This window comes from Hydractinia symbiolongicarpus, chromosome 3 (genome assembly GCF_029227915.1).
Source record: "Hydractinia symbiolongicarpus strain clone_291-10 chromosome 3, HSymV2.1, whole genome shotgun sequence".
Taxonomy (NCBI): domain Eukaryota; kingdom Metazoa; phylum Cnidaria; class Hydrozoa; order Anthoathecata; family Hydractiniidae; genus Hydractinia; species Hydractinia symbiolongicarpus.
The window spans coordinates 12,047,514-12,108,461 of record NC_079877.1 but is presented as its reverse complement, the minus strand read 5'-3'; the positions used below and the strand labels follow the sequence as shown (position 1 = coordinate 12,108,461).

The window sequence follows — 60,948 nt, the reverse complement described above, 5'->3', positions numbered from 1 at the left end:
TTTCCATACTACTTTTCCCTGACGAATGGAATGATCGCAAGAGAGGCAATTGATGTAACATGTAAAAAATACTTACAAGAAATATTTTTTATTTCGCATTTTTATTTGAAAAAGTTTAATATCTATATAATATATTTAGTTTTGTCACGCAAAATCTAAAAAGTAACATTCTACAAACATAATGATTGTAGAAATAGTATATGGACACGTGCAGCAACCGGGAATTGTGCGCTTAGCTACCATCTGCAATTTGAAAGGGATATTTTTACCACAAGTAACACAGACTACGCTGTACGCAACTTATCTAATATAACTACGCCAATATAGGGTATTTATTTAGGCTTCATATAAGGATAAAGCGGGCCAAAAGAGTAAAATCAATATTAGTCTACCCATCCCACCCCTTCCCTCAAACCAAAAATGGATGCAAACATCTTCATTATTGGAAGGTACGTGCCACGTTTTTAAGTTTGTTCTTGAACTTGCCGAAACAACATTTATGCATGCGTAAAAATCAAATATCATGATACTGAAGATTTAAAGGTTTGTTTTTATACCTAGAAAATAGGTTGGATAAAAGGAAATGGTTGGTTGCCACAATTACAACTTTAGTAGTTACACAAGTAGCAAATACGCTTATAGGATTTTAAAGGGAGGAGGTTAGCACATCCTCTGCTATGAGATTGGCGTAAACAACAACATTAACGATGAAGTTACTTTTATTCTTCCCTATCTTGATATCTTTAACATTATCATAAAAAGATTATATACACCCGCTTGGTGACGAAGAATACGCGGCGATTGTCAAACTTGCAAGTGGTAGATTTAACACGCCTGTATAAGATAGCTCAAGGATTGAAAAAAGCTCTGTTGTGAAATTTTGGAGATCGAAGGGAAGATTCACGGTAGATGAAACTGGATATGTTTCGTTATACGACAATAGGAAGGTATGGAATCATTATTTTTAATGCATTAATTTTTATAAAAGACGAATAGTATTGAAAGTAAAATGAAACAGGTGGAAAGCCCTTCAGCTCAAAACCAAATTTGTCCTTTTTATAATATGAACAATTTTTTTTATCAAAGATCTTCAGTTAATTTGCGTGCATCATTTGTACAAAAAGGTTGTTTGGACGTGTCTTTTGTTGATTGCACACTTTTTTTGTTTTTATAGAATAGCGTTTTTTAAAAAAATGAATGGATGATGTCTAATCTAATCGTTTTTTTTTATTGTTCCAGAGAGGTGTTTGATGAAAATGGATTGGCTGATGAGTGAGAAGCTAGCGAAGAGGTGTTCGACGAAAATTGATTGGTTGATGAGGGAGTTGTTAGCAAAGAGGTGTTCGATGAAAATGAATTTATTGATGAGGGAAATGGGAGCGAAGAGGTGTTCGATGAAAACGAATTGGTTAATGAGGGAGATGGTAGCGGAGAGGTGCTCGATGAAAATAGATTGGTTGATGAGGGAAATGTTAGCAAAGAGGTGTTCGATGAAAATGGATTGGTTCATGAGGAAGATGATTTCGAAAAGGCTCCAAAGATTTATTTAAAGAAAATTAAATACCACCTTTAATGACAGCCAAAGCGAAACACTTGATTGATGTCAGTGATAGAAGATGCAGTGATACTTCACTTCCATTAAAACAAATTCTATCGAACGACCCCAACCGGCCACAGAAATGTAAAATAGGTAGATTGATAAGATTGAATCAAGCCGCGTTGGCGTTGCAAGCCTTAACGTTTGGATGGTACGCAATCTTGCTTATTATATGGTCAAAAGAAAATTGATCGAACGTTTTTACTTTTGTATATATTTTGAAAAGAAAAGAAACTTCTGTTTGTTCTTTCAACCATTTTTTCGGCTATTATATCCTTGACAGCACGTGCGCTACATTAATAAAAAATTCTTGGCAGATAGTGTGTCATATAAATTCGGCTAGCTAAAACTGCGGGAAACTAATTATAGTATTTTCTATGTTATTACGAATTGGAGCAACTCTATTATTATAAATTGGGGCAAGGTGTTATTAAAAATTTGGGCAGGTATTACAAATTGTGCAGGTATTTCAAATTGGGGCAGGTCTTACAAATTGGGGCAGGTGTTATTACAATTTTGGGGAGGTATTACAATTTTGGGCAGGTATTAGAAATTGGGGCAGGTATTAGAAACTGGGGCAGGTTTTATTACAAATTGAGGCAACTATTACAAACTAAGGCAAACTTTATTGCAAATGGGGGCAGGTATTACAAATTGGTGCAAGGTTTTATTACAAATTGGGGCAGGTGTTATTACAATTTTGGGCAGGTATTACAAATTGGGGCAGGTATTACAAATTAGGGCAATTATTACAATTTGGGGAACAACATGGCCATGTGTTTTTCACAAACTTCTATTTACGTTTGCCGTTTTTTTTTCTGTAGAACATTTGTCCCATTTTTGCCTCACGCGGTTACTAATTAGTCACGCGTCAGTTATTTCCATGCTGTTAAATTTATTTGGTCTCGTTTTTGGTGAAAACAAATGAAAAGCAAAAGTAATAATTTTGAATTACATTCTGTTCTAGAGACTGAAGGTGTCTTTCTTCCCCTTTAATTTTATTCCCTGCTAGACAAATGAAGCATAATATTGTGTTTAACTCCAATTGAAGCAGTAGTTTATAAGTTACTTTAAAGTTGATTGTTGGTAAAATCGATCACAGCGCAATGATTTCGGATAAAGTAACCCTTTCAAACGAGGATTTTATTAAGAAAAATAAAAAAAAGAAACAATATCACTTTCCTTTTTTCTTTTAATTTCAACGGTGATTAGGAATGACTTAATAGCTCTACAGACAGTTAACATAATTGATGGAATTATACAAGCAAAGCAAAACAGTTTAAATTACACCGAAGCCACATTTGTACTTCGTGTATCTACATAATATATGTCATGCATGAAGTAAACATGAAGAGTCTTTGTATTTGTTTAACACTTTTGGTAAAGTTAAATCCAGGTAAGTGTGATGTTACAGTTCTAAGTATTGTTTATTAGTCAATGAAACGTATATTAAAAAAACCACAATCATTAACTTATTCACTGACTTGGTGCATTTCAACATTCTCCTCACGATTACGTATCTTATACTTTTGTTTGGAAGCGATGGACAACATTTCATATCAAAACTTTAAAAGCATAATCCTTTCTAGAATTTTATAAGGAGTTTCGAATTTGTTGTTAAGGAGTTTCGAACATGCCTCGTAGCAAAAGGTATCCAAATTGTTGATTTAAAGTGAGTAGTAATAGGTAATTAGAACCCCTGAGATAAATTATTGGAATTAAATTATTGTTTTTAAACTCTGGTGACATTCAGTTTCAACATATGCTACAAATAGATGGTCAATTCCATCAAACTTTTAAATACCATATAAATATCAATCAAGTTTAGAGATTTTTATTCAATATTGATGGATAATGTTTCCAAGCATTATATCGTCGTTATATTATTCTTTGTGAGTAAGTTCAAAGTTCGTTTAAAAAGTTCCTGTTAGAAAAGGATGTAACAACCAAATGCCTATCGATATGGTTTGTGGGTCTTTTGATACTTTATAGCATCTTTGGATTAGAATAAGGTTTGTCCATTTACGAATTACGAGTTAAATTATGTTCTGATTTTTTTTTTTACTTTTAAACAAAAAGCTCAAAACTACATCCACCGGAAAATAAAAATATAAATACTTGCAGTTTCAGTCGATGTGAGGCAATCTCGTCCTCGAAAATGGTTTAAGGCTTTGATTTTTATCTATAAGAAAGATTTTTCACATTTTTCTAATATTTCCTAAGAAATCCGCTTTTATAGTTTTTGTAGTTAATGTCCGCTCCCTCATATATTATGACCCCAAATAAATAATAAACAGTAGGTGAGAGCTGATGTCCCTAAATTTCTGAAAATAACGTACGGTACGTCCCATAAAGTGTATAATCTATCATCATGGATAAATACTGGACCACAATCGTTGCCAAAAGCCTACAATCGTTGCCAAAAGTAGTTGAGACAAATGCAAAAACTAACCATTAGTGGCAGAAAAGGCAATAACTTTACACAAGTTGGAGAGTCATTGCAACAAACTTCTGTCTTCAAAAAACCTGAGTACAACATTGTGTCGGGGGTGCGGCGATGAAAGGATGGAAATAATTCAAATTTCAAAAAGTGTCTCAACACTTTTGGCAACGATTGTAGCTACTGTAATCGATTGAATGTGTGTAGATTCTATTCGGGATAAGTGTTGACACTATGTTAGAGGGTATTTTGACTCTCCTTCTTAAGGCGGGAAAGTAAGTAAACCATACTCATCAAATTCACGGAAGAACAAACGCAATAAATATAAAACTTGGCAAAGTAACTAAGTAAAGTAGGAAAATTAATATGACAATTATTATAGCAGTAACTCGCCACTATAACTACCATATAACTATGATATGACAAAAACTATGGTATGTAGACGTAATTTTTTTTCTAGTGATGTTATCATTCTTTCAAGAAAACGGATTTTTTCAATTTTTAAAATTTTCTAAATTCACTTTAATACGTTAAGGACAAGTATATTTAGATCTAACGAAATGTTTCTTTCGAAAACCCCTTGCTACAAATCTTATAATAAAGAGGAGCAAAATTGTTTTAAAGAGCTCTGTCAAAACGTTAGAGAAACTTCAGGTGACATAATTGTATGTAAAACCAAATGGTATAGTTAACTCATTTGTAATTTGTTGAAGAGTGCGGAAACTATAGTAGAATTTATTAGTTATTGTTGCACTGTTAACTTTTTTTACCATCCCATGTTCTAGACGTTGAAGTCAATAACGCGACATCTATATCTAGCCAAATCAAGATTATCTCACAATTACCATGTAACTTGTATGAGCTTATTTCTTACGGGTTTAATTTTCAATGCATTTAAATGCTGGTTTTGAAGTTATTGTCATATGTTCTTTCCATTGAGATTAATGATTATATAATGCAAAAACAGTATCGTAATTTTTTTTCTTTTAGTGATATGTGGCACAGTTGAAGCTGTTAAAACCAATTTAGAACTTCCATTTAATGAAACTCTTAATTTGTACTGGAGAATTGTCCTTGATGTAGGGGAAGAAATATCTACAGCAAATGTGTATGTTCTTGGATCACCCAATGTTCAAATAATTAAATTTATATCAACCATAACAGCTGCTGGTAACGCAATGTTTGGTAATCGACTATCTGGAAGCTTATCAAAAGACATATATGCACTATCTATTAAGAATATCCAGTACAATGAACAGAAGTCTTTTAACTTAAAAGTTATATTTCAATCACCAGTTTTACATGCGAAAAATGCAACAGTGGTTTTAAAGGAGGTTGTGGGTAAGTTAAAAGTTCTCGTTTAAAATGTTCAAAATATGCAAATTGCGAAAAAATTGTCCGAAAATCCGGTTTTTCGTGATTTTCTGGTGAAACCCGACAAAATCGGAATATCGGATTAGTCGCGTGTCCAAGTTATGCTAAATGATTCTTCTTGATGAAAAAAAGATGTGTTGCAATTTTCAAGTTCTAAGGATAATTCTAACAGGAGTTATTATATTTCCTTCATTATCACGATTTCATTGAGATTTTTTGGTGTTGTTTCGAGTAATGGCCAATATCCAAGCCTCTTAAAGGTATAGGTTCTAAAAATTTATCACGCAGGTGTCTAATAGATATATATTGAAGCTCAGTATCGAAGCCATATAACAAGGCAATAAGGAGGTACTAAAATAAACCCTCAGCGTGGGGCATAATCCGCCCCCCCCCTCCCCCGAACAGAATAGGGTTAAATTATTCCGCTTTTTTAAAATTTCATTTTTTTTTCTAATTTCACTGTTTGGTAACGCGTACATTAATACAAAGTGCGTGGTTGTCCCTAGTACTGTGGGTTTGAAATGTATGATATAAAAATTAAGAAGTTGCTCCTTTACGTCTACAAAACATTAACAAATAACTTACTTTTATTACAATTAGTGTAATTTGTTTTTGTCAACGTTGGTATAGTATTTTCAGCTTGTGAGTAAGTTTTGTTGGTAAATAAAATATTTTTGTAAAATTTTAATATATTTAAGAAATACTGTGATTACCTGGCAGTGTAATGTCTTTTTTGTATCTGCTGTCTTTATTGGCTAATATCGATCACGTGAGCGGCCGTTATTTCCTGTAGCGACAAAAATCCACCTAACACCACTCTCCAATTATCATCAACTATTTCTTTATAAAAGTATGTTTAATGTGATGTATCTAGCTAGCTACATTTTCTTTGCTTTTTTATCGTTAATTTCAACAAATTGCTCGTTTAATTTCATAACAAATACAATCACTCATTTCACTGTGTTCGAAAAAAATTCTTTTCCTTCAGTTGATTGAACATTATTATTATCAGAAGACATGTTTTCTATATAGACATGTATTTTATTCTTCACCCAAATGTCAATCTTTTTGACTTTAGACTTAATTTCTATGCTTTTATTAGGCTACCTTGGTTGTTTGAATGGACCTCACTGTGTTTGGTCCATGACGTCACAACCTTGGTCGCTATTTTTCCGTAGCGCCTGGCTAACCGGTTTATAAGTCATTAAAAGTTTCAATTTACACTCTATAATAACTGTTGTTTCACTGTGTTTCTTTTACGCATGCCTTCCTAAAAAATGTTCCTTTAATCAGCTGGTCACAAGATATTCATAGAAATGCAAGGGGTTAGAAATACGTAAAATTAACTATGATGTATGTATATGATTGCTAAGTACTAATTAACTTTGAGCAACTTATAGGAGATTATAGCGATTAAGAAATATACATTATAGATTCTTAGTTCAATCTAGTTCTCACCTCTCTTTTTCTCATTCAGACAATCTCTTTGCTTTTCGAAATCGTTAGAAGGGAGAACGTAGTCCTTGGAACGGTATAGAAAACAGTTATTAATTCCCTCATACACCTACACAAATGTTATTGCATTAAGTTAACTATAATATCATCTACACGCTTTTGTCAACAGAAAATTGGATAAGAACAGAGCTCAGGTTTTTGTGAGAACAGCTTTAACCTTAAATCTCCATATGAAAATAAAACAGCATTAAATAAAACCTAATATTTGGGTACTTGCCAAAACTCTGTGCTTCAATTTATTTGTTATTTTAGGTGGACCTGACGTATGTGGGATTTCTCTAAAGTCAAGTTACATTGTCAACGAAGGAAAAAAATTATCTTTCTTAAGCGAAGTTTGTGGAAATCCAAAACCTATTTTGACATGGAAAATGGAGAACGAACTAGAGTATTCATATTCCGCTGACATTCGATACATGGATAAATCTACAATGCGCTATCAATATGTTTATAAAACTCGCAGCCACATCACTCGTAAAGATTGTGGAACAAAGATTATTTTCAATGCTACTGGTGCGAATAAAATGATTACAGGAGAAGCAGTAATTAGTGTAACATGTAATGTCTACTTTGAAAATTGTTTCTTCTTCTTCTTCGTTTGACTTGTACAGTTTAAAATCTAATTAATGCTTTTAGTTTCGCCTCAAAGAATCCGAAAGGTGAAGTTTTACAAAGATAATAATTGTATTAATGGTACATGGACCAGTGAGGCAACTGGCAATTGTGCGCTTAATTACCATTTGCAATTTGCAGAAAGAAGTGATATTTTAAATACAAGCGACACACATTACGCTGTATGCAACATATTTAATGTTTCCAGTGTAGTTATTTGGGCTTCATATAAAAACAATTATGGCCAGAAAGCAAAAGTGAATATCAGTTTAACAACTCCAACACCATCTACAAAAGTCACCGATGCTTGCAAACAGCCTACATCGTTTGAAGGTATATGTGTCTTCTTCAATCAAAATAAAAAATTTAAAATTAAATCAGGGAATCTTGTAACATGTGAATTTCAACCATAAATACATGTCTTAGTGAAAATGTTGGGTACGAAGAAGTTATTGGTAACAATAATTATAACGCTGGTTGTCACCCAAGTAGCAAATATATGTATTTATGGATTTGTGAAGCTTAGAGGTGAAAATATTTGCTATTATTACAGTAAGACCCTTGTAGTAGTATAAATAACGAAATTACGCGCACACGTATTTGTCTAGGCTCTCAGACTAATTGCAGAAATAAAGAAAGCGTAAAGAAAGATGACGAAAATAAAGATGCCCAAGATTATGAAGTATTTCCTAACGCGGTATCTCATTATACCGGCCTTCAGTTGGAAGCAAGAGAGGAAACTGTTTATGCGAATTTATCACCAACACCTGTCAATGAGTATGCAGAAGTTGGAACAGAGAACAATTCGAGACAAAAATAAGCCACTGGAAGAACATTCCCATTCTGTTTACCCTGTCCTTAAATTTTTTTATTGGTTTTGATTAAGCAATTAAAAAATTTAAATAAGCAATTTACTTTATTAAAAGTAAAAATAAACCTGAAAGGTTATATGGTTATTATGTGGTTATTACAGTCTGATTATTTTGAAATGTATTGTTGCTGCATATTATGTGGAGTAAACTCCATTCGATCTATTTCAGATAATTAGCAAAGTAGTTTTTACGCTAATTAATTATTTTCAGACTTTTTACAAATACATGTTTTTGCACTTTTCTTTCGCATAATCCTTTTGTTTGGAATTTGCTCAAATCCGCCTAAAGAGGAAATTTTGATGTGTACAACGAAATACTCAAAATTCAAACCTGTAAAGTGGTTTTGTTAAGAAGTTATAAGAAAAACGAAAGAACTCAAAAATTAAATTTTTTGCAAATGTAGGTGAAAGTTGCAAATTCCTTAAATTAAACTCTGCTGAGACGTAGATAAGATATTTATTATGAGATATTCATTTTTTGTACAGAAATAGATAAAAAATGTAACCCACTGTGTTCTTGATTTAATTTCTTTTTATAAAAGAACAGTTCTATTTTCCTTCTAAAGAAAGACGCTGGTTATCCTGTCTATCTATTTTCAATAATTTTCGTAATTCACTTAAAAAATCATCAGAGTGAAAATGATTCTAAAGGAATATAACTATGGTCATAATATTGTTATTATAATGTTATCTTTATTTTATAAAAATGGACAATCTTGATATCGGCGTTGTAACAGGTTTTGCATTTTTAACCATTATTTGCTTAATGTCGTATTAAAGCGGAGTTTAAATCTTAAAAGGACGCAAAAAAAGAAATAGAAATGACTGTAACAGAAAAATTAAAAATTTCGTTCATATTTTGTCCAAGATTGTCTCTAATTTAGAAGAATAAAGTCGATTTTGTCGGGTTTGTTTAGGTGTAAGTTTTTGATTGTTCATGAGACAATTTTCCAACTAGGAGCTTCTTATGTTGTATAAAATAGGCTAGCCGTACTCCTGTGGAAAAATCCACTGGATTACTCATTAAATGCATGTAAGAGATACCACACAAAAACATACAATACAGAAATATGAAGTTTTGAAACTTACAATCCAACCTCTGCTTTTTGTCTTTCTTTTATAACGGGACGGCAAAAACGCAAAAGTCCCTGGGATCGAGGGAGCTCACAGTCTATATTACTTTATATTTATACCTGTTTAAACCAAAATATTTGAAAATATAAGCAGGTGCAACGAATAAAAATAAAAATAAAATAAAAATGTAAAGTGTCCAACAAAATCAAATGCATCAAACAACCGTTACGCAAAAAGCGAAATCTTCCAAAATTTATACGAAATATTACAAATCAACAGTTATTAACTTACATCATTTCCATATATTGTATATCTACCGCAATATTTCAATCAGAAATATTCAAGGAACAGTTTTTATAACAAACCCAAACTCATAATCAGAAAAATTAATTATTTTAAAACGTGGTGCGCATGATGACAATGCATTTTTCTTATTCTTACTCACACCTAAGGCTAGCTAGCATAAAACGACTGACTGAGCTGGAATAGTAATAGAACTTAAATAGCTACCTAGCTACTTGAATTGAAGAGTTAGATAGCTAATAGCATAAAAAAGGTCAAACAGTACCCTAATGGCTAGTGTTAAACTTGCTACAAAGAATAGAGTTTCTAGCTATAACTAGCTAGCTTTACATATACTACACATAGAGTGAGATAATTCTAATCTGTAAGAATGTCCCATCACATAGCTTGTTCTAGCTACAATTGTGCACAAAACTTGTTGGCCCTGGCAAGTTATACATAAAAAAAATAAGAACCAAAACGTTTACAAAAGTTGGCAAAGAACATAGCTATAGCTACATATTCGGCAAATAGTACAAATAGTACAAATTTAAGACCCTTTTTTGAGCTATTGACTTTGCAAAATTTACACCTCACACTTTGTATACTCCTTCACTAATACGATACACATCGTAGATATATTGAGTATACGTAATCTTTAAGTTGTAGGGGGGAGATTTTCTATTAGTGTGCCCCTGCCTTAGTGTTCCCTTACCAGCACTTACCCTGCCTTTGCCTACCGTTCCTATGCTTTTTTCGGTGCCTGACTACTATGCCCTTGCCTGTGCCTCCCATGCCTTGCCTACTCCTGCCTTGCTGATTCCCCTTCCTGTTTCCTACCTGCCTTTGCCGTGCCCTTTCCTTTCCTTGCCGTGCTTAATGGCTTTGGCTTGGTAACCTCTCCGCAACACTTTCTACGTTGATTACATAGTTTGCATAAAAACATGCCAAAAATTGCTTATAAATTCGGATTAATGAAATAAAATTGCATTCTAAGTTTCAACTTAATCCTAACGATCTAACTATCCTAACGACAATTTAAGGGGTTGTTTTAAGTAATAGTCAACAACCCCGCAATCAAGTAAAAATAAGTTATTGAAAACCCCGGAAAGGATTGGGCAAATGAGGATGGGGGAAATGAGGTTAAAATTGATTACTTATTCTATTGCTTTTTTACTAAAATTAAGAATAAAGTAATTACCAATGTGATAGGTAAAATCAAGTTAAATACCATGTCAAACACTTAATAGCAAGGATTAATTAAAAAAGGGAACTTTTCGATTAAATGTTATATTTCTGCTGAATGTGTTCTCAATATGTCTATCGCCATTTTCTTTGTTTAGTGCAAAATATCTTCATGAAATCATTAAAAAGCAAATGCAAAAGATGCAATGCTATTGGATTCAGTCTGTGTTAGAAAGCTACAAACCACCGAAAGTACCAAGGCCCTAACTTGCTCTATCCAGTGTTTTTCGAGCATATCATGACAGATGGTTAAATATCGCCGCGCTCCTCTTCTTAAATTTTGATAGACTTGTCCAAATTGAATTATACTTGCCAACCTATAGTAAGTTATTAAGTGAAAAAATTGCTACAATGAATTGTTTATATCAGCAGTTCTACTGTGTAGTTGTTCGAAGCTTGGAACTTGTCAATAATACAGCTATATGTCTAAAATTTAATTATAAATTCGTACTACAGCAAATAAATGTTGTAAGGCATAATTGATGACTATAAATCCAATTTTTTCCGAAATGATGTATAAATTTTTTCCCACAAATTGTAAAAACATGACTCGCAATGAAGAAATCCTGCACACGGAGCGTTTATCTGTATACACGAAATATATGTATGGTAATTTTATAAACATGGTATGTATTGCTGTTAGTGTTTCCATTTTATTCAAAAGACTTGCACAGTTCCCAATAAATTTTGTCAAGAAGCACCGTCATTATTATGGAAAGCTGTCGAATTAGTCATTTAATCGACATAATTGAAAGTGTGATGTGTTCAAAAATTAAACTCAATGTTGCTATTGCACAGAGAAATATTTAAAATAGTCCTTAACTCGTGGAAAAATCCACGGGGTAAGCCACAAGTCAAGGTTTGACCCGCCATTGAGCCGTAAACTGTGTCACACAATCACGTTGAGCGCTTTAGTACAGGCATGCAGTGTGTCGTATATCAAGAGAAGCGCATACACTGTTACAGTGTTGCGACTGTAAGATACTTTTCAAACAATTACTTTCATGCAATGATAGCTAAAATAGAAACAGAGTTTACAAACCGTTGCAACTTTGTTATAGCAAAAACAATCGGTTATTATTATTTAATTTTGCGGCATAAGTCATTAAAAGTCAATAATAATTAATCGTGACACTAGGCTGAGCGCTTAGTACAGTTCAATTGTGTTGCACAGGCGTATATGAATAATACCCTTATAAGCATAGAACCTTTTTCAAAAAAGTTTATTGCAACTTCGGCTTAAATAAAAACACAAGAAACAGTTTGTCGTTACCCGTCTAGTTAAAAGAATCACTCGGCTATTTAACTTTGCAGAATAAAGTCATGACACTAATAAAAGGTAAAGCTACCTAACTGCATTTAGCATAAGAATTTTGTTGTAGTTAGGTAAAAACTACAATTGGATACTTTCACCTTTTAGTCAGAGGTAGCTAGGTAGACCCAACTTCAACATAAAAATAAATAGCAATAGTCCAAACTAAATAAAAACTTTAAAAGAATAGAAATAAATAAGGTTGCTATAGCTAGCTGCCTTTAAAGCAAGATGCTGTCTTAAAATCTACGTTTTTAGCTTGCTAAAAACTTAAAGTTGATTTGTTTTAGATTCATACATGGCTAGAAAACGTGATGAAATATTCACCCTAACATGTGAAAACACACAGAAAATAAATATTCCTATAGATACAAAGTAAGAGAGAAATACTGAAAGAAGAAATACAAACCTCCTAACATCACTTCCAAACCAAAAATGGCCTCTAAACATGTTTCCGTTGTTTTTCCGATTCTGGCGTGATCCCAAAAATATTCCGAAATTATGCTACGTCCAACCGGAAAACGGAGGTCCGTAAAAATCGAGCCCTGCTCTACTTTTCCGAAAAAAGCTGCGCGCAACCATTTAGACCAGAATACGGCTATTATTATTACGGAGTTTCATACCGCGCAGGTCTGGGCACGAGCGAAGCGCTTGTAGGGACAAATTTTTAAATCTCCCGCAGAGCGTAAGGCATTTGCTAGTCACTTTTTCCTTTGTATTTTTACTTTTAAACTGGTGCGATATATTGATTTTACAATTATTTAAAGGAAGGATACTCAGTACTGACATAAGAGTGTATATTATGAAAGTTCAAGACCTAAACTTGGTTATTCATTGTTTCAAATTGTGGATACACTCATTATGAAAAGTTGGCAGTCAAAACAGAAAGAAACCTTATTTTTGGTAGCTAGTTACATCACAAGTTATGTAATATAATATAATAATAATTTCTAACAAAAAGTCAAAACCATTTATTTATATTATTGAAGTGTGTATTTTATTTTCAAGCAATTTCATCTGTGCTCTTATTCATATAGCTAGTTAGCTATACTTTGCAAATAAATCCTTTATTTAATGCTCTACCACGTTAATCCATGTCAAACTTGGAGATCCATAGCTATAGCATAGCTTACTGTAGAAAAATGTCCTACATGTCTTTCTAGCTAGTTGTAATTTTTATTTCTTCTTGCCAAAGTGCACTGATAATAATAGAAGAGTGTTTCTTTTTTAACATTACTTTATTCCTCACAACACAAAATGTATGGTATATGTATCTTAATACAGCTAGCTAGCTGCTAAAACCAACATCAACAATGTCTTTTCTTGTCTCCTTTTTAAAAGTCAGTAATTTAAGTTTTCTTCGATTCCAACATCTTACCCATGTCAATATACCCCATGAGGGCTAGCAACACCCTTTAAACATGTTATTTAAAGGTAAAACGTCAGTTACAAGCAAAAAAGTAGTAGAAGAAACATCAGGTAGGATTTTGCATTTCTGCCTCTTTTTGCAGCACTAACCACAATAGTTGTGAAAAACTGACCATGAAAATTATTTGGGCTATCGAGACAAAAGAAAACAAGCCAAAAATTTGTCCCTACAAGCCACTTCGCTAGTGCCCAGACCTGCGCGGTATGAAACTCCGTAACAGAGACTTGTTTTTTTATTGACACAAATTCGGAATCACAAATTCTTACTTAAGTTATGAGATTCTAAAAAGTATTTGCTGCCGTGTCACAAATAAGCCATTGAGGAACATAAACATGTAAGAATGTCTGGCAAGAACTTAAAAATATTTTTAATAACATAAAAACATAAAAGGTCAGATGGCGAGTCAACTGCCTACCTTTACAGTAAAAACTTAGGAAGGTCTCCTAAACCTAACGAGAAGAAAGGGTAAATTCATAACAAAGTGGTTAAAATATATAACTGGAGATAGGAGATGCATGATATTGGTAAAAAGGCCCTATTTGCAGTAACAGTTTTTTATATAATGTTAGAAATATTTGAAACAAAGCAGTGAAGAAGGTAAAGTTATGTGACTAAAAACGCCTTTTTTGGTAGGCAGCAAAACTGAAACAAAATCGACTTCTTCTGATTATGATGATGAAAATTACCGACATGTTCCCCTAAAAATATTTTTATTACTAGATCTTGCGCAACTCTTACGTCCTTTTTAAGCCCAATCAAAAAATAGCATTTCACAAAGGCGATAAAGGTTTATGATTTACTCTTAGGAATACGATAGTTTTGTAAGATGACATATGTAGAAATAAATTGTTATTTTCTATCCCATTTTCAGGTACAACATATATTTGAATAGGAAATTTGTTTATTTTAAGGGCTAAAATGGGCCATATAAAAATGTCACCGGTCATATGCACGACGTCATGTGCCCGCTGGAATTGATCTATTGTTACTAAGGACTTGTTTTTACTAAATACTTAACTTATACTTCCAAAATCTTGCCAGAGAAAAAAAATGGCTACCTTGAGGCTGACATCCCAGATTACTACCAAATTTAGCACATAAACAACTGAAAAAAGTTTTTGTTTGCTTTCTTAGGTGGTACTAATATTTGTGGTATTTCACAAAACTGAAGTTACATTGTAAACGAAGAAAATAAATTATCAGTCTCAAGCGAAATGTGTGGAAATCCAAAATCTGTTTAACTTGAAAATTAGAAACAGAAAGAGGGTATTCAAAATCTACCAACGTTGCGGATGTAAATATCTCAACCATTCGATATAGATATGGTTATAAAACACGCCTTATAACACGTGAAGATTGAGGAACAAAACTTGTTATCAATGCTACTGGTGCCAATGGAATTATTAAAGGAGAGACACTGACTTACGTAACCTGTAATGACTACTTAATTTTTTTCCCTGGCATTGATTATAAAGGTGTTTAATTTTTTTTAAATTTTAGTTTCGCCTCGAAAAATACAAAATGCAATATTCTACAGAGACAATGATTGTATAAATGGTATATGGACACGTGAAGCAACTGGCAACTGTGCGGTTAACTATCATTTACAATTCGAAGGAGGAATATTTTTATTACAACTGATACATACTACGCTGTGTTTCATACAGATACAAATACGGTTAGAAGGTAAAAATCAGTACCAGTTTAACAACTCCTGCACCTACAAATGCTACCAATCCTTGAAAAAACCCTATATTTTTGGAAGGTATAAGGTTTAATGGGATAATTTACGAGCCAAAAAGAAATTACGAGAAAAAACCTAAAAAGATCAGGAATTATTTTCTTACCAGGTTGTGCACACCTTACGCTGATTTAGGAAGACAATGATGAAACAGACACCGAGTATTGAAAAAATATTCTAAAGCAATTGTAATATTTTCTCTCCCAATTTGTGAGAGTTCTGAAGAAAAATTGACGTTCTTTTTCAAACGAAACAAGCTAAGTGAGGAATTTTGTTCATGTTGGTAATTCATTTTTATCCAACAGGCACTAAATGTGTGGAACAAAAAGTGCCCGACCGATACGATTCTTAGAAAATTATAATCGATAGGATTTTAAAAGTAATGATGCTAAAATTACAGTCAGGTTTCAAAGTGTGTTTTAGAGAAAAATAAAATTAGCTGCCGCTCAACTTTCTATCCTTTAATTTAAATATCAAAGCAATACTTCATTTTGATGACAAAAATGATAGCAGCGCTTTTTTCTTGGATGTGTTGTTGTTTTGAAAACGTAATTAAAACACACACAAAAGATCGAAACTAATCTTTTACACGACAAAATTGAAAGTAGTGTTAAAAGTAGAAAGTAGTTTGAAAACTATACTTTGTTTCATTATTTTTGTCTATTCTTCATATTTTCGGCCACTCAGAACTTTTAATTTTTGTTGCTGCATTCCTAGGGTCTCATTTCCATTGTCTTCTGTTTCATTCCACTTTATTCATTATAATTGATTAAATATGAAAAAATTCGTGTTTTTGATAGTAAGAGAGAAAACGCTATTATTACACCCCTTTTGCATTTGCCTGAAAAAATTAGTAACCAAAGTAACATTTATCAAAATCTTGAATACATTTACAAGAAATCTTAGTGTCCTGGCAAAATATTTCCTGGTTACCACCTACAAGTGCTATTGAGGCTTGCAAACACCCTGTAATGTTAAAAGACACATGATTCTATTAATTAAATTTATTTTTGAACTTTTAAAAGCAATATTTGCATTAACAATTAATTTATTTATTTACTTCCTTCTGAAAGGGTTGGATACGAAGAAATTATTGGTAACAAAATTATAGCAATAACGGTCACGCAAATAGCAATTCTAAGTCTTGAATTGCTAACACAATTGCACTTTTAGGCACCCCGAGTTATAGCAGTGAAAATGAAATTGAAGACAAAGGAGGCAGAAACACACTGATTATTAAGTATTTCCTACAACAGCATTATATAGCCATCTCATCTTATATAAGGCATCTCATTATATTGGTCTTACATTTACAGCAGGAATTTGTATATACACCTATCTTGCACAGAATTTGTCGTAGTGTCCAAATATGAACTTCATTTTTTCCGAAAGGCCACCCACAATGAGTAATCAGCCTTACATTTCACTTAACTAGGAAAAAAATTAAAAAAAAACAACAACAATTTATTCCTCAGTCTTACGTCTTTTTCTGAGGTACGTTATTCGCCAAGAACGGCATATACGGCACTTTTAATAAAACTGGGTTTATGGTCTGTAATTTGTGCGGTACTCAGGCCGATACGTTTGGTCATATATTAAACGTACAACTGTCTTTAGTCTCTTACACTGAGGACAACATTACTCAAGTAGCACTTCCAAATCAAGATATTGACATGATTGTTGAACATGTTCCAGTCGCAAAAACAGTTAATACTACTCCTTTATAAAAGGTTAAAGAGATTAAAACCTTTGAAATACAAAAGGGTACATCCATATCTGGGTTAAGCTCTTGGAAATGTCATTATTGTCTAGCATTTTGTCGGTACTTGTGGGTACTATTGGAGTCGGATATTCCGGTTTAAAAACGCTGTGTGGTTTTCTTGACATACCTTCACCATTCTCGAAAGATGGATATGATCATACAACCAGGAGAATCAAATTAGGTTTCAAAGAAATAACGGAGAAAAGTATTCCTGAAGCAGCTGTTGACTAAGGCAAAGGGAAAAAAACTGCCGACGTTGGTGTATCAGTTGACGGAGCTAGGCAGCGTCAAGGATTTTAATCAACACTTGGTGTTATTACTACTATTTCCATAGGTTCCGAAAAGAACTTGATACTTCTATTTTTTCAAAGAATTGTAAAGATTGCACCAGCATGCAAAAAATAGCTAAACTGGACCCTATGAAATACGTGATAAGGAAGGCGTCACATGTGTGTAATTTGAATTACGGAGAATCTTCAACCGAAACAATATTTGGAAGATCAATATGGACTTTACTACACATCCTTTTATGGAGATGGCGATAGTAAGGCTTACCCTGCAGTGAAAGATATTTATAAAAATGACAGGAAGGAAATGGTTAAACGTGAAGATATAGGTCACTATCAAAAAAGTATCGGCTGCAGACTACGAAAAATTAAAAAAATGTTGACGACTTAGGGGGGAGAGGAAGATTAACGGATGCAAAGATAGACAAATCGCGAATTTACTTTGGAATTGGTCTTCGTCAGAACGTGGGAAATCTGAAAGCTATAATAAAAGCGTGTATCATGTTGCTGGCTACCTCGACTCATGTCCGATATCGAAAGATTCTTGGTGCCAGTACCAGCTCGACAAAAAAGGAAATCCCTACCAATTTTTAAGTCTATATCATCCTCAGTTCCTGTATTATCACCCCATCGGTTTTGTTCAAAATTGAATCTTATCGGTCACTGTACGGTCGCCATTATGGATTTTTTTTAAATGTTATTATTTTTCACCTTTTCGTGATTTAATGATATATCCTAACTCAAAAAAGTAAAAGAAAAAGTTGTCTTTTTAAAAAAGTGCATGATAAGCAGGAGTCCGCTTTAAGAGGTTCTGAGGTAGACCTGTCGCAATATTGCGCAAACCCTGTGATTTGTTTTCACAAAATTCCACCACTGGCTATTTTTACGCATTTCAATTGGACAATAATTTTCCTTTTCTAAATTCCAGCTATTTGAGCTACTTTGAAAGGAAATTACCAATGCATATACTGATAATTTTTTGTTTTCTCAAAAAGGATCCGTCTGTCTGTCTCTCAGCAACATGGCTTCGCAAGTATCGAGACCCGCAGAAATTCCCGTGGCCCCGCAGCATTATTTGGGATCCTGGCAGACCCCGTTTTTAACCGGCTTCGTTTATGCTGCGATAAAGTTTTTTAAAAATGGTGTTACGTCTATATACATGTGTGACATCTTTTACCTGTACATGTTTTTTGAACTTTTACCGGAAACATTCTCCGAAAATTAAAAAAGGTTGGTCAGCTGTTTTTGCTATGACGTGGTAACAACGAATTTTAATCTGTGTTTTTATTAAACCTTTAGTTTCAGGAAAATTTTTCGACGAGAGATTCAGTAGAGTTGTATTTTGAAAAATATATTACACCAGAAGCACTATAATGTTCATTGCGCTTAACTCGATTCACGACATACTGCATACCTGTACTAAAGCACTCCACCTGACGGTGTCGCACAGTTTGCGGTTTTCTATAAGCGCTTCTCAGGGTGTTTAACAACAGTTACTTGTGGTTTCACCAGCCGTTTAGACGCCGGGTCTTCCGGCTAGTTACAAATATTATTCTTACGCATGTTCTCAAATATTGCAATCTAACAAGTTTTTCTTTATTAACTGTAATGTATATAAAATGCAAATTTTTTCCTCTTATGGTGTTTCTTAGTTTCCCAGCTCCCTAAACCCTATAGTTTGATTGAAAAATGTTATCTGAAATAAAAACGTTTCATTATAGAAAGCATTTAAAATGAAATTTCACTTTTTCTTTCTTTATTACAATCGTAAGCAATTATGGTTAAATTACGATACAATAAATAAACGCAATTGTTAAAGTGAGAAAGAACTTTGACATCATCTGACAAAATGACAGCCTTAGATGGTGTAAAAAAGAAGTACCTTTATATTTGTTTAACACTTTTGGTAATGTTGAAGACAGGTAAGTAAATCAATGTAAATCAATGAATCAATGAAATAGTTGTCATTTTTATATTGCTTTTATAACCGAAATATTTTATACGACGGTAGCTTCAGACATGTTTTACTAGCACTGCACTGACTTATGACTAATCTAATAAAATATGTTAATTTAAAGTCAGCATATACACGTGTCAGATTATTCAAGACAAGATATGTTCACAATGTCTAAGTTATGTGGTATAATATATCTTCGTTCAGGACATTTTTAATGTTTAAGAAATAAGTTTTGAACTGATGCAACCGTACTTAAATTAAAAAAAAAATTCAACTTTAGAGAAAAAGAATGTTCTTTGACGGCAGAACACTCAAAATAATTATGCAACTTTATCTGGGGCTATGTATATTAAGATATGCCGTTTTATGCAAAATTTCATTGCATGCGCATTAAAACATTGCATCTAGACCACAGCACTTGACTAGATTTGATAATTAAATTAACAGAACTAATTGTAATTTTTAATTTTTATAGCAATGTCTGGGTCAGTTGAAGCTATTACAAGAAATAAAGAAACACTTGTTAACACAACTGCAGAATTAAGTTGGAGAGTGGAATCTAATCAGCCAAAAGAAACTTTATTTGGTGTCCAATTGTATGAAGCTGGTGTGGTAGTAATAGATGACAAGTCTGGAACAGTAACCGAGGCTGGTAAAAGAGAATTTGGTGGTCGATTATCAGCAAGCTTTTTAAATGGTATATATAAAATGTTCATCAAAAAAATCCGATACAATGAAGTAAAGTCTTTTACATTATTAGCTGTATTCAGCATGGCGTCAGGTGTAACTCGTGAAAATGATACTGCAACTATCACGAATGTTAAAGGTTAGTTAAAAACATTTGTTATCATTGACAGTTTATTGACTTGTTCTTGTACCCATTTATCCATGATTTTGATGCCTGGCATGTTGTGTAAGAAGTATTAAAACATCAGAAAAAATACTTCCCGACTTTTCCTCCTTCAGTGCGACTTTCAAAAATTGTACTTTATCAAGTTATTGCATCCATAAAACCTGTAGTGGTATTATTAGCTTCCATGTATTTTCAGTTAATGGTAATGCGTGTTAACTGTAGCGTGTAAAGGGTTTTAATGCGGACTAACATCGCGACATTTTGTAAGTATGTGCATGGCGTAAACCTGTGCGTACTTGTTGTAGGTGGTCCTATTTTTTGTGGTGCAAATATATCTAAAAGCTACAATGTGATTGAAGGAAAAGCACTGACTTTACAACAAGATGTTTGTGGTAATCCTCAACCAAATGTTCAGTGGAAAATGTCAAGCGACAGTACATATATGCCAACCGAAAGTTATGTTTTGATAGAAAATATGACAAAAACTTACCGAAACACATTTACAACAAAAGCATTAACTAGAACAAAATGCGGTCACATAGTAGATTTTCGTGCCTTTGGCAGCAATGGTAAAGTAATTGGACAAACGATGATCAACATCAATTGTGAGTGACTGTTTTGCCATTATGCTGTATATTATTTACGTGTAAATAAAAACTAATGTTTTAATATAACAAACGTGTGTACGATATATTAAAGTTTTTAAACACTATCACTACCTGTTAGATAATGTATATTTTTTTAGTTACACCAGCAGTTGCAACTGCCATAGCATATTACCATCAAGATAATTGTGTCCATGTGAATTGGAAAACAGAGGATACTGGAAATTGTAAAGTAACATATCAACTCACTTTTAATACTGCAAATACGTTTGAAGTAACTGGTAATACTTTTAAAAACTGTTCCCAAGTAATACTAAGAACCACATCTGTCAACATCAGAGGGATATACAAGAATCAACGTGGAGATAAAAGCGAGGATGTTTTCTCATCAACCATACCACCGTGCCCACCACACAAGATTTAGATTAAATATATAAATATATTTTGTCCTCCTTTCAACAGATTGCTCAGAAAGCACCCCAAAACGATTTCAAATTAAAAACTTTATTTCTACTAAATTTATTGTATAGGGTTTATAGTGGCACCATTTCTACTTTTTAGCTTCACCTTGTATATTGTTACTTTTAATACCTAAGATTTCCCTAGTAAACTTTTCCTAAACCCTAATAAATTTTATGATCAAGCGATAAAGAAATGTTGCCAGTCCGGAAGAAGAAAAGAGTGTAGACAACCGTTAGAGCAAGAGTGTTTGCTTATCTAGAGTTTGCCTTGCTTAATAATATTCAAATCTTTCCTTAACAGTAGAGCTTCATTCTAAAGCCTCTGCTCTTTTAAAACCTCTCTTCCTGCCCGAACAAACACAAAATGCACATCAAAATTATTCTTTCTCAGTAAAATGTTTGTATATAAGCAATCTACTGCTGTTTACTCTAAAATCTTGCAAATAAAAATGCCTTAATTTACACATTTGATTTTATTCAGGAAAGAAAATCCTACTTATCTTTACTTTCATCGCATGATTGGAAAACGTAAATAAACCGGCGTCCATTATTGACAAAACAGACATACTGTTGCGGCTATATTATTTATGAGAACAAAAGCATCCACCTTGCCTGTCAAAGGCAGATGAAAGTAGCCTAATAATAATGGCAACAACAATAAGTAATGCTTTAAATCTTGACCCAAGCTATGATACACGTATATAATTGCTAAATACCAGGTAACTGTGAGTAAATTACAGAAAAAATATTTAAAACAACATTTGAGTCAAATCACGTTCCCAGAACTCTTCTTCGCGTTCTGACAACCTCTTTGTGGTGCGAGAATATTTATTCTTTTCCCCATACTACTTACACGTATCACATTAAATTAACTATAATATTATTTACATGCTTTTTTCAGCAGAGCAATTTAATAAAAACACGAACTCAGGTTTTGCCGAGAAATAAGAACAAAACAAAAGAAGGACTGCGGCTTGAAGATTTCCGCCATTAGCCTTAATCTCAGAAGTAATATGGGTGGAAAAAATCGTCAAATATTCTAAATTTCAAAAATTCAATTCTCCATTGTTATTGTAACTTTAAATCATAGCTAACTTAAATTACATACACTTCTTTTCTCTATGACAACAATTTTATAAGAACAACAATAAGGCTAAAAATTATTGAACAATAACCGTGAAATAAAAACAATTTATGGATTTTCTCTTTTTCTCTCAAAAAAAAGAAGGGAGATATTTTTGAATGCAGACATTTTCACAGAATCAATTGGTAGAATTCAGGTGTCAAAAATTTGTAATATACTGTAAAATTCCAGGCTTAACAAGTAAAAAGCTAATAGCCAAATTTTCTGACTGTTATAAAAAAGTGTATAAACAATACAACTGAATAAATAAAACATCAAAATTACAGATTTTGTAGAGAGTAATATTTTTTTTAAAAAATAAATTTTTTAACTCAATACCTTCGAAATTCTGGATGATAGACTTGTTATGTAAAATTGCCGATTTGAGTATAAGAACTTCTGAAATCACTAAGTATATAGTTCAATATTTCATTTGTTTAGCAATTAGCATTGGAATGTTTCAGTATCTAGGCGTTCAAAAATTTACTCTATCGCTCAATATTTTTTTAAAATGCTTATTGTCGATGTTTTGATAACGTCTGATCTGAAAAAGAGAATATTTGGATAATGAGGCGCAAAAATACAATTTCATTACAAACTGAATTAATGACATATGGCTATTCAATTACTGTCTCTGTATAAGACAATGCTTTAGTTATTGCACCTTCCAAAAACTAATTGGTTGTGTTTGCAACACAAAGGTGTTAGTGCAGTATACAAAACATGTAGAAAAAGAGAATTTGAGGAGGTTACTTATATTTTTTTATAAGAAACTCATTTCTAAAGTTCTAAAGCTTAAATTATATTAATGCGCACGTGCAATTTATTTTTTGTTTCGATGAAAAAAGTAAAAGGAAAGTGAAAATGGTTTCTACTTATTTTTACGCCTTACCTCTCTCACATAATAAAAGGGGGCTTTTTATGCCAGTCGTAAGCAGCGTTAATTTTTGCACGGTGATGGGTATTACACCAATTTTCCCAAGGGCGGAATTAAGGCCGGCGTGAAGAGAGTAGACGAAGAAAGGGTCAGGTAGTTGAGTGGATGATCGAACATTTTGGAAAATATGCACCTTTTTTTTCTGATCGAGCGAACCTATTTTAGTCGCTCAAAAGGACGTTAACAAATTTTTTGAGTCACGCCTTAACTCTTTAGAGACATTTTTACATATATACTATATACTTTAACCAAAAAAATGAAAAAATGAATGCTGGGTAAACAGAAAACAGCAAGAAAAAATCAACTTAGCGATTAGCCTATATAGTAACAGCAGAAAAACTTTTCTAGAAAATCAGCTAGCAACTCGGCCAGTAACTCTTCCAATAGCCTGCATACCATCAACTTTGAAGCATCTGGGCTGTCTCTACCTATCTTTCTATCTCCCAAGCCGATTTTGAAGATTCTGCCTTTGCCGGGGGAAATTAATAAGAACGACTTTATGCTTAATTCTTTATAACTAAGCAAAACAGAATTAAGTAAAACTTGATACATGTGTATTTGGTGGAAGCTTGTGCTTTGTTTCACTTGTTAATTTAGGTGGACCTGACGTATGTGGGATCTCTCTAAAGTCAAGTTACATTGTAAATGAAGGAAAAGAATTATCTTTCCTAAGCGAGGTTTGTGGAAATCCAAAACCTATTTTGACTTGGAAAATGGAGAACGAACTAGGGTATTCATATTCTACCGACATTCGATACATGGAAACTTTTACAAGGCGCTATCGATATATTTATAGAACTCGCAGCTCTCTTACTCGTAAAGATTGTGGAACAAAGATTATTTTCAATGCTAATGGTGCGAATGAAATGATTACAGGAGAAGCAGTAATTAGTGTAACATGTAATGTCTACTTTGAAAATTATTTCTTATCTTCGTTTGACATCACAGTTTGAAATGTAATTAATGCTTTTAGTTTGGCCTCGAAAAATCCGGAAAGTAATCTTATTATACAGGTCTTCAATTGGAAGCAAGAGAGGAAATTGTTTATGCCGATTTATCACCAACAACAGTCAATGAGTATTCAGAAATTGGAACAGAAAATATGTCAAAACAAACTTATTAATTTCAGCATACATTATACATGCTTTGTACACTAAACATCTTAAGTGGTTTATTAATAATTATACCTGGTTTTATGGTTACAGTATTCGTGATATTCCTGACAGTAGAAACGTTTGTCCGGTTTGTTCACACGTTCAAATCACGGAAAAATAGTAGAAAATTTGAAACTAGTTGTCAGTTGTTAGTACGCTAACTTAAAAGGCCCTTGAAAATTTGGGTTAGGGAAATTCAGACGTTGGTGCTTCCCCAAATTAAGACACATGTCTAGGGAAAATAAAGTTAGTTTAAACATTTCTTGCAAGTCTCGGAGGACAGCGACAACCAAAGCATCAAGAAAAGGGACTAGATTTAGGTACAGCATCAAGCATACAATAGGCGCTCAATTAATTTTATTTTCTTCATTTTCATCTTCTAAAATCTTTATATTTTTTGAATATTTGTTTTCTGTTTGTTTTCAATGTTAAGATAAATATATTGTCCTGTTTTTTAGCTACGTGCAGATTCACCAGTTTTAGGATTTTGGGCTATAGGAACAAAGATTGTGAAGGCTAGCTAGCTAGCTACAGCCTTACTTTTTACCATTCTGTTTGGTATAGGAGCTTTTTATCCGATCCAACATTTTTTATGTTCAGGATGTAGCCATTTAGCTAGCTCATATATTTGGCTAAAAAGTGAGATTGTAAAAATGCAGTTTGGCTACAACAATATTCTTAAGCAATAATTCTTATGCTAAATACAGTTAGCTAGGTAGCTACATCTTTTAATATTTTCCTGAAGACTTCTTCTGCAAACAAAATGGTTGAGTAATCGGTTTAGCTTGAGGGGTAATGATGGGCGAATTGCGATAAAGTTGTTTTGGAAGATGGTATTACGCCTCTTCAACTCTTTTCTTTAACTGTACTAAACGCTAAACCCGGTGTTAGCAACAGACTGTTTTTTTGAAAAAGGCTGTTACGCCAATGGACTGTGACAATTAATTTTAAACTTACGCCAGCACGAATGTGCAACACTGCCTACCTGGAATAACCACTCAGCCTGTATTAGCAATGGACTGTTTCTTGTGTTTTTACTTAAACAGCGTCTGCGAAAGAGCTTTTTTCAAAGAAGTATTGACCCTATGCGCCTGTTCAACTCTGTTTAACTGTACTAAGCGCGTAGCCCGGTGTCACGATTAATAAAATAATATTGACCGATTGTTTTTGCTATGACGGAGTGAGAACGGTTATAAACTGTGTTTTTATTTCAGCCTTTGTTGAGGAAAAGTTATTTTTTGAAAAATATGTTACAGTCGCAAAACTACAATGGTGTATACACTTCACTTGATTTACGATATACTGCATACCTGTACAAAAGCGCTCAACCTGACCGTGTCACGCAGTATGTCGTTCTTATTAAACGCGCCTTGGGGTGTTCAACGCTGGGTCACACCTTGGCTTGTGGCTTACACCCTTGCTTGTGTGTTACGCCGGCGTTTCGACGCCGGTTTTCCCGGCTAGTTCAAAATATTAGAGGTAAAATGATTTTTGTGGAGAGAGAGCCATTGCTCGAACGGAGCTATTTTCCTCGTTCCCATAAATATATTAGAGAGTGACAAATTTCCGCGTTTCCCCCTAGTACGTGAAATTTTGATGAAAACGTGGGCGTTTTTGACCCACTTACCCAAATATTTTTTATGGTCATTTCTTCCGTGAAAATCTGGTTGGTCGAGACACGCCGTTTTCAGTTAAGATCAGGTCGGCACAGAGCTTTAGCCACGGTCACTCTTACTAATATCACGTGACATTTCTCCAGATACATAGCGAATGAAAATTGCGTTGATATGGCCATATTGGCTTGTTGGTCGTAATGAACGGAAGGGCATTTTCAAGAAACGAAGAAAGGGTTTGTTTAGCTAGCTAATATATCACTATTTTTTTACATCTTCGCCTTTCTCACACCTAAAGCTAGGTAGCATAAAACTGCCGACTTAGCTGGAATAATAATAGAACTTAGATAGCATATAGCTATAGCTACCTAGCTACTTCTTGTTTGCTCATTTTTATGCTAACTAGCTAGCATAAAAAAGAGCAAACAGTGCCATATAGCTACCATAATACACTAGCTACAAAGCTAGCATAGAATTAACTACTTAACTGGGATAAAACTACCAATGTAGCTAACATAAAATTAGCTATTTTTGCTAGCATAAAATTAGCTACATAATAGCAGCATAGAAAAATTCTTTTGGACAGATTTTTTAACTATATATATACTACACCAGTGAGTGAGATAATTCTACTCTGTAGAAATGTCCCATCACATAGCTTGTTCTAGCTACAATCATCCACAAAATTTCTTGTCTCTGCTGGCAATTTTATTCTAAAAACCAAGAACTAAAAAGTTTAGAAAGTCAGCAAAAAAAGAACATAGCTAGCTAGCTAGATATTTTGCAGATAGTACGTTCATAAAGGTATGTCACGTGTAATCGTTTACCTTGCTGAGTCACAAAGGTCAGTGTTAAACATGAGAGGAAATGGAGAGCCATATTTTTGTGGATAATTGTAGTTATATATATATATTGTACGCACGTCCAGGAAATGTTTCATCAAATCGAAGATGAAACCGTTTGATCGATACCATGAAGCACGTGGGAACTTTGTTTTTTATACGATTCATTATACGATTCAATTGAGAGGGGCATCTAAAATTTTTTGCTTGCGCACATAGCGGACTCAGTCCCACGCTCCGCAACACTTTCTATACTAGTTTAAAGACGTCATTAAACCGTCAAGTCCGAAACGGATTGGGTGACTAAGGTTTAAGAAAATCAGGTTATTAGTTGCCCACACGGTAAAAAATGAATGACGTCACCACCTCGTTTTCAAGTTATATGGCCTCAAAGTTTTAGGTCTATGTAATGTTTTCATTTGTTCATGTTAAGTTATTCACGTTAAATGAATGTTATTGACGTCGTAATGTTTAATATGTATTAGACATGTATTTAACGGTAACATCAAAGGAAATTAAACATCACTATGCATGTCACTGACGAATGTAACCTTATAATATAGGTGATTACACAAAAAGCAGAAATGTAACACATTATCAATGTGATATAAATTTTACACATGGAATGTATTTATAATACATGAAGTCTAAAAAATAAATTTCTAGCTCCAAATTTTTTTATTATCTTGTTTACACGAAAAAGAAAGTCAGCTGACTCCACGTGTTGGCGTGTCAATTGAGAAGTTATTCGTTGATACCAGAATTGTTATTTTGGTCATTATAGCGGTGGCTTAATAACACTTGTTGATTTTTATTAAACACCAACGGTGGAATAGTGACCGCGCTTTTTGATTACTTAATTCCATTTTCTTTGCTCACGTGGTTAATATCGGGAAATCCTTCGTTTTCAGTGCAAATGGCCTCAGCCAAACAAATATAATTAATTCTTAATTTATTTCTTAGGGTAACACGTAACCACGCCAATTTTATTCTATTGGTTAAGTATAATGCTGAATGGTTGAGAGTAATTAGGTTATTTACTTTGACATTTGTTTGCGTCTAAGCTTTTGTTTGAGAGAAACTGAATTTGATATCCTCAAGAAATCTTAGTTAACTAGACTATTTTTTCTATATGCTGTCGAAAACTTATCAAGATAATGATGATGACTTTCACGTGGATCATACTTCGCAACAAAATATTTTTGTTATTTATTTACCATATTGCAACAAGAGGGAACATGAAATATATATATATCTTGTTTGTTGGTTTGTTTTTTTAAAAGCTCGCTCGTAAAATTTGTTGCATTTTTTTATAAAAAATAACTGTAGCTATAGCTGTTTTTAGCTTTATTAACCCTTTTGATCATTTTTCTTTTTTATACTCAAAGCGTAGTTATTGTACTTCAGCATACTGAAGCTTTGACTCAGAATTATTTTATAAAGCGCTCTCCAACGAATTGTAAAGTTATTTTTGAGGAAGAACATGGTAGAAGCGAAAAATGAACGTTTTCGGAGAGCTTGAAATAGTCAAAAATATAGAAAAAAGCAGCAAGCTTTAGCTTAACTTCATACAAGTGTTTTTTTTATTAAGGACCTTATTTTTTGAGTGCAAACGTAAAGTGGACCTTAAACATAATCACAAGAGGGAGACTGCCATAAATGAACGCTCCTAAGGCTGTGGAAGAGGTACCAACGCTATTTAATCCAAAACAACGCCCTTTATGTTCGTAATTTCACGCCACAATAAAGTTTATCATGCGAAATTGACTTACCCAAGAAAATTCTTGTATTATGCGTACTTTCGTCTGGGTTTAATTTATATCCTGTCTTTTTCTTCCTGAATGCTGGAAACGTTCTTAAACGTGTTATTTGTAGAAGCATGGGTTTGTTGTGAAGAATTTATTTTCCATTCCATGAACTTTTAGCTATTCTTGGAATAAGAGCAGCGAAGCAAACTTTACGTCTCACCAGGTAAAAAATAACCTGTGCTTGGTGTGCGGTTGACAACTATAGGAAAATCGACCGAAGGGCCATATGAATTTATTTTTGCAATTAATAAAAATATTTATGATAATATGCCTTCTGTTTATGTACGTAAGGAGATGCAAAGTCCTAAAGATTGCTAGTAACTTTCTTACGGCTCATGCATTGCTCCTCTTAAAACATGGCGTGGTGCGATTATGTTACAACACCTTTCGCTTTTGCCTAAAATTAATAATTAACTGAAGCAACATTTATTAAATTAATGTACATATTTACAATAATTCTCAGTGTCTTGGCAGATAGTTCGATTTTTTACCGGTCTTTTATGTTGAAATATGTGACGCTCACTTGCTATCTTTTATTCAGTTGTGAACCGGTGGTTCTATTATTTTATGTTAGAACTGTCACGTGCATTATATTACGCACATTTTTTTTTATTCTCTACGTTTTTCTGTGATCAGTTTGTTTCTTTATGAGAGAAAAAGTACTCTATGAGTGAGAAACTCTGTGTGTCTGTTTTTATCATGTTATGGGCCCAGACACTTTTTAATGTTATATCGAGTACTGAAATAATTTTGTTTTGTTGAATTTGATTTTTTTTTTACGATGGCAACTGAAGACGCAACTTTCAAAATTGAGAAGCTGACTGCTGAAAATTATCATTCATGGAAATTCAACATGAAAATGTATTTAATCGGAAAAGATCTTTGGGAGATTGTAACCGGTGATGAAACCATAGAGGATGATATGCAGGAGGCTGAGAAACGTCGAATCAAGAAACGCGAGAACCAAGCGTTTGTCGCCATTTGTTTGGGAATTTCAAAAAACTTACAAATTTACGTTCGCTCCACGAAATCAGCTAAGGAAGCATGTGAAAATCTTGAAAAACATTTTTAGCAAAAAACACTTTCAAAAAGGATTTTCTATCGGAGAAAATTATATTCAGCAAAGATGGCTAGAGGTCAAAATATGACTGAACACATAAACAACATTAAGACATTGTCAGAACACCTGGAAGCGATTGATGATGCTATTGCAGAAAAGGACCTAGTTATTCTTCTTATTAGTAGTTTACCCGAAGAGTATAACTATTTAATAACGGCGCTTGAAACAATTGCTGAGGACAATCTAACCTGGGATTATGTTAGGGACAGGCTTATTCACGAAAGCGAAAAGAAAAAGCCTGCTGAAGCTGAAACTTCTGGTGATGCCCTTTTTTCGTCAAACCTCAACAACAAGAAATCCGGTAAATGTCATTACTGCAAGAAACAAGGACATTATGCTCGTGACTGTTTTAAGAAGAAAAGTGACCAGAAGAAAGAAAACGCAAATCTCGCTAACGATGATCACGATAATGAACTAGCTCTGAAATCCTCTGAAGTAAACGAGGATAAGTGGTGGATTGACTCTGGTGCTTCTTCTCACATGACCCATAATTTGAAAAGCTTAAGAGACTATTCCAGTTTTGAAACGCCGATAAAGGTAAAACTCGCCGATGATCACGTGCTGAATGCTTTCGGGAAAGGAAATGTACATTTGACCATTTTGAGCAAAAATGAAAAGATCAAAACTGTGCTACACGACGTACTTTACGTGCCGAAGATCCAAAACAAACTGTTCTCTTATCTTACCTAACCGATAAGGGAGTCGATGTGCAGTTCAAAGGCAAAGCTTGCGATATCACCAAGGAGGGGAAGCAGTATACTATTGGACATAAGTACGGTAAACTTTACAAACTTAACACGATAAAGCCACGAAACGAGGAAACGTGCTGTATCGGGAAAACAATCAAACAGGATTCAATCGAGCTGTGGCACCAACGATACGGTCATCTGGGATACGACAACCTCAAACTCTTAAACGATAAAGAGATGGTAAATGGCCTGAATATCGATACCAAGGAAGCCGTCGATCGAATCTGCGAAGGATGTGCAATGGGGAAACAGCATCGCAAATCATTCCCGAAGAAATCGCAAAGCACCACAACCAGATTGCTCGAGCTGATTCACAGTGACGTGTGTGGACCGATGGATGTACCTTCAGTGGGAGGTTCCAGGTACTTTGTGACTTTTATAGACGATTTCTCAAGATACACTACTGTCTATATGATGAAGCAAAAGTCTGAAGTGCTTGAAAAGTTTGGGCAGTTTGTTGAAAATCGCACTGGATTGAAAGTCGAACGATTACACGTGGAGAACGAAACTATAAAACGCATTCGCTCAGATAATGGTGGTGAATACTTCTCAAAGGACTTTGACGAATTTTGCAACAATCGAGGAATTCAACGTGAACCGAACAACAAAACGGAGTTGCTGAACGCATGAACCGCACCCTACTGGAAACTGCACGATCAATGCTGCATCACGCAAAGAAACCCCTTAACCTATGGGCTGAAGCTGTATCTACCGCATCCTACACACGGAACCGAAGTCCTACTGCTGCACTGAAGGGAGCAACGCCTTATGAACTTTGGCACGGTAAAAAGCCTGAAGTTAGTGGCCTAAAAGTGTTTGGCTGCAAAACGTACGTGCATATTCCTGAATCAAAACGTAATGGAAAACTCCAGAAGAAATCGTTTCCATGCGTTTTTGTTGGATACCCTGCGAACGAAAACGGGTACAAACTGTACAATCCTGAAACGAGACAGATGCTTCGAAGTCGTGATGTCATCTTTGTAGAGAACGCTTTTGACATAGAAAAATCGGACAACGTAACTCACGAATTCTTCACCGGAACATTCAGAGAAGCTGAGGCAGAAGCTGAGGCAGAAGCTGAAACGGAACAACCAGGAAACAACATCGGTGAACCGCAAGTCGCTGCCGAAGAAGATGCCAGACCACAACGAGCAAGGAGACCACCTGACAGACTGAACGTTCTGACAGGTAATTGGTGGAACCTGATGGAGGCGGCATCGGTTGCAGCTATGGACACTGAGGAGCCAACGACCATTGAAGAAGCCTTAAGCGGTGTGAACTCAAAGCTATGGTCTGAAGCACTTCGTAATGAATTTGATTCGCTGAAACAGAACCAAACCTGGGACTTGGTTGACTTACCCCCCGGTAAGAACATTGTAGGCAGTAAATGGGTCTTTAAGCACAAACGTGATGCTAAAGGCGAGATCACCCGGTGTAAAGCTCGTCTTGTTGCACAGGGATACTCTCAAAAACCCGGTATCGACTATGACGAAGTTTTCTCACCTGTCGCAAAGTATAGTTCTATTCGTACTGTACTAGCCATTGCCAATCAACTTGATTTAAACCTCCACCAAATGGATGTTAAAACAGCACTCCTAAATGGAGATCTCGAGGAAGAGATTTTCGTTAAGCAACCGGAAAGCTTCATCGACAAGAAACATCCGAACAAGGTTTGTCGATTGCGAAAGAGTCTCTATGGCTTGAAACAGTCTGCACGGTGCTGGAACAAAACCATCGACGAATACCTCAAGGAATCAGGATACATACAAAACGATGCTGACCCTTGCATCTATCTCAAACGATTCATCAAGGACGGACAGAAAGTTATCCTCCTTATTGCTGTATACGTCGACGACCTGCTGATTGCATCTAACAACACCAAAGAACTCCTCTCCGAAAAGAAACAGATAGGTGAACGTTTCAAAATGGGTGACGAAGGGGAAGTTCACTACATTCTTGGGATGGCCGTCAAACGAAACCGTAAGGATGGGGTACGTACAATCGACCAACACGCGTTCTTATCATCTGTGCTGAAACAATTTGGAATGGAAGATTGCAAGCCAGTAGCTACTCCACTCGACCCCAACACAAAGTTCAAAAAGCTGAGAGATGACGAAGAACCAGTCAATCTGAAAGAGTACTAATCTGTCATTGGATGCCTCACGTACGCATCGATTGGGACCAGACCAGACTTGTCCGCTGCAGTGGGAGTGCTTAGTCAACACATGTCGAAACCTGGAAAGCAACATTGGGTTGGTGTTAAACGAGTTCTCCGATACGTTAAAGGAACCATCGACTATGGTTTGGTGTACAAGGGAAGGAAAGCTTACAAAACGATGAACTGTTTACGTGGCTTCGCCGACGCTGATTGGGCTGGAGATGTGGTAACACGAAAATCGACTTCCGGTTACGTATTCCAAATCGAAAATTCCACGATTTCATGGAAATCGAAACGTCAGTCAATCGTTGCACTTTCTTCGACCGAAGCTGAATACGTTTCATTATGCAGTGCAACACAAGAGGCAGTATGGTTGCGAGTCCTGCTTGATTGTATGGGGTTCAAACAGGCAAATGCTACTACGATTTTTGAAGACAACCAAGGTGCAATCGCTCTTGCGAAAAACCCCGCACATCACTCACGAACAAAACACATTGACATCAAGTACCATTACATACGCGACGCCGTCTCGACCAAGGAGATTAAGCTGAAATACTGTCCAACACAGGAAATGATTGCCGATTTATTGACAAAGGGACTCCCTCGACCACAGTTCGAGAAACTTCGCTTAGAACTTGGAGTGACCAAAATACATTGAATTTTACATTGACGAAATGACTATCGTGACGGAGTGACCGTCAAGTGGGAGTGTTGAAATATGTGACGCTCACTTGCTATCTTTTATTCAGTTGTGAACCGGTGGTTCTATTATTTTATGTTAGAACTGTCACGTGCATTATATTACGCACATTTTTTTTTTATTCTCTACGTTTTTCTGTGATCAGTTTGTTTCTTTATGAGAGAAAAAGTACTCTATGAGTGAGAAACTCTGTGTGTCTGTTTTTATCATTTTAAAGGTTACATTAAATTTTCTGTTGTGACCGTTCTGTTCTGTTGTGAAAATACTCTAACTAACCAATAGCATGATAAGCGTCCACACCCAATCATTGCCTTGATGCCTTCAGAGGTAAATACAATTAAACACCCCAAATATATAAGAAAAGTAAAACTAAGTCTTTGGTGTCAAAAAAATTTAACGAAGAAATCAGTAATATCACATATTATGTGTCTCATCAAGTCAAATTAACATATTGCATCAGTAAAATGATAAATATTTTCGAAGTAAGGCAATCAATTTTATTTCATTCAATTTCGCCAACTTGCATTTGTTTACATTATCGGACAATTCGTTATTTTTGCGCATTTTGATTGAACAATTATTTTCTCTTTTCGATGACTAATTGATAATGCACAAATTGTTATAGTTAGAATTATGTTTAAAAAAATAATTCCCTCGTAAAATCTTACACTTAATACCTTTATCGGTATCATCCTTACCCATTTCTCCTATTTTGATTTCGCATAATTTTTTATTAATTGTAACTAGTTAATTAGGCTCGCAAAAAATCAACTTAGGCAAAAAAACAACGTAAAAAATATAGGTTCTCTTAAGTGGATATACGAAACCTTTATTGGATAGTTTTTTTACCTGTTAAATGTGATGTTTATTCTTAAAACAGAAAAAGGATAAATCATGGGCTACAAAGTTTAAAAATACAAAAATTTTTTTAAAGAAATTGATATACCCGATGCCTTTATCCCATAGAGCTTAAAACGCTAATGAAAACAATGTACGTTAAATAAGAGAAAAATGAACACATCTACCTGTCACAGATGGATGGACACACTCTTTGTTTTATTATAGGGCTGTATATAAATCCATATTTTCCATTAATGGTACTTCTCTAGAACTCTCCTCAATTAATAAATATTGATTGACTCGAAAACGTCATACGAAATAAAAGTTTTAATAAAGAAAGCTATTAAAATAAAATTTAACCTTCCCTTCTTTTCATTAAAATTATAATTAATTATAGTTAATTACATAAGTAAACGCAATCATTACGGTTAGGAAAGAACTTTGGCATTATCTGATTATAGTAATGATAGTATACAACATAACATATAATCATACAGGATGACAGCTTTGGATGGTGTAAATTTTTATATTTATTTAACAATTTTGATAATGCTGAAGACAGGTAAGTAAGTTTTTATCAACACATAGTAGTCATGTAGTAAACGACATGTTTTGCACGTAAGTAAGCAAAATCCTGTCCATGCTTTACGAAATATTCAAACTAAAAGAGTGTGAACGAGCAATTTTTATGAGATGTGGATGAAAGCAAACAAGAACTCTGACCACTAAACTTGACTAGACGCCTCAGGCCATCAAACTGTTACTGTGCTACACACGTGCCAATCGCAAAAATACCTCTTTATGATACATGGATTGAAATAATCTGATACATGGCTTGTTACAGATCATACTATAAGGAGTTTAATTATTATATATTAAGCAAAAGTTTACAGAAAATTGCTTAGTTTGGAAAAATAACCAAAAAATAAGGATTTGTCTATCAAAATATTAAATTTGTAAAATATTATTCTGATTCGCAGCAATGTCTGGGTCAGTTGAAGCTATTATAAAGAACATAGAAGCAACTGGTAACTCAACTGCAGAATTAAGTTGGAGAGTGGAAACTAATAAGGATGGAGAAAGGGTATTTGGTGTGGAGTTGTCCGAAGGTGGTTTGGTATTAGTAGATGGAAGGTCTGCAACAGTAAATGACGCTGGTAAAAACAAATTTGGTGGTCGATTATCAGCAAGCTTTTCAAATAATGTGTATAAAATGTTCATTAAGAAAATCCAATACAATGAAGCAAAGTCTTTTACATTAATAGCTGCATTCGAATGGAAGTCAACTTTAGTTCCTGTAAATGATACTGCAACTATCACAAGTGTTAAAGGTTAGTTAAAAACTTTTGTTATTATTAATAATTTATTGACTTGTTGATGTAACCCTTTATCCCTGATCTTAATTCCTGGCATGTTGTTTAAAAAGTATTAAAACATCAGAAAAAAATACTTCCTGACATTTCCCATTCAGTGCGACTTTAACAAATTTCACTTCATAAAAGATAAGTTATTGGTACCAATGTTTGTCTTTATTTGAAGCCATTGTTGTAAGCATGTGTTTAAAAAGCCTTAAAACCTGTAGTTGTATGCGCTTTGATGTATTTGCAGTTAACGTTAATGCGTGTTAACTGTAGCGTGTAAAAAATTTATTTGGCTCTCTAACATTGCGACATTTTTGAAAGTATGTGCATGGCGTAAATCTGTGCGTACTTGTTGTAGGTGGTCCTCTTTTTTGTAGTGCAAATTTATCTAAAAGCTTATAAATGACGCGGCTATAACAGCAACTGACTCTGGTAAAAACAAATTTGGTGGTCGTTTATCAGCAAGCTTTTCAAAGGTATATACAAAATGTTCATCAAGAAAATCCAATACAATGAAGTAAAAATCTTTTACATTATTAGCTGTATTCAAATTGAGGTCAAAATATTCTGGTACAAATGATACCGCCATCATTAGTGTTAAAGGTTTGTTAAAAAACTGTTGCGATCGGTAATAATTTTTTGATTTCTTTTTGTAATCATTTCACCCTGATATTTTTGCGCAAGTAATAGACCAAGCATTATCAAAAATAAAACATGCTCTTATTTTCCGAAATTCAGTGAACCTGTTAAACGTTTATTAAGCATAGTTATTGCAACGTTGATTTATATAACAACAACTTGTTATTATTATGTAGTTTAAAGGTTATGAGATGTGCGATAATATAATTAGCTTCATTATATTTTTGGTTACATCAAAAATGTTCGCGATAATTTTACCACCGTTTATACCAAAAATACCGTAAATCACGCCAAAATTGATCAACCCCGACAGTTTTTGTCTGCAAAGAAATAACAACTATTGCGTCTGACTCTGTAAGCGACCACTTAACCATGATCTGTCAAGTGTTTTGGCTGTGAAAATGCATGGGTCGATAAGGAAACCATCATTCGCTTCGCTTAAGCCTAATCTTAAACATATTGCGGAGAATTTGGTACCACGTAGATATCTTGTTGAGTAACTTTCTTTCATTAAAGTAACGGTAATGTTACTATAGCCGACAAACAGTTTATATAGCGAACTTAGAACGTGAGACTTTGTGAGTACGTGCATGGCGCAAACGTGTGCCTGCTTACTCTTGAAGGTTCTCTTTTTTCCCACAACATAATCGAAAAAAGCGTTGACGTTAAAACAAAAATGTTATTATCAAGGTAGTTTCAAGCAATAAGGACAATTGTGCGTAAGGAGAATTAAAGTATAGTTTTTTATATATTTTGCAATTTTTGAAACTCAGAAAATATAGCTAAGTTTAAAATTATTTTTATCTCCGTAAAAAAATCGACCTGATTTTCCTCAAGCTTACTGTATTTTGAGTTTTCCGTAATTTTGATGTAATTATTTTGTGAAAGACTTTCCGCATTCAAATGAATAATAGAGAAAAAAACATCAAAGTTAATTTTTGAAGTAACAACAATAATTTTACCATAAAAAGTGACCCTATCATCTATATAATAATACGCTAAGTGTGTCCGTCTGTCTGTGACAGGCAAAGTGGATGCGTTCATTTTCCCTTGATGTAGCCGAAATTTCCTTTGAAGTCTCCGAAGAAGTTATATCCATTTTGCTAGCGGGTTTCCTTTGTTTACATCACGTGATCAAAATTGAGCAACTTGATTTGCTAAAAAAAAATTTAACGGCTTTCTTTACAAAAATCGTGTCCCTCGACACCGAAAAAAACAACAACAAAAGAACGGCCCCTTCATCTTGAAAAAAGTGCAAAAATTAATTCTGAGAAAGAAAAGTCCAAGAAGTGAAATATGAAGTGGTAGCTAGAGCTAAAAATAAAGTAGTACAGTTAGAAGTAGAAAATAAAGGCTATAGTTTAAAGTGGATTTAAAATCAATAATAGTAAGAACTTTGATGTTTTCAGACGTTTAGTTTTAATGTCACCGGAGTAAGCACACTCGCATTTTCCAAGAAAAGCCTCAAATTCTTAAAGTTTTATATTTTACCACTTTTTTTAAAAAAAACCCAGCCACCATATTTGTTTATGTTTTTGTTGCATAACTAATGTATTCGCTGGCACGTAACTAATATGTTTGTCCTATAATTCAAAATGCAACATACAGCTGTTAGCTGACTAACAAACGGAAAACTTTGGTATGTTGAACTTACTGCTCACTGTAATGTTATTATTTTTACATTACTATTGTTTCTCTTTATATGTGTTTTACTAGCTTTAGTTTGAGCTAAGTATTCCCAGTTTAAGTATATTTAACCGCGTGTCTTACCTACTGTTAGCTAGCTAATGTTAGCCACCAATGCCTGCTCCTCATCTCATGGCTAGCTCTAACCTATCATTTATATTGTTATTCCTTCTTTTTTAATTATCTATAGCTAGCTACCTTAGTTTGCAAACTTCTTTTCTTTTATGAGCACGAATTATGATGTAACAAGCTGTAGCTAGCTAGTTAGCTACCTACAAAATCTTATAAAGACTTGAACTTTTTGCAGAATAGTAGGATGTATTTTTATGCCCATAAGAGTTTAATTAGTTTCACATTTTCACTACGTGCAATAAATTTAAAGCATGTGTGTTAAGTTATTTTTTATTGTTTTGTTTCTGACATCCGGTTAAAATTTTGTCAGCCTACATGTATAATACCAGGTTATTTCTACAGGGGGTTGTAGACATTTGATTGGAAATTTACATGAGTTTATGATTTTATTTTAATTTATGAAAGGATGTTAAGGTTGTTCGTGTTTTCGTTTGTGTTGCAAACTGCTGTTTTTTAAAATTTTGTGTAAAATTTTGTGGGGAAAAGACCACATGCAATATACTGAAAGAACAAATTTTGTGGAATTGGCCTTCATACTAAATGCTGTTGTGTAAGCTAATGGCTTTTTCATAGTTCGTATTATAAAATTTTGTTGGGAAGAACTAAACTATATATATATATATATATATATATATATATATATATATATATATATATATATATATATATATATATATATATATATATATATATATATATATATATATATATATATATATATATATATATATATATATATATATATATATATATATATATATATATATATATATATATATATATATATATATATATATATATATATATATATATATATATATATATATATATATATATATATATATATATATATATATATATATATATATATATATATATATTATAAAATTCCAAAATATATATATATATATATATATATATATATATATATATATATATATATATATATATATATATATATATATATATATATATATATATATATATATATATATATATATATATATATATATATATATATATATATATATATGTGATGTCATTTTTGCTGGAAGAAAATTCCAAAGTTCCACGTATTTGTTAAGAATTTTAAAATTGTGGTAATAACTGTGTTTGGTGATGATGAAAAAATTACTAATTGTTCTGACTAAAACTTTTTTGTTTTTTATATTTTATGAAATGCCTGATTTTTCTATAATATGATATGTTTCATAACCTTTTTGTGGAAGATTTATGGGCAATGGCTATATAGAACATGCTAAAGGAACTGAATTTTTGGTGATTTGAATGTGCTCCTCAAAAATCGATCTATTTTACATTTTGTGTTAACTTTCGTGAGGACGGACCGTATATACACTCTGTTTTCCAAAAATAATATCTTTGTTGATTCAAATTTACTCCTTATTCATTTTTGAAATTCACGTTTAAAATGGTTGGTAAAGGTCACTACAGATCATCATACTAAGGAAAAAAAATTTGTGTTTTTAACCTGTTCATTTTTACAATTTGTGTATATTTTTGGGGAACAGGATAGTATGTTATCGAAGAAATGATTTTCCAGCTATAAATTTGATGATTTTTGACACTTCTGATTGAATTATTAAAGACTTTCAACGAAGTAAATATTTGAGATGTGTTATTTCTGACTTTATTATTATTGTTGGTGTTGCACATGGTTCTATACATTATTTTGATTATTGTTTCAAGCTCTACACATAATGATCTTTGTTTATTCAAGTTTATTCTTTGCTCATTGATTTTTTGACATTTAGGTTTAAAATTGTTGGTAAAGGGCAGTAGGGAACTAAAAGAGAAAATTTTCGTGTTCTTAACTGGTTGATTTTTACATTTTTTGTAAATTTTTGTGGAAGAGGATGGTATGCAACCGAAATGACTATGGCTTTTTTATATTTTTGTATAAGCTTCTAAGGGAAAGACAATATTTAAAATGTGTAAAAAATTTATTTTTGTTGATTTGTGCTAACTCTTTCAGGCCTCCTTTTTGACATTTCAGAATAAAATACTGAGGGTTTTCAACATAATCACTAATAAGATGTACATATTTGAGATGCGTTATTTCTGACATTGTTATTATTTGTGTTGTGGCTGTCGGTGTTGTAACTGTCGGTGTTGTAACTGTTGGTGTTCTTACTGTCGGTTTAGTGGGTGTTGTGTGTGTTGATGTTGTGAGTGTCGTTGTTGTAACTTTTTATCAACTAGATTGTGCACCTTGCATGCTGTTCTTTTTTATTTTGTGTAAGATTTGTGTGGAGGATTAAATGCGATTTGACATTTGATATTTGGTGTAAGATTTTAAGAACATTTTTTTGTATATGCACTGCTGACGTCAGCAAAACATCTAAAGCAACCTATTTTTTCATTGGGCTTTTGCCTAAGTGGATTTTTCCACGGGCCTGATCGACTAGTATAATAACACGCTAAGTGTGTCTGTCTGTCTGTCTGTTAAAGGCAAAGTGGATGTGCTCATTTTCCTTTGATGTTGCCGAAAAATACATGTATAATATGGTAAATTTTCTGACGTTACGGCGCGACGTCAATATCACTACTTTAACATCAATATCTTATATTAAATTAATGACGCCATTACAGTGCACTTAAAACTTTGAGGATAATTAACCTGGAAACGAGGCGGTGACGTCAATGTTTCACCGCGTGGGTAACTAGGGACCACCTAGGATCAATTTAGGCAAGATTGCCAAACCTAAGGCCCCAAATCCGTTTTGGAATGGACGGGTTAATGACGTCATCAAAAAACCTGTTTCTCAAAAGTACATAATCCTATACATTATCTTGATCAGCGGTTCAAGGTCTATACGATGAAGACAACAGGTATACAAATTTTTAAATTTTTTTTACAGTTTTGACGGGTCATTGCTGACGTCAGCAAAATTTTTAAGCCCTTATATCTCATTAAGTGCTAATCAAAAGCACATGATCATAAACATTTTATTGATCAGCAGTTTATGCTATAGAGGTGACGTGAAAACAAGGTTCTATTTTTTTTTGTGGATAGGTTGCTGACGTCATCAAAATTCGAATGACGCTTCTTTCTCATATTTATCCTACCTCAGTGGATTTTTCCACGGGCTTTATCGACTAGTCATATTATAATAACATTCTTGCAGTTATGAAAATGTTGCTAAAATATATTATTATTTGTCTGAAATAAACAATTAAACTTAGTTAGATCCTAACATGACCCATGGACAATCAGGTAGCTGTCTTTATACGAGAAAAATAATAAGGAAGTTTTGTGTGTTTGTATTTCAACCTTTCCCGGCTAGATGTTTCATCTTCTTGTTAAAAATTTTAAATAAAAAAATGATAATAACAAAATAATTACATATATTAAGTGAAAAAGCAAGGCGCAGAATGTGTGCAATATTGCAACTCTTCGTCTTTCCTTGGTAGCTCAGTTCGTAGAGCGCTCAGCTCACGTCCAAAAGGTTGTGGGTTGGACCCCCAGATAAAACCGTTGCTGGGATGTATATCAGAGATTTCCAAACCTCCGAACCGCCCTTATGGACTCACTTGGAAACCATTGACAGGTATATCAATTGAAAGTAATATGTCTAACAACAAAATATAAATGACTGCACCACTTCACTTAGTACCAAGTGCTTCTTTAATTCATAGAAATCGACAAAGCCCATTAAAAGACAGTGCCAGAGTAATCAACTTTGCTGTTTAAAGTTCATCTTTTCTCGAACGCATAATTTGTTTTTTCTTTTCCAGGTTACTCATAAAAGAGGGAAAGTAGCAATAAAATAAAGAAATACATGTAAACCATGGAACACACCTGTTTGCGAAGAATACAGAGATGATTTTACATGCTAGAAACTTGTTTATTATTCTTTGCAGCCTATCAGTGAAAATAATAAGTGTCAAGGTACAACTAAGGGCTTTTTTGTGTTATAAAATAATGATGGATGGAAGCGTGTAGGTGTATGCTAAACGAATCGAATTGTAGCAAAACCTTGATCATTTGTAATTTATCATGTTGCACTTATGCGTGCTAAACCGTACATTTAGGTTTTCTTTATTTCTGTTGTCGCCTTGCAAATTGCGCTTAAAGAATTTAAGGATTTATTTGCATCTAATCTTTTCACTGCATTCTTACTAATGTGGTTTCAAATATCTTCAGCTAAATCATCTTCACTGATCTAACCATAACACATGTCCACACATTTCCATAAACCCACTTGAATTGTGCAGAAAAACGTGGCGTTTTAAAAAAACATGGCGTTGATAGGCACTAATTTGTGCTATCGACACAAACATTTCAATGCATACTTGTTCTGTGTATAAAATGACTTGAATATGAGCATCAGCAATTTTTGTTTTCTCTTTCACTATCATCTTCTGCTGCGATATATTTTCGTTGTAGTGTAACCATAGTTAGATATGACACCAACAATGCATAATTTTTTATACATAATCTTTGACTTTACTTGGTTTAAGAGATTGACCCATCTGAAAATTGTTATTTTCAACAAAAAATCCAATAACTTCATTGTAGTAGCTCTGTAATTCGGTTGCTTCTTTGTGACACATGTTTGAATTAGATTTTTTCATTGTAGAGTAACTTATTAAGGCTGACTAATCCAAAGTGTTTCATCAGTACGCTTTTCTAACACTTAATAATTCTTTACAATTTTGGAGTTATATTTCGACAGATATATCTCTCTGAAAAAAGCTTGTAGAAAATATACTGTACAGTGCAGTACAGTGCTCACGTGATTAGTGCGATTTCCGATTTTTTGGGATTTTTACCTGAAAATAAAAAAATGGATTTTCAAGCAATTTTTGGTAACTTTTCATCTATGTAAAAACCGGAAAATGTGTAACGTAACTTTAATTTAGCTTTTAGAAACTTCAAACAGAATGCAAAAATTCGCTTTAGAACAAAAGTAATTGCGTTTTAAGCAGTTGGTAGTATTTTGATGAAATTTCAAGCGTTTGATGACGTCACAGAAAATGTGCTGACGCAAGCAAAAATTTATTGCCGTCAGTTCCTTTTGTGATGTACTATAAGTGTGCTAAGTTTGATTCAATTTAAACGAGCCTATAAAAAGTTATTGAGGGGGGGTTCGTAAAACCCCGGACCGAATGAAGAAGGTAATTAATAGACCTAAAAAGATAAGTCTTTGTTGTTGTTTCAACTGGCTTTCTACACAATAATCTAGTATGGGTAGCCAAGTCAAAAAAGTTAATTTTTTTGTCAGAAAACTCGATTTAAAAGTAAGGTAAGAGGTTATATAGGGTAAATTATGTATATTAAATATTTGGAAGGTACTTTTTTGTCGTTTTTTGTTATATTTGGGCGTTCACTACGATACTGAAGATGTATTAAGATTTTGTTTTAGTGCTTATTGCTTACTTTTCTCCTACCATAAGTTTGACTCTCGTGTTAGTACGTAAAGTAGAAGATTGACAGCTCGTTTTTTAGGCCTTTTAAAATAGTGTTAAAATAGCAATTTGTCTGTTTGTCTGTCTGTCTGTCACGCAAAATGGTAGCTTTGCTGCGACGGGCGAACCAGCGGATTTTCCACGGGCTAACGACTAGTAACCATAGATTGCCACAGAAATTTGTTGCTTACCATTTAAGATTAGTTTGTTGTTATTAGTAGGAAGTTAATCGAGAAATACCGAAGGCCTGTGAAATAAACAATCTACAAAAAATCTACAAGAAATTGAATATTTATTTTTATTTATTTTGGATAATTGTGGTTTTTTCCTTTGGAATGAATTAAAATCTACAAGGATAAATAGTGACTTGATAATTCAGAAGTGCTTCTTTAGACCATGATGTTGGAATCATGATCGAGGATATGTATATTTTTCGTTTTTCCATTGACGGATTTACAGAACATAATGTGACCTTATTTAGAATGTCTTGAATGTAAAAGAAAATAGATTTAACATTAAAGACAGTTGCAAAGGTACACATTTCACATTTACAAATGTTTGTTAACGATTCCGCATAACATGGAGGGGATTTACGATAACTTTGATTAAACCAAATAAATGTCTTTTTCACTATCCCAAATTATCCTAATTATCCTTCCCAATTATTATTTGTAACACATTGTCATACGTAAAGTGGATACAACTTCGCAACGATTTCAACACTTAAGGATCTTGTTCCCAATCAAAGAATTACAACTTCTGTGTTGAATATGCTTTACAAGCTAACTCGATTTGAACAATTAGATTTCGCATGCCAAAGAAATCTTGGAGTGTGGAAAAATGTTACAACTCGTTTCGACAAAACTCCTATGCTCTCTGATGTTTTGAAATACTTCATTGGTGAATCCAACGCCTTGCCATTTCTTTGTTACACGCAAACAAATAATCTACAAAATTTTTCATGCACTATGGCATTAAAAGAGAAATGGTCAACACAAAATGTTCCATACGAGTCTAGGAACTTTAAAGAAGTAGTTCAATTCGGAAACAACGCTTTAAGTTTTGCTGAAGGAAGTTATGGATGTTTTGATCAGCCAACGGATTATTTGGCTAATGACCAATATTCCATTTGGGCAAATTAGGCGGCTAAACTTTAGATTTACGATAAAAAATGAAATCTAACAGTAATCCATTAACGTGTTTTGTGGAAAAAGAATTTAAATCAAAAACCCACATAACCATTTTTTTGTTGTTGTTTGTTTGTTTGTTGTTTATGTTTGTCACGATTAGGTCCAAATTAGGTTTCTTTTTGAAAATCGATTGAATTTTCTTTTAATATTGGAAATATTTCTGCTCTAACAACATGTTATAATACACATTCAGTTTCGTGATTAAAATCAATTTTTTCAAGTTTTTTGTAGCAGGGAAACAATACATCTTTTCTTGAGTCTGTATTGTACAGTTCCATTTGTCCACCATTTGTCAATCAATTTTCCACCAATAGTTATTTTGTTAGTGTGTGCTCAATTTGACAAAATAAGAGATTTTGTCTAACTGCGCACGCGCTATTTTGCGCTATACCGGGAGATGCAATCCAATAAAAATTTACAATAATGAGTCACAATGAGCTTACTTAAAAAAAAATATTCATTTTGTAAGACAAACTAGTGCTCTACTAACTAGTGCTCTGCTATAAGAAAAAGATATAACAGGGCCATTTATGATAATTTTGGTACTTTTGAGTATGTTCAAAGGCAAGAAACAAATTCAAAATGTAGATCATACACTGAAATAATTAAAAATATCCGTATTTCATAGTGCACAGTAGAAGATGGAACTTATTGCAAACTGGATCATGAAATTCTCCAAATATTCAAAATAATTTTGTAATTTTCTACGTATGTGAAAAGAATTCCAAAATGGATGACGAAAAAAAATTGGGGAAGTAATTATTAGAGACTCTTCTTAAGCATTTTTCTAAAAAAATTTGAAGTTTTAATAAAAGCTCAACCATAACGTAATTACAAGACATGGTCTCCCAATTACCTTAAGGTAATTACCTTCCAAAACAAAAATGCTCTGTTACTTAACAGACGAATTTTTCGTAATATTTCGTAAAAATTATTATACAGACAAAACTCCTTCGATATATTATAAACTAAACTCTACCATCTAAAGTTACATTTAACCTCATTTATCCTGAGCTCGTTGGTTTCATAAAAGTTTCTCCTTTTATATGAAAAGATGATGGAATAAATTTGACTCAAATTTCTTGTTTTTCAGAAAAACAATATCGAACTATTAACCAACCGGATTGTAGAATTAAAGAATAAATAAGAAATTGCACTCGTTTCTCGCAACAAAAAAAATAACAATACTTCATTTAGATAAAAAATGCGAGAAAAATGCAACAACATCATAAGCTAATACACTAATGTAGTAATACGAAACCTGCGACATACTATTATTACCTTTAGCCATTAATTATTTCCGAAGAAAGCAGACCAGTTACCGCCCAACAAAAGCAAAATTAATATTTTAATTGATTATATATAAATATAATTTTATAAAAAAAATTGTCAAACGATATTGTAGTCGTTTGCACATATTAACCCATCATTGTCGATTGTTGCCACTAAATTCTTGTTGAGGTGTAATATCGATTTGCTCCAAAAGAACGTAGCAATATATAAACTTTTAAGTGCATAATCATGCAAGTGTATTTGCTCTTGTGTGATAAATAATGTATTAAAGCAAATGGACATGAATACTGTGAAAACTATTCTAGATATTTCCATGTTATTCTATGGTCATTCTTCACCATGACGGGATAAAACCTTTTAATATAAGTTGGAAAAAAAATTGTTGATTTAAGAATAATGACACTTCAATTTAGCAAATGTAGAAAAGATTACATTAAAGAAAAAACTAAACATTTTCACCCAGATTTGAACGCATTTAAAAGGGAACAAAACACAAAATTTAGGTTTGAATATATTGTTACTAAATCATTAATACCCGCCGGGCTTGTGATACATACATAATACAGAATAATGTTAGTTAGAAAAAGAAAACTTATTTACAAAAAATTGATGAGTAAGTGTTTTAGCTGGACGGGCTATTTGTGGTTTAACTTAAACCGAAGTTGCGATCAAGCTTTTTTGAAAAAGTTGTTACGCCTATACGGATGTGCAACACGGTTCACCTGTACTAAGCGCTCAGCCTGGTGTTAACAACGGATTGTTGCCTGTGTTTTTATTTTTGAAGAGGATATTAAACCTCTACAGATGTCCAACACGGTTTTTGCTATGGCGGGGTCACAACAAAAGTACTTGTGGAGTAATAATTATAGTGAGTGCCGTGGTCAATACTGATTTTAGCCACTGTGTTATTTACGTCTTGATCTGCTCGACGTATCCAGTTTTAGCACTTTAGTACAGATGTACAGCTTGTCGCAAATCCATTGGAGAAGAGCTCCACTAGGTTTACGACAGCGATAAAGTCCTTCAGACATTGAGCGCTCAACCGCCGGTAAACCATGCCGCGCATCCAATAATTCGAAGGAACCACTTATTGCAAAAAGAGAGTAGCACTTTAAAAAGACATCACTTTATTCGTACAAATATTTGCGTGTACTAATCTTTGTTCATATGGTAAATCGCAAATAAAACATTTTACATGAACTTATTTTTCAATAACATTAACGACAAAACAACCCAGACGTAAATTTCGTAAGATTTTAAAATCTAGAGAAATCTGTTGTGCGTGGAAATTCATTTTTTTAAAAAAAAAGAAAGTTTCGGAAATCAGAAAACCAGTTGTTACGATCACATTGACTTTTACTGAAATTGAAATAAAAAACCGGGGTATTTTTTATACAAAGGGATATGCGGAGATAGTGTAGTGATAGCGCATTCGAATCGTACTCATAAGGTTTCATTCCCTACTCCGGCGCACCTACGATGTGCCTTGTCAGCCCATTTGAAGTCATTTACTACGAACGAACCGGGTTTTGTTGTAGGCAAGCAAGTTAGAGCGTCCAATATCTGTCTGTGACTTTAAAAAAATAGTTACAGTCGAAGGGAGAAAATGCCAGTCGTAAGGCGGTTGCGCACTTCTATAAAAGAAAATACACTAAGTCATTTACTACGAACGAACCGGGTTTTGTTGTAGGCAAGCAAGTTAGAGCGTCCAATATCTGTCTGTGACTTTAAAAAAATAGTTACAGTCGAAGGGAGAAAATGCCAGTCGCAAGGCGGTTGCGCACTTCTATAAAAGAAAATACACCAAATTGCTGTTTCAATTTTTATTTCCTTAGAAGCAGCGATGCGGTTACAACGGAACAGTGCAATATTTTAAATATTCACCAATGGCTTCAAAATAGCTTGCATTCCTTGTCTGGTGGCTTCGGAAAGAGAAGGCGAGGGAAAACCATTTCGGATAATTTGATAGTACTGTTGATACAGTGTATTCTGCGTTGTTTCAAAAAATTCTTTTACCGGAGGTAGTAAGTATCGAATTCTTTCTGGTTGAAGATCTTTACCCATCACTAATTCCTTACGGAGTTCTTCGCCTACAAAATGAAGAATATAATTAGGTTCCAAGCATCATAAATAAAAATCTGGTTTAAAAAAAAAACAGCCTTTACTTACTTGAAAGAAATTTTGAAAATCTCATAACAGCTGCTTTATATTCATCATCTTGCTGGTCATATTTGACTTTATTTAACACTAAAGCATCTGTGTACATTAAAAGGTGATTTTGTTGGCCAAACGGTGGTGCTATGGATCCCAATACTCTTATGTTTTGATAATTTGCTTTCTTGTAAATTATGCTCAATCTCTCAGAGAATCCATAAAAGTACCCGTCTTTTCCATTGACTACATCATCTTCAATGTCAGTTTGATCGATTGCATTGCAATTGTCTTTGAAGTATCCAAAGAATTTTCGAAGCTTTTGAATGGTTTCATTATTCGGGTTGCCAGCCAAAACGTTGTTGATCTCTGCCTGAACACTGGCTGGTCCAAGTATGTCTGCAACGCTGTCGAGATAGATAAAGGGGAGATACCAGCCTGATGAACTGTCTATCTTTCCACCTAGCAATCTTGCACGTTTATTACTGGGTTTGGCTGATCCACAAGGTCCATCATAGACCATTGTGTTCTGAGCCTGATCAGCACTTTGAATAAATCGCGTGTAATTTGTTCCATCTAGAGAAACTCCCGCTTGTCCAGAAAGAACGGTTTGGATGATGAAATTGCCACAGGCAAAAGTAGGAAAGCCCAAATAAGCAGTGTTATGTTTTACTGCATCAACAGTAGCTTGAACAAATCTAGTAACATTGATCTGATCAGAAGCTGCACCAGCTTGTATTTCCACCACCTTTCCAATTAATTCACTTGATCTTACCATGTCCGTCTCAATTATATCAAAACTTCCTGCGCCAGAACCAAGGTAGGTGTTAAGATCGCCATAAGGGTCGTATACACTACTATCAACGACCAGCTGAATTGTTGTACCAGTTCCTAGCGCATCCCACTTTGTCTTAATATAATTTGCATACGATTGCAATTGATCGCCAGCAACATCTGGGATGTAATTGTACAAGCCAATCTTTAAATTTACAGTAGCATTACTGCACGAAGTAAGCGAGAGTAAAACCACGAAAATTATGACGTTACGTGTCGTCATCTTAAAATCCATTAAATGAGGTGCCTCTTCTCTGCTGGTTTGGGCTTTCTATACTTTCTTGCCATCCTATTTTTCCTTTGTAATAATCCCGAGAACAGCAAATGGTTTTACAGCGACGTGATCTGTGGAAACAATACTCCGGTAAGGGCGGTGTCGATGCCTTGCAGATAGAATGTTTGATAAATGCTGTGTCCTGATGTACTAATTGTATGCTAGCAGATATAAATGACATTGTATGCGGGCACGTGTATTTGAAAATCGTGACATGTCAGCTGTCACTTTCACGATGACGGAAATGTATTATAATAGGTGAATTTTAAATATGTGTCATTCATGTCTTTATCATTCAAATTACAATAAATATGAAACTACGTGTTATTGTAATTTATTGTAATTTAAGGTAATGTTAATTAATGATTCATACTAAGATAATGCTCTCATATTTCTTCGCCATTATCTTTACTGTAAAGCGTTGATTTATAATTGCTTTAGGCTGAAAGCTAGAATTTAGTTGCTGCTGTTTGGCATGAAAGTGTTGGTAGTTTAAATGCGAGACGCCTGAGACTAATAAACGCTCTTCTTCTTTAGTTAACAGGGCGGTTCTGATTTAAGCAATTTTACAGGGATAGAAAGACAAGGATTTATTTTTAAAACTGAGGGACCACGGTGCCTATATGAAATATATCAGTATATGATTAATTTTAAATAAGTAAAATCTCAAAGTAAGCGAGAATTTACAGAAATGTTTTTTTAAAAGTTCGAATATTGTAGTGTGCTGGCTGACGATTAAAGAAAAAAGAAAGGAAGAAAAATAATATTACTTATGTCATCATTTTAATTGGCTCAGCAAGTAAAAATTTATATAAAACTGAATTTTTTGATTTTTGATAAACGGTCAATCGTATTGAAAGTTTTGCTAATAAAATAATTCGACATCTGATGGATTTAAAATGAGTTATCTTTAAGAGATTTAAACTCGCTTTATCTTCTACTGTATTACTTAAATGTGTTCCGTGACAGTTGTGCAGTATAGGTACTTTAGTCGAGAGAAGTCGGACATTTTTTCAAATATTAAAAAGGCAATGAAACCATTTTACGGCTTTCACTTGAATTTTGAAATAGGGAAAATAATGTAACATTTACAAATATAGAACTTTTTATGATTTTTTTTTTTGAAAATATATATTATTTATTTTTGGACGCCCTTTTTCAAAGACATTGGAGAAGGGGGCTAGTTTGGTAAGTTAAACCACGCACTAACCCAACGTTATCTGACGCTCTAGAATAAAATATTGGGCCACAATACACCAAATTTCAATACACCCTAACAACGGTGGGTTTTAAAGTTAAAACGCCTAAAACGACCAAGGGTATGGTTATATCGAGAACAAGTGGATGGTTCTTTTACAACACGGGTTACCTTGGTAAGATCCAGCTGGAGGGATCACTTTAAATGGCTAGAATAAATCAAAGCAATTGTATGATAACTAAGTTAAATGAAGAAACATTGAAGATACATAATCATTGATTGATTACTTGACAAAAATATGCCCAGCTATTTAAATTTGATGTTTCATTCAAATAATTAATAACAATTCTTGTTCTCCTAACATCAACTGTGATAATTCTTAGTTCCTGACCTCCCCTGTGATGTATTACAGAGAGGAAAAGATTATTATGACACGTGCTTGCTATGTGAATGTATTACTGATCTCAATGATATATCTTCTTAGCCGTTTATAGTAAAATTAGCATTCTGTTTGCTCTTTTTAATGTTTTAAAATAGCAGTTACAATGGACTGACAATCACACACGAAATAAAATTTCATTTTAAATATGTGAAATACAAAAAAATAAATAAAATAGATTTATATCCTATTTAAATATATAGATAGTTACATATCTAATATTTAATAGTCTTACAACCAAAATGTATAATTTTAGGCTGTAGTAAAAAATCCTTCCTACAAAAAATATTTAAAATCGCCTATTAACGAGACATCAATAATTCACCCTACTTTATATCCATAAGCTATGTAAAAAAAATCAAAAGCAATTTTTTGCCACGCTAAAAATCAAATTACTTTTCACCAGCGAGAGTGGAAAAACAATTTATACCTGCTAACGTCAGCAGTGCGGATACAAAAAAAAAATTGGCGAAATTTAGTTTACTCTTTGCCCGCAATGAGGTTAAAACTCTGATCTAAATAATGTATAGGATTATATGTTTTCGACGATCACCTAAGGAGATATAAAGGTTTAAAACTTTTGCTGACATCAGCAGAGACCTCATCGTATAGATCTTGAAACGGTGATTAGGACATGTATTCATGTATCTTTGACAAACGGTTGCAGAGATATTGGGGTTTAAAGGTTTTTGATGACGTCATCAACCCGTCCATTCCGCAACGGATTCGGGGACCCAGGGTTAGGTAACTTACCTAAATTGGCCCCAGATTTATTTACGGCTTGCACTTTCTTCCCCAAAGCTTGACGTTGAACAGAACATTCATACAAGCAATTTTTCACAGTAAGAAGATGTTCGGCAAAATAATTATAGCGGTGTTCATCCTTTTTATTGAAAAGGGCGGAATTGGTAGTGAACGATAAGAAAGTAAAAAAGTGACATACTTTTTTCAAATTTATAAAATCTGCGGGTTTTTGCCTTTGGTAACATTTTAAATAGTGATCAATTGCGATACACTTGTCCCGAGATTTAAAGTAGGAGCCTAAACGTTTACGTCTCTTCGCCTACGGCTAATTTGAAGTTTTTGTAAGGTAACAAAATTCAAATCGTTTTACATGAATTGAAACGAATTAAGATGAACATATGGTTTTAGATGAGCTACTTTTGTATTTTTTTGCGCTATAAAAATCTGTTTGTTTTCGTTTATTTTATGGTGCCATTTAAATTATGGCTTTCCAAACCGGTTAGTGTAGCTCCATACAAAACCTTGTTTAATGAGCGGTCAAAAAATCAAATCTTAAAATTTTTCTATTACCGGTTTTTTGTAGCATTCAAGGAAAAACCGTTTGATACTCACAGAATACTTTTCAAAATTGTTTTGTCGAATAAAACTAGTCTTTATGAAATTGATAGATTATGACTAAGAAAATAATAAAGAAGAAATTTTAAATTATATGGAGAAAATTTTTTAAAGGTACTGTCCGATTAAAAATCAACTAAAATTTTGACAAAAAATTCTTATTTGGAACTAATTTTTATAAAATAATTAAATAATTATTTGTTTTCTTTCCTAACACCAACTGAACAATATCTCATTCTTGTTTACAAAAAAAGCATGCGGTCTCTCGCTTCGAGTGTTTATATGGATGGCGGATGATAGGCACTAAAGCGAGGCTGAAATAATATGTCGCGTGTGACGTATTTACCTGGAGCGCGCCGAACTGACCAAAATAGATAAAACGTGGGCCAGGGCTGATATTTTATTATATGTTTAAAAATTTTGGTAATTTTACCCCCTGAATTGGGAAAGACCGCTTTTTATGAATTATTCATATGGAATTAAAAAATCGAAGGCGAGAGATGTGTCTAGACCTTAAGGTAAACACACACTGTGCTAATTCTGTACGAACCTAAGTAAGAAGCTTTCGCTAATAAAACTTGAAGTTCAATATGACTTTAGCCTTAGGGTTGCATAGTTGTTTCAGCTACTCTAAAGACAACCAATCAATAATTAAAAATTAGTTTCCTCTTCACTAGATGTCCCGCCACAGAGAGATTAGACTCAGATCGCACATTCAGTAAGGTTGAGAGGCAGAATAATGTCGTGTTGCGCTGTTGTGAATTGCACTAACAACAGTCGAAAAAAACAGGATAAAATTTTTTTTTCGCTGCTCAAGGATCCAAAAAAAAAATCTTCCGTATAAGGAAAAACCAAAAGTCAGAGAAATATCTGAACGGAGGAAAGAAAAGGATGTTAAGGAGGTAAGTGGGGGCTGGTAACTAGGTGGTCGTTCGAAACTCTCTGTCATGGAGTGCCACCAAAGATGTTCACAGCGTACTCTTCAATAAAACCACCGCTCGGAATTCTTCGTGTTCCGTAATACATTTTTTATCTGAAAAATATTACAATATTACTCAATCACACTCGCATCTAAGAATTACTCATGAAGGAGTAGAAACTTTTATACCATGTAATTGAAAATATTTAATAGAGTCCAGTCTTTTTCAGGAGAGGCGTGCGATCGCACGCGCACGCCTTGGCACACGCCTAAATCGTTTCAGGCGTGTGATTAATCGCACGCCTGAAAAATAAATATTGAGTTTTCAAAATCAACCTATAAAATCCATTTTGTAGCGTGCGATAGCAGCCCTCGAAATAATTTTTGGACAGTCGTCAGACAAAACGTCCGATAGATTTCCGTATTGGTCGGACACTTTTAGATCTCAGAAATTATTGAATAGTCCTGGTCCTTTTAATCCACGAGCAAGCCTATTCATAGCCAACCTGACCATCCTAGCTAATTCACCGACTCCTGACTTAGTTAAAAGAACTACGTAGACATAAATCTCTTTTGCCTTGCCCCTTCGTCGTTGGTAACCAGGTCTTACACAAGAAATCCAGCCATGCGGTTCTTAACTAATGCGGAGGTGAACGCCGACAGAGCACGGACAAAATAATTGGAAACCATAGCAGGTCCGAATTTAATGGATTTTTTCTTTATGCCTGTAAAACCGAAACCCACGGGCGGTATAAATTTTTTTCTGTAAAAATTTTGTTAAAGTGTAGCTGAACTTTTTGAAGTTTTATTTAAGCCACGTGGATAAAGATTTTTTTTAATTTGAAAACAAAGCATATTTTTGCCTATTTGCTTGTAAAAAATAAACAATAAATATAAAAATGACAGTATAGTCATGCATACTATTTCGGACGTGTAGAAAAGGAAGTTAAGATTGAGAGAGTCGCTATACCAGTAGACGCTCGACCATCGTGTTTGGGGTTCACGATTGAAAACGTCCCCCACTTTTCTTCCGCAAAATGAATGCACAACAAAAATAACCTCGGAGCCCGTATCGCAGGCGTAACATTCTTTGCACGTGCGTTTTACATCGCACGCATTACTTGATTTACACGTGCGAATCATCGCACACCTACTCAAATATTCCTGAAAAAGACTGAGAGCCTGTCTCGTGACAGCAAAAACATTCTACACTTCAGAGGGCATCCTCTCACATTTAGGAGTAGGAGCAACAAGGTTTCCAATGTTATGTTCGTCTACGTCTCGAAAAGTCGGAACTAGCTCATCATTCGCTGTTCTTTCGGCTCGAATTGAAATCCTAGAACCTGCGAATTATTTTCATTCATTGCTATCTTCATGAAGAACTTTTTTAAACAAAGGAAAAAAATTATAAATAAACATTTAGTCGTTCGATGCGCAAGTCGGGGGGGGGGGGGGGGGGGGGGGGGTTCGCCTAATAAGAAGCCAGGTAACTACGTCACAAGCAAAAATGTGCTGAATAATGAATTGAACCAGTCCTTTTGCCGCGTTCGAAAGTTCGTGAAGATGGTAGGCTAGTGCAGCAAGATCAAAACAAACAAACGATGGTGCTAAGTATTAGATAAATCCTTGTTGTTCAAGAGTGCAATCTTCGTTATTTTTGATACTTAATAAAACAAAAGAAAAGATATTGTTTTTTAATCGGACAGTACCTTTAAAATATTGAAAGTGTGTTGAAGCGTAATAACTACTTTATGAAATTAACCTCGCATCCAGTTGATACCTTTTTTTGGTTCATGTGGGTGAATCATCAACCTCGTCCCCAGGGCTTTTTGTCTTTTTAACATTAAGGCGGGCGGCGAAATTACACCTGGAACAGGCTGGTGAGTTCTGTAATGCGATTGGCTTACATCGGACATAAATAATTTATTCGCGCGTCATAATGTATGCAACATTTTGTTATAAAGATGGCGGATTTTGTTAGAAATATAAAAGATTATAAAAAATGTTAAAAAAGATTGACTAAAAAAGGGTGAGCTAAACAGTAAATATTTTTATGAAAGATGTTATTTTGGCAGATTTCTATTGTTGACATTTTGAATGATAATTCTTTAAACTCATTAAAAACATCACTTTGGCAGTTTAGCTGGATGAGAAAATACATGTAGCTAACTAATCTTGCTACATAGGCAGGCATAATAACCCATTACTAAAAAACAAAAATCTTTTTTTTTATTTATTTTTAAAAAAAACAAGTGGTCTTCCGCAAATATAGTATTAGTCAGATTAGTTAAAATTTGTCTTCCAATTATGAACAACTGATGTGACTGCTTAGCAAGCAAAGACGTCATATTTGTGCAAAATTTAGACACATCAGTCATAGGTAGAAAATTTCACGTTTCGAAACTATGAAGTTATTTTAGTGTACGATCTATATCTTGAATTTGTCACTAGTTAGCCTTTGGTATGGAATGAATATGGAAATGAATAGACAAGGTCCTAAAATTTGAAATACTATGTAAAAAGTGTGGTATTAGATTTGTTACGATGAGTTACAACACGTGAGCAGTCGTAAAAAAGGACTAATTTGGGTGCTACGTATATATTGAATGGCTATTGTTATACAATATGTAACACATTTAAGTAATAGTAGATTAATCTCTCTCTTGGGTCAAGCATCAAATTGCTAAGGCCTTTCTGAATACAAATTTCTTAGCTAATTATTTTTAGCGCCTAGCACCTTTCTTTTATCAACACATTTCTGGAAATGTGAACCAGAACTTGAAACTTCGGATCACGTTATATTTCTGTTCAAGCGTAGTATATATTGCTTTTAGGAAACCGTAGTTCAACTGGGAAAGTTGCTCGCTGGGGAAAGTGAACGGAAGGGATCATATCGTAACGTAGATATAAGGACTGAAGGGTGCTAAGCATCATGTTAATTTTGATTCAATTTTAAATGTGACATTTTCAACTGGGTTGCTTATAAAAAATTTTCAGCAAACAATTATAAGACATTGACATTGAAAACATATTTCATAGCCAGTTATTTAAGCAGCTTTAATTTTGTTTACTTATTAAACATAAAACTAGCTACATGCCACAATCTAAGAGTTAGCTAGGTTGTCTTGTATCAGTACATCCTATCAAAATCAGCTTAATCTAAACACACGTTAACACATACTTTTGATAATTAATAAATAATGCTTCTTAAAAGATTTCATAACTATAAAATACAGTTTCAGGGTGAACAAATAATAACTTGGTTTAAAATAAAACTTTCTAAAGTCAAGCGTTAAAAAACATAAACAACCAAAAGACATCGTCTTCGCCATGTGTGAAGACCTCCATCAAATTGCTTTTACTAGCTGCAGAAACTGTAACAGCAAGACAAATCATTAATTATTTATAGTAACCTACTATGTGGGTTTTGAAAAGCAGCCTGTACCAGGATCTTCTGTAGCCGTCAAGTAAGCACTAGCGGCCCTTAGGCAACAAACCCTGGGGACGAGGATGGGTGAATCATATATTGTTGACAATGATACTTTAATTTAAAAAAAGCATGCAATAATAGAAGGATAAGACCCCGTCCTTTCTAACTTTGAATGTGGGACTGGACATTATGATACGCTTTGGCGATGACAATGACCACATTTTCCCATTAGGGTATTTAACGTTTATGAAAAATCAATCCTGCAAGGCCCGCTTGTTTATATGTAAAACATTGTTATTTTTAGACAAAGCGCAACTATCCCGGGGCTGTCGTGTTTTTATTTGTCACAGGGGAAGAGTGAATTGTCATAAAAGATTTTAATGTTCTGGAATACTAAATAAACTAGAATTTAGATAAACTAGAATTTAGCATGATAAATTATTTAGGATCAAGTGTTATTCAGAGTTAAGAGGAAGTTAGAAAATTTAAAAAAGTAGAAGAATTAATAATAATTTCTATTTTAAATGTTGTGATTTGATAAATAGATGCGACAGTTATTAATTTTTTTTTCGCTTGGCCTATTTTTAAAAAGACATATCAGCCATTTTGAACTAAAATATTGTTTGATTCACTAATTAATTACGAAATAATATATTATTAGCATACCGCTTGTTTTTCGACCAATAAAAATAACTGAAACTGACACGTGCCAGAATTTAAAAAATACCCCGTGAATAGGTTTGCAACTGATCGCATCACGGATGATTTCAATAGAAACAAAAATAATTCAATCTCTTTCATTATGTTTCCATCCCTGTTGGGATAACTCAACCTCGTCCCAGGGCATCTTGTATATTTTCTTACCCTCCCTGGCAGCGATACTGGAGGAGGCTTCGTCAGGTGACCCTCAAATGCACAGTTTTTCTGGGTGTGATATTTAATAATATTTGTCTCAATAAACCAAAGTTATATATATAACAATACAGACGCGTGATTTTATTCCTCTTATACCAGCGCAGTACAAATATACAAACAAGTTATTTAGGCTGCTGTTTACTTCAAATTCACTCAGTTTAGCTCTGTGTATTTTACTGAATTGGTTGGTTAAAAACTTGTATATAGGGGAAACTTGAAATTTGGTTCTTTGAAATGCAAAAATAGCTAGCCACTTCAAATATTCATGTGAGTCTAGGTGTGTAAGTGAAGGTAGCTAAGCAGAAATTTAACTTCATATTAACATTTTTTATATATTTCATTCAATTTGGCTGAACTTTAGAATTCGTATTTTCTGTAAGTTTATATATGTGCCTGTATTGCTGCAGCTTTTTTACGATAATAAAGATTTTGCTACATGAAATTGCTTCCTTATTATTATTTTTCACAAAAGGTCATTAGAAGATAAAGACGTTTAATTTTTTTGCTCATTCTCTGTATTAAAAAGAGCCTTCTTAATTCATAATAGTTTTTCCCTTCCTTTTCTTAATTCTCAATAGATGAATTCTATTGTTTACATTCCCAGCGGTAAGCTCTTTCAGCTTTGGCATTTGCATGGCAGGAAAAAATATGGGTGCTAGGTGAAGCAAAGTAATTATCAGTGCATTTCGTCACACGAAGGCATTCTTAGGACTTTAAACGAATTCAAAGAAATCGGAAGGCATCAATCTACGCTGGATAATAGTTTATAACCTCAACAATGTTTAGACTTATTTTGTGAATTATTATGCTCACTGTATTATAATTAGTATTAAAAGTATTGAGATAATATATCACAGTTTAATATCTACCCCTTTTTTAGTGAATCCTAAATTTAACTATCTGGCAGGTTAAACGCTCAACCATGGTGTAACTTTTGTCTAAAATGTTGTCATGTATCCAGACCTAGCAAAAATCTTTCTACCGTTTTTATTATTTGCTCAAAATTTAAAGGTTTTTAGTTTTCCTTAAAACGCCTGTGTATTATTTTTATTCCTCGTGCAAAATTTCCCGATTGGTCCAAAGGTACTCCGTAACAACTTTGTTCAATTTTTTTGAATCAAATGTGCGTACATTTGATTCAAAAAAAAAAAAATTAAACAAAGCAATGATGAAAACGCTCTGACGGTTAACCTATTGATTTTCTTTGATTTTTTTATGGCATTCAAAACATATAAGTAACAAAATATGCTTGCTAACCTGATATAACTTGATATAACCTGATATAACCTGATATAACCTGATATAACCTGATATAACCTGATATAAAGAAGTTGAAACATGTGATATAAAAGAAACATTTTCTCATCAATTAAGATCTCAATTACTTTGGCTATGAAGGACATGGACAAAAGTTACCTTTCAGCTAGTTATTGTTTGTATTTTTATTCTCGGCATAAAGCTGCAAATTAAACCTCACCACTGAGAAACATCATTTTCTTTATTTAAGTCTTATCTTGACATAGTTTGTTAGGTGTGCTAGCTAGTTTTCTAGCTATTGAAATTTGCCAGCTATTGAAATTTTTTCAGGCATCAGTATCACTTTGTGATACGTTTTTCTTGTACTTTCATTAATTAGTTCGAGGTGGTTTGATTACTTATTACCTTTTATTAGATTTTTTACTTTGAAAAAAATAACATGATACAGCTTCTCCTTCATTTGAATACGAACAGCTTTCTCCTGTTCGTCACATGTCGCAATATTTACGTCACACATCCGCGCCAATCAAGTTTCATATCGGACCAGCCTTCTTCAGGCTTATGTTCTGCATAACACAAGCAACCAAAAATGACGTAATTGTATATTTCATTATGAATTTCAAACTCTAAAACGGTAAACTCCAGATGTTACAAAAAAAATTGAGATACCACCTCCCTCCTAAATAAGGCTAAACTTAAAGCGGTTTGCTTTCAATCTTTGCGCTCTTTACCACTAGTGTGTTTTATTTAATATAAATGAACTTTCGTGGAAACTACACAAAAGCAACACCGAAGATGGCTAAAGAAGTTTAATAACATGGCACAAACCGGCGCATTAGAAAAATAACGCACACAAATTCTAATTGTAATAAATACTGTAAAAAATGCAAAAAATCTTGATATTGTTCCATTGAGTAAGAAAAGCATTTAGGATGGCGTTTATTCAAGAGATGTTTAACCTACGATCTATAAAAATTAATTTAAATTTACAACATCCATCGTCGCAAAGTTGAGAAATACATATTGTATTTGTTGTTTAAAGATTTCGCGCATGGTTTAATATGACCTGATTTTAGTGACAAACAGACAAACAAACAAAAAGCATATTTGTGAACTTTTTGATGACCGCATATTCACTACGTTATTCACTAATCACGAAAGGAAGTTAAAGATATGTGACATCAAAGAGAGCATAACCAGATATGGTCTCTTTTAATAAGAATAAGTGCTACACAGCTATATACATGCTACATACACGGAGATATATATAATATTAATTCTTGTTCTTTCTCTTCGGGGATGGCGACGTAAGGTAAATGAAGGGAATGTAAAATGCGACGACCAAAATGAAAGAAATGATTGAACATAAATTTTCTGACGTCATAACTTTTACACAAAACAAATCTTTGTTGGAAGTTTTAAAAAGAAAATCTCCAAAATTTCCCAACTTCCGACAAAATGCTAAAAAAACTCACTTTTGTTTTAATAATAAGAATAAAATTTGCCACATCTTCTGGCAATATGGGAAAGACATAATCTTAAAATCTCTAGCCTATACCTCGTCTGGACGGATGTGACAAAATTATCCCCATTAACCCCCCTCCCTCCCCTCCCGCCGCCGCCCTACCAATAAAAAGAAGGGTTAAAGTGAATTAATAAAATTAGCGATATATACAATACGGGAAAGATGATCAATTCAAAATTATGCATATTTCCCCGGGGAATGCGTATAAGGTTTAAGGCTATTGTAATCTCTCACAAAAATCAATTTATATGCATAATTACATACATAAAAAACATATATACTTAAACAAAACAAATACAAAGCTATTTTTACGCATCCCTTTTAAATAAAAATTACATATATAACTGTAAAAAAAACACTACAGTGGTATTTACAAAAAAAGTGACGTAAATTTATAACAATTTTTGCATGTATATCGTGAGGTGAATGTTTTGGAATGTCCCTATAAACACGCGGAT

The 60,948-nt window shown here is 33.6% G+C and overlaps 4 protein-coding genes across 6 annotated transcripts in view; 3 read left to right on the top strand and 1 right to left on the bottom strand.

Annotated features, from left to right (window-relative positions):
• The first annotated feature begins 838 nt into the window (after nucleotides 1–838).
• On the top strand, nucleotides 839–8,689 carry LOC130635751 (uncharacterized). 2 transcript variants are annotated; one of them, XM_057445209.1, is made up of 6 exons: nucleotides 840–2,993; nucleotides 5,028–5,378; nucleotides 7,179–7,481; nucleotides 7,560–7,868; nucleotides 7,962–8,063; nucleotides 8,144–8,688. In XM_057445209.1, exons 1-6 carry the CDS (start codon nucleotides 2,930–2,932, stop codon nucleotides 8,353–8,355), a joined length of 1,341 nt encoding a protein of 446 aa, XP_057301192.1. In that variant the 5' UTR covers nucleotides 840–2,929; the 3' UTR covers nucleotides 8,356–8,688. The 2 variants fall into 2 exon arrangements, with proteins under 2 accessions (XP_057301193.1, XP_057301192.1); XM_057445210.1 differs by lacking the exon at nucleotides 7,962–8,063 and having other exon boundaries at nucleotides 839–2,993; nucleotides 8,144–8,689.
• Nucleotides 8,690–19,320: 10,631 nt separating this feature from the next.
• On the top strand, nucleotides 19,321–24,681 carry LOC130635749 (uncharacterized). Of its 2 annotated transcripts, none has more exons than XM_057445206.1 (4): nucleotides 19,321–19,460; nucleotides 19,971–20,321; nucleotides 24,072–24,374; nucleotides 24,448–24,681. In XM_057445206.1, the coding sequence occupies exons 1-4, from the start codon at nucleotides 19,388–19,390 to the stop codon at nucleotides 24,549–24,551; spliced, it is 831 nt and encodes a 276-aa protein (XP_057301189.1). In that variant the 5' UTR covers nucleotides 19,321–19,387; the 3' UTR covers nucleotides 24,552–24,681. The 2 variants fall into 2 exon arrangements, with proteins under 2 accessions (XP_057301189.1, XP_057301188.1); XM_057445205.1 differs by lacking the exons at nucleotides 24,072–24,374; nucleotides 24,448–24,681 and adding exons at nucleotides 20,654–20,953; nucleotides 21,094–21,574.
• Nucleotides 24,682–34,293: 9,612 nt separating this feature from the next.
• LOC130635750 (uncharacterized) lies at nucleotides 34,294–38,878 on the top strand. Its single transcript, XM_057445208.1, has 2 exons — nucleotides 34,294–35,020; nucleotides 35,439–38,878. The coding sequence occupies exons 1-2, from the start codon at nucleotides 34,957–34,959 to the stop codon at nucleotides 35,792–35,794; spliced, it is 420 nt and encodes a 139-aa protein (XP_057301191.1). The 5' UTR covers nucleotides 34,294–34,956; the 3' UTR covers nucleotides 35,795–38,878.
• Nucleotides 38,879–60,713: 21,835 nt separating this feature from the next.
• LOC130635748 (uncharacterized) overlaps nucleotides 60,714–60,948 on the bottom strand; it is a 7,456-nt gene continuing 7,221 nt past the window's right edge. The window contains exon 10 of the mRNA XM_057445204.1: nucleotides 60,714–60,948. This exon is cut by the window's right edge and continues 130 nt beyond it. The gene's annotated coding sequence lies outside the window, so the exon portion shown is untranslated.

Bases quoted from the DNA above. Each gene is read 5' to 3' on its own strand.
- LOC130635751 (XM_057445209.1), top strand. From the start codon at position 2,930: ATGCATGAAGTAAACATGAAGAGTCTTTGTATTTGTTTAACACTTTTG. The intron at 2,994-5,027 runs GTAAGTGTGATG...TTTTTCTTTTAG, and splicing joins TTTGGTAAAGTTAAATCCAG to TGATATGTGGCACAGTTGAA. The intron at 8,064-8,143 runs GTGAAAATATTT...GTATTTGTCTAG, and splicing joins TGGATTTGTGAAGCTTAGAG to GCTCTCAGACTAATTGCAGA.
- LOC130635749 (XM_057445205.1), top strand. From the start codon at position 19,388: ATGACAGCCTTAGATGGTGTAAAAAAGAAGTACCTTTATATTTGTTTA. The intron at 19,461-19,970 runs GTAAGTAAATCA...TAATTTTTATAG, and splicing joins TTTGGTAATGTTGAAGACAG to CAATGTCTGGGTCAGTTGAA. The intron at 20,954-21,093 runs GTGAGTGACTGT...ATATTTTTTTAG, and splicing joins AACGATGATCAACATCAATT to TTACACCAGCAGTTGCAACT.
- LOC130635750 (XM_057445208.1), top strand. From the start codon at position 34,957: ATGACAGCTTTGGATGGTGTAAATTTTTATATTTATTTAACAATTTTG. The intron at 35,021-35,438 runs GTAAGTAAGTTT...TCTGATTCGCAG, and splicing joins TTTGATAATGCTGAAGACAG to CAATGTCTGGGTCAGTTGAA.